The sequence below is a fragment of the Saccostrea cucullata genome, unplaced genomic scaffold, assembly GCF_032062105.1.
Source record: "Saccostrea cucullata isolate Sc308-1 unplaced genomic scaffold, CSIRO_AGI_Scuc_v1 ctg743, whole genome shotgun sequence".
Classification (NCBI taxonomy): Eukaryota; Metazoa; Mollusca; class Bivalvia; order Ostreida; family Ostreidae; genus Saccostrea; species Saccostrea cuccullata.
Genome location: NW_026918596.1, coordinates 44,812 through 116,900, shown reverse-complemented (window position 1 = coordinate 116,900; position 72,089 = coordinate 44,812). Strand labels below are relative to the sequence as shown.

General features: G+C 32.4%; 4 protein-coding genes and 1 pseudogene across 4 annotated transcripts; 4 read left to right on the top strand and 1 right to left on the bottom strand.

Moving 5' to 3' along the window:
- Nucleotides 1-8,473: 8,473 nt before the first annotated feature.
- On the top strand, nt 8,474-11,262 carry LOC134268306 (uncharacterized). Its single transcript, XM_062750552.1, has 2 exons — nt 8,474-9,477; nt 10,799-11,262. Exons 1-2 carry the CDS (start codon nt 9,138-9,140, stop codon nt 11,185-11,187), a joined length of 729 nt encoding a protein of 242 aa, XP_062606536.1. The 5' UTR covers nt 8,474-9,137; the 3' UTR covers nt 11,188-11,262.
- A 5,276-nt stretch (nt 11,263-16,538) lies between these two features.
- LOC134268354 (complement C1q and tumor necrosis factor-related protein 9-like) lies at nt 16,539-18,547 on the top strand. The gene is made up of 2 exons (XM_062750597.1): nt 16,539-16,752; nt 18,123-18,547. Exons 1-2 carry the CDS (start codon nt 16,539-16,541, stop codon nt 18,545-18,547), a joined length of 639 nt encoding a protein of 212 aa, XP_062606581.1.
- Nucleotides 18,548-24,289: 5,742 nt separating this feature from the next.
- Nucleotides 24,290-26,149, top strand: LOC134268296 (EMILIN-1-like). The gene is made up of 2 exons (XM_062750542.1): nt 24,290-24,655; nt 25,690-26,149. Exons 1-2 carry the CDS (start codon nt 24,349-24,351, stop codon nt 26,103-26,105), a joined length of 723 nt encoding a protein of 240 aa, XP_062606526.1. The 5' UTR covers nt 24,290-24,348; the 3' UTR covers nt 26,106-26,149.
- A 1,539-nt stretch (nt 26,150-27,688) lies between these two features.
- Nucleotides 27,689-68,279, bottom strand: LOC134268344 (beta-secretase 1-like; annotated as a pseudogene).
- LOC134268282 (uncharacterized) lies at nt 33,320-35,621 on the top strand. The gene is made up of 2 exons (XM_062750519.1): nt 33,320-34,173; nt 35,198-35,621. Exons 1-2 carry the CDS (start codon nt 33,600-33,602, stop codon nt 35,617-35,619), a joined length of 996 nt encoding a protein of 331 aa, XP_062606503.1. The 5' UTR covers nt 33,320-33,599; the 3' UTR covers nt 35,620-35,621.
- Nucleotides 68,280-72,089: the final 3,810 nt, after the last annotated feature.

Sequence of the window (72,089 nt, the reverse complement as noted above, 5' to 3'; positions counted from 1 at the left end):
GTGAATTTCATGGCCCCAGGGTTAATGTTTCTGGTTTTAGGGCGGGGCTCTATTGATTACATAGTGAAAATGCATTAAATCTCTGAAAATCTTCTTCTCTGCTCCTGGATATTAAATAAACTAACTAAGTACATAGTTATGATGAGCAAGAGTGTCTCTTCCAAATTTGTGAATTTCTTGGCCCCAGGGTCAGGGGTTCTAGTGCTAGGGTGGGGCTATACAGATTATTTGAAGTGAAAATGCATTATTTTTAAAAAAAAATTCTCCTCTGACCCTGAGTATTAAATAAACTAACTAAGTACATAGTTATAATGAGCAAGAGTGCCTCTTCCAAATATGTTAATTTCATGGCCCCTATGTCAGGGGTTACGCTATTTGGTGTAAGGAGAGGGGGGCTCTACATTACATTAATTCTTTGAAAATCTTTTCCTTTGCTCCTGGGTATTATGCCAGTGATCTAAGTATATATATATATATATATATATATATATATATATATATATATATATATATATATATATATATATATATATATATATATATATATATATATATATATATATATTTATGATGAGGAAAGGTGCATCTAGCAAAATGGTTAACTTCATGCCCTCTGGGTCAGGGGTATCGGGGGGGGGGGGGTACATAGTCTGAAAATAAATGAATGCTTTGAAGTCTACTCATTAGTATTAATCAACCATATTTGATGAAATAACATTTATGATGATAAAATTTTGAAATATGTGGCCCCAGGGTCTGTGGTTCCTGTGGGGTGGGGTGCACAATTGCATGGTTTAGAATGGAAGTGCATTTTTCTCTTAGTTACTCTGATCTACTTATGGGTGTTAAGTAACTATCTAGTAAGCATTGCTAAGTGTATAATTATGATAAGCAATAGTGCCTCTTTCAAAATCGTGATTTTCATGGCCTCTGGTTTAAAACACAAACTAAATTCAAATGTTGGAAAGTTGTTACATGATACTCAGGTGACCTATAAGGCCCGTGGGCCTCTTGTTATTTCATGCTGTCTTCAAAGCAAAATAAATGATTTTAAAAAAGTAAATAAATAGACATTTCAACGTATTTGCTCATAAATAGATTCATCGATGTTATTAACCATAAATTATCAATTATCTGATGAAAATGATAATGAAATTGAAATGTAATTACTTACTTTAAATCAAGTGTTTGAAATATTTTACTCACGATTTTTACTTGTTATCATTTAAGAATTTTTTTTAACTGAACTAATTAAAAAATTACCTCTCATTTCCCCATGTGCACTTTCCAACACTACCACAAATAGATCGACCGCTGCTGCAGCCGATAATAAATTGTATTCTTCATCAAAAAGCATTTTTTTAATTCTTAAAATTTTATTTTACATTGCTGAAATTCTCATGGTCTTTATTATAATTTGTGCATTTACGATATAAATATTGATTAAATAAAACAACAATAAACAAACAAAAATCTCTTAAATAAATCGGACTCGAGGCTAATTGTATGTAGGTCGGCATATGGGAAAACATGGATTTCACTCAAGGCGACCAGACTGGAAATTTAAACTTTCTTGCAGGTTCAGAAAGAAGATACCTGATTGAAACAAGCTTCTGTGTGGGGTTCGACATGTATTTCAAGAAGAAAACAAGACAATAGAAGCGTGAAATTTTATTTCATAAATTTATATTGGTTGACACCCTCCCCCTTACATGTATTCTGCATTTCTCATATTTTGATGATCTTGACCTCTGACCTTGACCTTATTTTCAAGGTCATAAATCAAAGGATCTCTTGCAGTTAGACCCATGTCTTTACGACTTGTTGTTAAGAAGAAGTTTTTAGTTTTTCGTAAACACCATAAACTGTCAGGGGCAATAACGGTTTACGAATTCTTTCGCACAGAATAGATTTAAAAGTGTACTAAATTAGTCGCAGACATTGGTGAAGGTTTTGTACTTCTACGGTTTACGGTTTCGGAGGAGTAGCGAAAACAAAGGTTTACACTGAAAGGGGCACTAACTTTTAGTGGGGTCAATCTTAGGGGACAAGCATGAAATCTTTGAAATGGTTTTAAGAGTACATATTCAATATGCAAAGATGTTTAAAATTTGGTGGAGAACATAAAAGCTATATAAAGAGCTTAATTTATTTATATTTTGAATGACCTTGACCTTTGACCTTGAGTGTTCTAGATCATACCTGAACATGTGTACACTATTTTAGATAAAATATTCGTTTTACATATACCATTCTTTTTGTGCATCAATATTGCTATTCTTATTCAAGGTTCGGTTGAAAACTATGCCTATGTCAAACCAGAGAAATCCAACCAAACCGTGGTCATTGTGGCGTACGTATTAGCAGGGGTCTGTGGAGCCTGCATTCTGCTTTTGTTTATTCTCTTTATTCTGAGTATCAAAAAAGGACGTCAAAGTGTTACGAGAAATTAAAGAGACAGAATTCTGACGGAGTGTTTTACTTAATTTTATTTTAAAAGTTTAAAAAAAAGTTATTAGAATATTCTGTGTAAATCATGAGTATCCATGTCATCCACAAGGTCTGTATAGAATTTTAGATCGTCTTATTTGTAGATACTTGACACTATAACCAAAATTTCATTTCATGTAGGCTATTGCACAAGGCATTATATTATATGGTTGTTTTGTTTAAAACATATAGTTTGACTAGATACCGGTATATTTCAATGGAGCACTAATGATTTATCTGGTATTATATTTATATATTTATATATATTTTTTTTTGGGGGGGGGGGGATGTTGAACTGGAATTTTTGAATACACAACGCCTGATGTTAAAATTTACTGCATGATTTTTGTAACTATAAAATATTTACTAAGACTTAGATAGTTTTGGTTAAAAAATTAATTTGTTTAATCTTGTGAAAGTTTTACGTTAACAATGGTTGTGTATGATCTAAATCATGAAAAGTTGTAACACATTAATATTGAATGTCGACAAATCTTAAATTCCTGTGCATAATGTTTTGTATAAGAATATTTCTAGATTTCTCTGTTAACTCTATAAATGAAGTTTACAATTCCTACACTGGTACTGTTACCCAATACTTAGAGTACATATCTACTGGTCATGTTAAATAGTTTTAATGGTTTGTTTATCTATCAAGACATTTTATGTTATATTATTTTTTTTGTTATTTGATTTCAGATAAAATTGCTGATGTCATTTTTAAATTATGTGCATCCACATTTTCATTTTCTTGATTGTTAATAATATAGAGTAGATTTACGGAATTTAAATGTTTTTATAGGCAGCTACATATAATTGGTTAAAACTAAGGATTGTTTATGGAACGCCATGACTGCCTTATGTTAGATGATTTTATTATATGCTGTGGGTCAATTAATATATGCTGTGGTTCTATAATTATATGCTGTGGGTCTTTTATTATATGCTGTGGTTCTATAATTATATGCTGTGTGTCTATAATTATATGTTGTGTGTGTATTATTATATGATGTGGATCTATTATCATATGCTGTGGGTTTATAATTATATGCTTTGGGTCTATTAATATATGCTGTGGATCTATTATTATATGCTGTGGTTTCGTTATTATACGCTGTGGGTTTATAATTATATGCCGTGGTTTCATTATTATATGCTGTGGGTTCATAATGATATGTGTGGGTCTATTATTATATGCTGTGGTTTCGTTATTATATGCTGTGAGTTTATAATTATATGCCGTGGTTTTATTATTATATGCTGTGGTTTCATTATTATATGCTGTGGGTTCATAATTATATGCTGTGGATATATTATCATATATTCTGTAGAAACTAGGTATTTGAATCCGGACTTCTCGTTTTTGGAGTTGACTTGTTCAAAATGGCGGCAACTGCAACAGGGCTTACCGTAATAGGAATTAGAGTACCAAATCCCCGGATGAGCAAATGGCGTTATTTGTGGTGCCACAATTAAAGCCATCTGCTTATCAGGGGATTGGGTTCTCTCTTTGCTAGTGCTCTCGAGCGCTAACAACTACGTTAGTCCAAATTCCTTGAATACGCATGCTCGTCGTGCATTCTGTGAAAATTGTGAAAACTACCATTGATAGACCCTACGATAACAATTTCGTTGTATCATTAAATAACTGTGTTTGTTTATTGTGTAGTTTACACTTCAAAGATTACTGCATAATTCTAATACTTCAAATTTTCCCGTTTTCTGACAGAAAAGCTCGCGTCATTATCTGATTGTTCTAAACAAAAACAAGGGAGGTTTTCTGCTAGCGCCCAGCTTCACGGTCGGTCATTATGGAAAAACTTCACACGGTCTAGCTGTCTGTAAATTATACGACCATAGATAGACTCTACTATAACAATTTCGTTGTGTCATTAAGTAACACGAGTCTTTTCTGTTTGATTCTGAAGTTTGTTTATTTACAGTGTATCTTACACTTTAATGTAAACGACACAAGAAAAAAACTTAGGTCATATAATGCAAAAATAGACATCTAGCTTTCGAGTTCTACCACCTTCATGGATAATGCCGTCAACCTCATAAAAAATCTCTTTCTTCATTTCAAAGTTTATTGAATTGGCAAGACACAATAAGCGATTGGTACAATGCACTTCCACACTAATTCTATAAAATACACTTCACAAAAGTTTATAACTCTAACTATCAGACTTCATACTTATTAAACATTTAAAGACTTCAGCAAAATAAATTAGTTGACCACGAACCTTCCTTTCTGTATTTAAAAATTGCTACGGAGCTAACTCGCCTATCTTTTTTTTAAAAAGATAAACTTGTTCTTATTACGGTTAGGCCTTTTGCAGTTGCCGCCATTTTTGAGCAAGTAAACTCCAGAAACGAGAAGTCCTGATTCGAATAGCTAGTTTCTAATAAACCGACAGAATATATGATAATATACCCACAGCATATAATGATGAAACGAAAGCATATAATTCAAGAACCACATCATATAATTATAAAACCACAGCATATAATTACGAAACCACAGTATATAATAATGAAACAACAGCATATGATAATAGCGAGACCCACAGCATATAATAATAAATCCACAGCATATAATAATAGACCCACAGCATATAATTATAGAATCACAGCATATAATAAAAGACCCACAGCATATAATTACAAACCAACAGCATATAATAATAGACCTACAGCATATGATAAAATCATCTAACATAAGGCAGTCATGGCGTTCGATAGGTTAACGTGATTACTTTAATTGTTATCAGTATTTCATACTCCCTAACCATGCTTACTTCATGAATAGAAATAAATTCATCTCGATTGAGTAAGCAATTATAGAAAACTAAATAACTATGAATGAACATTTACTCAAAACCATAAAATGTAATATTTCTTATATTACTTGATAGTTGTCAACGAAGATGTACATGTATCTCATTGTGAATTGATAATATAGTATCATTTATCCATTAAATATTTGGATGTTGCTGTAATTGCATATTAATAAAATTTACTTGAATAAATGTTATTTTGTTTAAATCTTTCAGTCTTGGCCTTCAATATATTTAATTTATTACTTCGACATAGTTTTTGATTTGGTTGATCATTGTTGTGTACACCTTTATTGGTAATCTTATAGATCTATGCTTCCACTTTCTGCGATGGCTTTGGGAAAATTATACTGAAATCAATCAAGAATGTTTTAACGTGAATTCCTTAACCAACAATATTTAAAGATGAATTGAAATACATAGTAATTAAAAACGATGTTTCTAATTAATAATTTCTCATTTTAAAGGTACTTGGACACAGATTTGAAGGCAATATTTTCTCTATAATATTACGACTTATATATTTTAATAGCATTTCACACAAAAATTAATTAAAAATATTATTTCATTTAAAAGTAATTAAAACTTCAAATTTTTTGGCGGGTTTGATTGACACATCCTTGCACTTTCACAAATTTTAACTTTATTCTTAATATTTAGGAAAAGTGGCAATCAAAGTACTGAAAGGACTGATACGAATTGATGTTTGTCCAAGCCAGGCTTGGGGTAATGCTAATTGTAATGGTAATGCATTGCAATGCATTACATGAACTCAAAGTAATGTTAGTAATGTGTAATGCCCAAAAATTTGCATTACATGTAATGGTAATGTAATGCATTACTTCATAAAATCCAGTGTAATGCTGGCATTACATAGCATTACACAGCATTATTTTGTAAGATAAGTACCTATTTTAAGAAATTTAAATTGACATGGATGATGGAATTATTGTTAAGGTTATTTATTTTATTTATTTATTTTTATTTTTTATTTTGTTTTATTATTTATTTATTTATTTATTTTGCAAATGAAACTATTGAATAAATTTAAAATGTTAATCTATTTAGATAACATTCCTGTATCTCTTTAAATATACTTTTTATTCTGTTGAAAGTACACATACCTTACATTTAAGTTTTCAAACTTATTTCAGATAAGAATTGATTTCAAAGAATTATATAAAATAGTTTAAAAAGATCTTTTTAAAAAAAAAATGCAGTCATGTATGAGTACATGTATGTAGATGGTACGTAAGATCTATAACTAAGATCTTTCTAAAAGAAGAAAAAGAAACTTACATTATCTAGTTACCATAAACCCCAATAAATATTTTTCTTCTCAATTAAAGCACAAGTACATTGTATATATATATATATATATATATATATATATATATATATATATATATATATATATATATATATATATATATATATATATATATATATATATATATATATATATATATATATATATATATATATATATATATATATATATATGCGTATAGTGCCAAAATAATCAACAGAGAAAGCACATTGTTTTACTCTATGGACAATTTATCATGTCTATTCTTCTTCCTCAAATACAGAAGCAAAGGTTGCGATGTTAACTTGCAATGGTACCTCCCAATTCAACATTTTGGTCAATTTTTGTTCAAACTTTACTCCACAAAGTTGTGTTGAAAAAAATATGTTTGAATTACTACAGTTGCCTTTCAAGAGTTCAAAAGGGCGTAACAGAAATATTAAGCTGAAAATCAAAGAGCCTCAAGTTAGATAAAACTGATTGATTAAATATAAACATATAGGGAAAAAAACTTGCATACCAGTATTTTAATTCAGAAATAAAAGTCAAATTTTTTAGCTTCATAATGTGATTACGTAATTGCATGACTTGCGTGAGAATTTGCAAACATTGTCCAAAATCGTATCAGCATGAAATTATCAAGCAACCCAAAAGCAGGATCATCATCATGAAACATTTATTCTTTACATTCATATGCTTTTGATTCCGTAAATCACTTTCTACAAACGCCACCTACATCTGTCACTCTGTGCACCACCCGCACTGGATTTTATTTAACAACGCTTATAAATGAACCATGTTTTTTAGTATTTTATTTTCATCTCGGACAAAGAAATATAAAAATGTTAATATATTATATCATCTCATTAAATGCAGATAGCAAAATGTACATAGAATTAAAGATATCCTGTAAAATGCACCATGAATTATTATTATTCAGTGGGAAAACCTAAGATTATACCGGTAAAGTTGAAATGACTTTAAATCTGATGCCAATTCCTAGGAAATTCTAAGACTATGAAATGAAAAATGTTGTATAATGTATGGTTCCATCTTTATACCACAAGTCTATGTCACTATTCCAAAAACCAAGAATCAATGGCGAAGTATGGGGAGATTTTTACAATGCAATCAAAAACACCTCCTCCCCCCCCCCCCCCCCCCTCAAACCAACATCAGAATAATCAACCTGTAGAATTGCTGGCCTTCTTATTAGTATTCTCATTTTATTAAAAAAAAACTTTTATTTCCTTAAACAGTCAAAAGTTTTAAAGAGACTTTTGATGCATTTGATGTTTTGTGTTTTTAGAAAATACCATCTTTTGCTTGCAATATTTGTTTCCCTTTCTGCCTCAACCCCCCCAACGGAAATGAATATACAGTGGTTGCCATACAACTGAAATCAATTCTATTATAATTATTATAATATTATATTGTAATTTAACCCGATAGGAAAAACGTAACCTTATTAATAGTATCTTTATCTTATTAAAAGAAAAAATATGTAAAAGGTGAGTTCACTATATTCACAATAAATCAGTTGCTTATTTTTAGTCCATTATTTATATACTGAATTGCCGACAGATTTTTCCGTTATTTCCCGATCATGACAAGGAGCACACGGCGGGTGTGACCGGTCGGCAGGGGATGCTTACTCCTCTATGGCAACTGATCCCAACTCTGATGTTTTGTAGGTCTGTGTTTGCTCTGCTCCTATTTTGTATTGTTTTATGGACTTTGATATTGAATGAAGGATATGGAGATAACGAACAGTATATACTGTTCGTTATCTCCATATCCTTCATAATGTAAAACATAAAAAATTAATAGAATTTAATATAGGTCAATATAAGTAATGTGCAGTGTGCACATGACTTTTTTTTTTATCAGATGATAATAATTTGATTTTTGATAAAGCTATACAATTTGATTGAACTTTGGATTCTTAAGATTATCACAATTCACCAAGATGCACTGGATTACAAGCACATTTATAATACTTGTGTGCACATTTCTGAAAGCAAGGAGTTTTTTATTTTATGGAAAAACCAATGTTACATCGCCATCTAATGGAAATTCTGATCCTGATGTATATAACCAACTTCTTCATCTGGAAAAAGTGTTTGGATTCTATATTGAGGGATCAAAGGCAACAAGCTCTAAAAAAATCAACAATTTCTACGACAGCAAAAGTTATTAGAGGAAGAAAATCACACAGCCCAAATGAAGATATCATTTTTAGAAAGTGAGAACAAAATCCTGATGAAAAGATTAGACAACTTGAATTCATCAACTATATCACAGGATGAAAAACTTTATAATTTAACTTCAACATCAACATTTTTGTTTCAAGAGAATAAAATTCTGAAAGATCACATTCAGATTTTGAACTCTACTTCCATGCTTATGCAAAAAACTTGACAACATCAGAAGACTTAAAAAGACTGGAGAACAACTTCACCTTTGAACTTGAGCAGACGATCAGAGACAGTGAAGAAGAAATGATGAAGAACATGTCTACCACAGTCACAGACCTGGAACTACGAGACCGATATTTATCACTTTCTTTGCTCGATTTACACAACAACTTGACTTCGATTAACATCACACTTTTAAAGCTTATTCAACAGCAGAAGACACGTGAAGAAAAGCAGAATATAACAATTCAACATTTATCACTTTCTCTACTCGATGTACACAAGAAAAAAGCAGTATTATCGTCTTCTCTTTCTAATTTGGATGCGCAGCAGAAACAGATGAAGAGTGAGATCCAAACACTGACAAATGCACAGCAAAAGGACATTACCAAACTGAATCATACAATTATCCATCTGAAGAATCGTATGTATACTCTTAATTTTTTTTCTTTCACTTTTGTTGAAAAAGACCACTTAGTATAAAAGTATGCTTATTAAGGGACTACTTCAGTTTTAGATGACAAGGTTTTATGTATAATTTTGATATTTGGTGACTTAATATCTATGTAAAATAACTTTCTTTCTAGTTGATATATAAGTACTGGTATTGTGATGACATAGATTATATCATTTTTCACATATCCTAAAAAATCATTAAAAATAGCCAATTTTTAAGTTTTTTATTCTTCAATATTTTGAATAAAGCATTACCCTATCTCAAAAATATACTTTACTAAAAGACTATTTTGGTGAATCATTGTAGAAATGTTAAGATAATAATACAATAGAGACATCCAGTTGGGATTTAATTCGAGACCTTGGGGATGCAAGTCATGTGGTGCGAGTTAAAGGGTTAGCCCACAAGCCCAAATTAGTATATTAGGTAGTCGTGTTTCTTAAACTACCACATTGTCCCAGAGAGTGAAATGTCCTCATTTCTTTTGAAGTATATGACAAAGGTCTCGGGGCAGTCAATTTAACCCGCCAGAGAATACCCGGGACCCAACGTGAGCGCAAAATTAAAACAATGTCTAAGAGCCCCCGCTTGGGATTGAACCCGCGACCGCGGGCATGGCAATCCAGTGCAATGCAAATTTGATCTAAATGATTAACCCACTAGCCCAATCAAGTGAAGCTGTGTTTTTTTTTTTACCTCCACGATATAAGTTACATGTTTTATTACATTTACATGGTGAAACGCTGTGATTTATTCATTTTGATTGAAGTTTGAGGGTTGTATTTATATTTTTCATTCTTTTCTAAAGGTACACATACTAGCTTTCCACGACTGTAAAATTATAAAACATTGCGTCTTTTCATAGCCATTTGTTTTCAAATATGCGAAATCTCGTAAGGAATTTATGTTTTGAAAATGTATGAAAGCACTAAGTCTTTGTTTTAAATTATGTTATTTTTGAAATGAGTCATAATTATGGGAGACAACAAATAGCTCTAAACTCGATTGTTTTATAATTTTCATGGTAATAAGTGTATATATGTTTTTGTACATGTAATTGCATTGATGATAAAATTCTAAATTGTTGTAAGACAAACAATAATACTCATGAATTAATAAACATAAATTACAAGCACTATATTTAATTTATTGAAAGATATTTAAATTTGCAACTTCATGTAGTAATTGATTGCATTAATTATAGACGCAGCTATCCCTTTTTATAAAATTTCAATTTACCTACTCATGACTAATAGAACTGTATTCTTAGTCTGATGTATATTTTTAGGTGCTCAATCCAATGTAGCTTTTACAGCTGGAATTTTAGGGGAGACCAACGGACAACATACATACAGAGGTACTGTTATCTTCCCAACAGTCATTTACCAGGTGGGAGGAGGATACAACCCCACAACAGGAATATTTACTGCCCCAAAAGCAGGTCTTTACATCATATTCTGTACTAATGTTGCATTTTACGATGAATCATTCTGGACAAAAATAATGGTAAACGGTTCAGTTCAGGCAGGAGCCATGGCTTATGTGAGTGGATCTGCTAATACCTATCAGTCTGCCTCTAACCTTGTTGTCCACAAGTTACAGGTGGGGGACAGGGTCTGGATAGAAATTTCTATTGGTACTCATCTTTTCCAGACACAACGTTTTCTGTCATCATGATCAATGGATCAGACTAAAACTATTTCTGATAATATGATTATTTTCAGAGTCATTAGTATTCTATACAATCTTGACACTTACATGGATAGAAAAATTGTTAAATCCCAGTTACAAAAAACTGATGAACTACAAATGAGCATTCATTCAAGACAATAAGATGTGGTGATACTTGATATCATTTTATCAACTAATATATACACAGAATTTTTATGATTTGAAAGGTAATATAGTTTCATTTAACCATCGAATGTTTTGATGTTGCTATAATTGCAAAATTACTTGATTTTAATAAAGGTCATTTTGTTTACACCTAATAGTAATTAAATGTATCTGTACATAGTTTTTGATATGGTTGATGATCACTAATATGTACACTTTAGATCTGTGGTTTAACTGTTTACAAAGATTTTGGGAAAAGTATACTGAAAACAGAAACGTTATCAGTAACAACCATGATAGCTTCACTGTTTCGTTCCTTGAAACGTTTTCTATGGAATTTTTTTTTAAAAATCAATACCTAAAAATGATTTGAAATATATTGCAAAATACTTTATCCATTATTAATTTTGTTCAATATCAAATTGCATGAACCTTCTGGTAAAATAGAAAGGGGGGATTATACTGAATGATTTTCAATACACAATACAGTCTTAAATAAATTATATATCATATCAGAGATCTATAACTCTTACTAGAGGAGGAAAAGGAAACGTTTTTTATACATAGAAAGAGATGGCACGTTTATATTGTTAGTACACAAGAGAAGTTATCACCTTACCGTCTAGATTGATGCTGCCTCCATCACTTTCATATCAACATGTACCATGTGTGTTTGAATATGTACAGGGCTATTGTGAAGTGTGGGATCTACTCCTCAAAATGTCCGCATAGAGAGTATTTACTTTTTAAAATTCAAGAGAAAGATCATCTTCGCTAGCCAAGGGTTTCCGATCCGAAATCTACTCTAGATTTCGGATAGGAAACCCTTGGCTAGCAAAGATGGAGAAAGATGCATTACTATACTGTATGAACCATTACCTCTGCATTTATAATGTTTAATCCTTTCTTTTGAAGAATTGTCCTTCTTATACATTACCATGGAACCCCCAATCTCCAAATTGTGGTAACTTTTTTTGCTAAATCTTACTCAACAAAGCCGCGTTGTTAAAATGTTCGAAATTCCAGCATTGTTTATCAGAGTCACAAAAGGTTGTAGTGGAAACATCAGGCTGAAAATTAAATACACGTACGATGTAAAAGCCTCAGGTTTGATAGAACTGTCTATTTGTTTTCAGGACAATACAATCAGAATAAAAAAAAATACTGCATAAATCAAAGGAGAATCAAACAGAAAAACTGAAATTATACTTTAACTATAGGCTCAGATGCAGTAATCAATTTCATTAGCTTGCAAAATAATTTGCTTTTTATAGAAATGTCAATCTCAATTTTGGTAATTTTTATCTTTAAAAAGCACAAACCAAATGACAAGATGTACGGCCACAGACCTGCATAGTCCTAAATCAATCCCTCCTCACCCCTTCCCCTTAGAATTTTAAGCAACGTGACTTGTTACCACGACGAGGGATAATAAGAGACAAACATCTCAGGTATCACATTCAAATGCATAGTTTAATTTGCATAATAATGTATAAATGGTGCCTGTTTTGGAGGGTAACAGTTGAAATTGACACCCCAAGGAAAATCATTGTCAACCGACGCGTCAGCGGAGGTTGACAATGGTTTTCCGAGGGGTGTCAATTTCAACTGTTATCCTCCAAAACAGGCACCATTTACTTTATTATACTGAATGTCATTTTTGATTAAAAGATGTCTGCAAAAAATCGTCGATTGTCTTTACCTTCACGTTTATAGAAAGCTTTCAAACTCCCCGCTACTTCGAAAAAGATTTACTAACCTCTTTATTGTTTATTTGATACTCTAAGAGTCCTTTATCATCTAAAGTTTTGTTATCTAGCACTCGCAAGCATGTTTCGTCTGTTGTTTGTTGCTTTTCAGTAAGCTACATCAGACGCAAGCTTTTATTTACATCAAGTTTATTCTGGTTCTTTCAAAGGCGCAAATGACGTATTGAGAATTCTACGGTGAACCGTACGCGCATAATTTCCACGCATGTTGCATTACCGTTGTGTTACCCGTTGCCACGTGTGTTGCTAAGGCTGAGGGTAATAGAACGGATTGTTAAATGCGTTTAAACCAATCAGATTTTAGTATTTAACATGAAAGTATAATAATATAAATTGTTACAGCAGAGACCTTAATCGTGGTAACCAGATAGGCGGGATGCGTTTGGCGCGATTGCACCCACGCCATCCCTTTCAAAAATGCTCAAAATATATCGTATTTGCAACAAAACAATGTCATTCTATTGTATGTAATAATACTGCAATATTTTATTGTTAAATAAGTATGTTAAAAATAATCAGTAAATTGTTACCCATTTATAAAAAAAATGTGAACGTCTCAATTTGTTTGTACCCCATTCACACGCCTCATCACCTTCTGATGACGTCCCTGTGTGCATTAATAACAGATTTTCACAACAATTTGAAATTTCGAGTTTATTTTTCCAAACATCGCTCTATTGTAATAAATAAATCTTGAAAAATAGACCAAAGGTAACTGAACTAACATATACTTACATCAACAAATTAACAGAATGTTATTTAATTAGAAGTTTTTAAACACAAAATCACGATAAAAATGGGAGAATCTTAACCATATGTAATCAAAGTCTATTGAGCTTACCTCAATAAATGTTGTTTTTAAGCAAGGCAAAATCTCAGCTAAGCTTATAATCTAGTAGTGTAAATCCCAAGATGCAACATTTGTGTAATTTTTATCTGATAGGGCTTGCAGTTACTTGGAAATTGACTTATGTAAAAAAAAAAAAAAAAAACCCAGTCAAATTAGTCACTCATCCAGAAATTATCGTTCAAATCCAGCATCTGAAGCAAGTTTGAAAGTGATAATTCCTTTGATGCATCATGCAAGAACGTTTGGTTCAGATAGGCCTTATATTTTCTACTTGTATAAATAATCATACGACAGTGTAAAGATAACCAAAAGAAATCTACTTATAATCCACAAATGTATGAAAGAATCATGCATAAAGTTTGGTTCATCAATTAAGTCATTGGAGTCCATCAGAATTCTGCCTCTTCATTTTCTCCTAACACTTTGACGTCCCCCATTGATACTGAATAAAGAGAATAAACAAAGGAAGAATATAGGCTCCGCAGATCCCTGCTAATACGTACGCCATATTGACCAAGGTTTGGTTGGATTTCTTTGGGTTGGCATAGGCATAGTTTTTAACGGAACCTGCAATATGCACACTTTACTGACATTTTATTCAAATTAGACCCAAACTGTATACTTTTCAAGAATTGTGAATGGACAGACACATTTCCATTGAACAATTAAGTTCTATATCCGTAGAATTGTGAATGGACAGACACATTTCCATTGAACAATTAAGTTCTATAACCGTTGTGTTTATCAGAGATGAAGTCTTGCATATTGGTCTGAAAATATGTGAGGAACAGACACATGGAACTTGTAAAACATATGGGCCACAGCAGGACATGTCATTTCGTTCTGTTGATAAAAGATCATTTTTCATTCACCTAAAACAAATGTAGGGAGCTTTTTTTAGCATGAGTATAATTGGTCTTAATGGTACTTATACCCAATTTTCCTTTATATTTCTCATATAGAGTCCTTTGTATTTCATCCAGGAGCCATGGTTATAAATATCGATCTACCTGTTTTATCTAACAGTTATTATGTAAATGTGATGAAACGTTTACTCTTCATTGACTTGTAAAAGGTATGTTTGGTACTGTTTTAAGTTATGGAATTTTTTTAATAAAATGTCATTTTCTTGATACAGGACAAGATAAAGTAACCGACTTAGTCTTGTATGGAGAATACATCATTCGCTATATCTTTTCTTATGCCACTTTATACCTGATGTTGAGTTTGCAATACCAAGCTTGAAACATATTTCATCTGGATAGTTGTCATCTTTTTTCCCAACAGATTTAATGCATTGCTGAAAATAACTGGACAAAGCTAAGGAACATAAATATGTAAATAAAAGAAAGAAAAATCCTACGATACTTTAATAATCATTATCTCATATACACTGTAGTCTGTAAAGTGTTTTGTTTAAAACTTCTTTTCACTGTATCATGTCCTGTAGAAATCCATACCTGTGGAGTTACAATACAGTTATTTAAAATGACTGAATGCTACAAAAAGGAAATATGTTGTAAGGAATGGCTCCATCTTTGTAGTACAAGTCTATGTCTCCATTCCAAAAAACAAGACTCAGTGACGTAGCATCTGAAGATTTCTACAAGATATACATAAATACAAGTTATAAAATCATAACTCAATGTACTTCGATTACATGCTCATATACATGTAGTTGAAAGTATATAGTGTGTATTTTTCAAAGAAAAAAATATCCAAGAAATCCTTGAGATTGCTTGCAAAATCCCTATTCATTTCCTAATCAATGATTTTCATATATTGATAGCTAAAGGGCTCAATTTTCATAATAATAATAATGCCAATAGTTCCGCTTTATTCCAGAGTGTCGGGGGCTAAAAAACTGGTCAAACGAATTTCCATCCATGACAGTGGCTGAAATGAGACGTGTTCTTTCATTTAAATAAAAATAAATTCCAATTCGCCTAATAAAATCTCTACGCTACTATTTTTTCTTTTTCAAAATAAACAATAATTATTGCTATTTAATTACATGAATGTTTATTTAAATATACAGGTTAAAGATAACAGTAATCATTTAGCTGATTTTATTTTTTATCAGATAGTAACTTTTTATTATAAGATAAAGTCACAACACTATATTATCCTGTCTGTTTGAGTTTTTATACAAATCACCAAGATGCATTGGGTTAAAAACACCTCTATACTACTTCTGTGCATATTTTTGAAAGCAGAGAGCTTGTTGTTTCACGGACAAACCAATACTACCTCAGCATCTGGTGAACATTCTGATCCTGATGTGTACAAACAACGTCTGCATCTGGAGACCGTGTTAAATTCCATAATGATGGATCAGAAACAACAAACTATGAAAAGTTATTAGAGGAAGAGATTAAGAAAGCCCAAATGAAGATTTCATTTTTAGAAAGTGAAAACAAAATCACGAGAGAAAGACAAGACGACTTCAATTCTTCATCCACTTCACAACAAAATTTACAATACCAGAAAACATTATACAAAGGCTGGAGAACATTTTAACTTTTGAAATAAAGCAAACAGTCAGAGAAGGTCAACTAGAGATGATGAGAAACATGTCTGCCACCATCACAGACTTGGAACTACGAGACCGATATTTATCACTTTCTCTTCTGGACGTACACAATAACACAGCACGGCTATCGTCTTCCCTTTCTAGTTTGGAGGTTAGACAGCAGCAACAGATGAAGTGTGAGATCCAAACACTGACAAATTCCCAACAGCATGACATTACCACACTGAATGATACAATTACTCATCTTAAGAATCGTATGTATACTCTGATTGTTTTTCTTTTCAATCGAAAAGTACAAACAGTTATAAAGAGCAAGTTGTACCTAAGGGCTAATTTAGCCTTGTGGAATTTAGAAAACATAAATATTTCAATTGTAGATGACATGGCTTTACAAATTACTGACGTTTGGTGACATATATCTATTAATAATTAATGTTTGAATTTCTTGTTAGTTGACATCCATAAAATGATGTTATAGAATGTCATAATTCTCATATTTTAAAAATTTTTATTTAAAAACCATTGTTTAAAGCTGTTTTTTTTACTATTTCAAAGAGAAGAAACCCATATTTAAAGTACACTTGACATTTTGCAGACTAGTATAATTTTTCTTTCCAATTGTTGCTAAAGAACATATAACATTTCATTTTTGGAATTCTATTATTATTATTATTAATTCACTCTTAATAGTTTTGCGAGACATTAAAAATTTGGAACCATACAATTTCACGTATTTTCAAATGATATGGAGACTCTGGTATATAAATTGCAGAATTTATGATAAAAATTAAGTCACCAAGTTTTTGCTTAAATTAAGTATTATATTTGAAATGTGACAGAATAGTCGACTTTCACATTTACAAAAGTTACTCCCCTTTGCGGGGTCAATCAGGGGTTAACCGGCGTATGACGCTGTTTTCCCTCTATAACCTTACAACTTTATGGGTCAGTATCTTAGAAATAAAATCTACATGAATATGCACATTATGTTTTTTATGTTGCCCCATACTCTGACAAGACAGGTACAGATCGAAATTGTACTATAACGTTTGAAATTTAAAAATATTAACATGTAACTTACAAAGGACAAAGTGGGAAAAATGAGCGTTACGCGACAACGGGAGATAACTATTAGGAATGTGAAATTCGTCTATGGAGAGTCAGTTAAATGGCTTATGGGGGCACTGGCTTCAGTACAATATTATGTGTCAAATTGTGGCTTTCCCAACTCAATGAAATGTTTCACACATTCGTATATTTTCAATTTCTACTTTAATTTTACATTATTGTGGATTTCAGATTCTCACACTCTTAATTGACCACAAAAATAAGATACAGTAAAATGCAAACCCATATATTAAAGAAATTTTAAGATATTCGAATAAGCTCTAACTACTAGGAAATATGGATCAAAGATAATATTTTTCAAATATATTAATTCTTTGTAGTCTTAACATAAACTATTACATATTTTTACATTAGACAAAAACCATACTATATCATTCTTGAATAGTAATTTATTGCATTAATTATTAACAGCTATATACCTATCTTGGGCTGTAATGAAATGTTGATTTACCAAATCAAAATTGAACTGTAATCTAAATGTCTGCTGTATTTTTAGGTGTTCAATCCAATGTAGGTTTTACAGCTGGGATAATGGGACAGTTATACGGGCGACATACATATACAGGTGGAGAAACAGTCAAATTTTCAAATATCATATACCAGGTTGGAGGAGGATACAACCCTACAACAGGAGTGTTTACTGCCCCAAAGGCAGGGCTCTATCTTATATTCTGTACTAATGTGGCATATAATGATGAATCCTTCTGGACAAAAATAATGATTAATGGTTCAATTAAGGCAGGAGCCATGGCGTATCTTGAATCCTCTACCATACATGCCTATCAGTCAGCCTCCAACCTTGTCGTCCACCAGTTACAGTTAGGAGACAGAGTCTGGATACAAGTACACAGTGGTAGTCATCTGTATTCATATTCTACAGATACAACCTTTTCTGTGATCATGATTAATGCATCAGATTAAAACCATCACCGTAACTGTATTATGATATTATTTTTCATATAGTATTTACTTTATCCATTAAACGTTTGGGTGTTGCTGTAATTGACAATTAATTGACCCGAATTAAAGTCATTTTGTTATCACCCTTCAACTTTGCCCTTCAAGATAGACATACTTTTTGATGTTGTTATCACTGATGTATATTGCATTATGATATAATTTGTTATCATTTTCATGTTCTAAATTTTGAATATTCCGAGTGGTAGTTGCAGCTTTGTAACTCATTAGTCTGAAAAAGTGGGATTGATAAGCAGAGAGCTATAGTTCCATCCATATGAAAAATAATTTCTTGCACAAAAAGTTGCACTCAATTTTGGATTGATTTCTCCAAAATCTTATCTCAATTGTACAAAAGCATGATTTCAAAATATTTCTTTCACCTCTATCAACTATACTCTAATATTATACTTTCATGTAAATTAGATTATTCTGATTGGTTGAGAAACATTTGTTAAAACACTATTACCCGCTGAATAATGAAACCTTGCCCTCCAGCGTAGCAACAGTCAACATTGCTTGACGACGGGTGTTATTCCAAAAAAATAGCGACTGCGCAGAATTTATGCGCGTACGGTTCACTGTTATATGTATTTGTGTAAAACATTCAGTATAATATATTAAATATAGCATGTAGTTGAGTGTAACATTGAAAATTTTACATGCAATATTTATATAGTATTTGATATCTGCATACAGCGAGTTGGAACGAAATATATTGCTGACTAGTCTATCCAGCAATATACTACATGTAGTGGTAAAAATATTTGGACATTTACAGTTCTGCTGCTATCTGGGTGGTATTAAGGGGATGAAGGACCTTTAGCTGGAAAAATACCTGTCGTTCAATTTTTTTTTCATATTTTGTATATCTTTACTTTAGTATGTCCCACATACCTTAAAGCAGATATATCAATAGGTTTCTGAATTTATTTTTGAGATATTGAGTGACAAATACTATGCCCCGCAGTGTCTAAGTGAAGTTTTGTTTCTCCATGTTTCTGAGCCCATTACTCGATTCATAATGGGATTTTTTCAGCATAGATAAAACATATTTCAGCGAACATGTGTCTTTTAAAATATTTCAGAGTATGAGTATGGTTAAAAATTCGAAAAAGCAAGATTCTTTTGTCACACCGCATCTGGAGACGGAAAATTACGTACTTTTTAGTACAACATAAACAACAAAAAAAATAATTTGCAAAAAATCCTATCATTCAATATTTGAAAAATTACGTTGAAATGCAAGTGCGTCAGGTTATTGATTATCTGTAAAAATATCGATTAGTGAAGCTGAGCTCAATATTGCACAGGGCACAGTTAAACAAGACATGAACATGAGAAAAACGTGTCATGTTTACATTTTTCGAGTACGGGAAAACCCAACTATGACGTCATACATTTGCAAAATCAGCGAAATAAGATACACTTACAAAATATTTTCGTCAACAACGATGTAAAAATATTTTTTGCCCTCTCTAATTCATGAAATGCCCCACCATGTACTAATCAGGACCTGGTTTTATGGTGTTGTACTACTTGTGTTTTACCGTTTATAATCTTACTGTACAAAAAAGTAGATCAGTCTATTCCGTAAGTTGATAATATTTGCAAAAAAGTTTGAATGTTTTTAGATATTTTTATACAAGATGATGAACTCAAACGAACAGTCGAAAAATTATACAAGTACTGTTGTTTCAATCTTGTTTTGTACATATTTTATCAGAGATTATGACGTAATTAAACTGAGTCATGTGACCATACATCCTTCGTCCCCTTATATAATTGTTTAGAAAATTACTTCGTCTGTACTCCCACTTGGTAAATTCAAATTTTAGAACGGAATATAATACTGTGAAATTACTAATTTTCATGAGAATTAAATTTTCGTAGTTTTCAAGGTTTGAAGAGACCCACCAATTTATGCATTTTTTCGTATATATTACAAAATTGTCGGAACCGAAAAGGTTGGGTTGGGTGCGTTTGGGACAATTGCATCGATCAACCTTTATGATAATTCTAAAATATAATATTTGAAATAATTTTATGGCATTCTACTGTTTAATGTTATGCAGTAGCATTTTATTGTACATGTAAATAAATATGTAACAAATGACTTCCAACATGCATTAAAAAACTGGAACTCGTTATTAAAGAATGTGGCTGGTTCAGATCAAAGTTGGTAGATATGGAAAACCTTAAATAGTTATATTTGTCTACGGGTTTTTCTGTTTAATCAATATAACACGAAGCACACGAAGTATGTCCGGTAGACAAAGGGGGCGATTTCTTCTCTACTGCATTTGATCCAACCTCTGCTTCCAGAGGACTATGTTGGCTCTGTTCATAAATGGACTTTTGAGAAAGATAACTATTTTGACCTTCATATTTCATTCATCAATAAGTCGACTGCTGTATTTACGAATTGCACGATGCATAATGAGTTACATCTTTCATATACTCTTTTAAAACTAAAGGATGTTAAAAAAGTTCATTCCACATTTTTTTTGTATTTTTGAAAAATAATAATAAATCCACAATAAGATACTTAGATTTAGTTCATTCTTACTAATGATAAGTTTTTAACCGTCTTTTGTTGAATTAATGACTGGAAGGCAGATATAAAAACAAATGATGAAACAGAAAAATCAGAGATGTGGCATATTTGTGACATATATATTAGCCACACAGATCAATAAATCCTTTCAAATGTTTTGCAAAATTTATCAAGCATGTAAAGAATTTAAATTTGACATACCTATACTTTTAAAAAGTGATTAATCTTTCTTATATCTAAGCTCATCAGTTTTGTAAACTGTAAAGTAATAAATCGTATATTTTCACACAAAATGACCAGGATTTCTGCCCCGTGGTTGCTTTAAAGATGTGTGTACATAATTCAATTTAGAAGTATACCTTATAACTGCTTGCTAGAAATGAATTGCTAAAAATCTGAAGCACAATCTTCTGACTGAAAAATTCATCAGTTTAGCTAAACACTACATGTACTTTGAAAATTTTTGAAATATTTCACTATGGAACGAATTTTCTTAACATCAAGTAGCAACTGTAGACAAAACAAAAACCAATCCTTACAAGATATCACAATGAAAAATAATTCTGTATTAAGCAGACGTACAAAGAGTATTTAAAAAATCAGGGAAAAAATCTTAAACAAATTTAAAAGTATTATTTAGAGACTCTATGTTGCTTATTATTGCTATCCAATAGATTTTTTGCTTTGACATAATGCCCCCATCCCGAAAAAAACATACTTCCATTCTAAATCCGAAGAAACCAAGAGCTATAAGGGTTGTCTTTGACTCATGTGCACGCTATGAGGGAGTCTCCTTGAATGATTCCTTGATGAAAGGACCAGATACTAGGCCCTAGAAAATTTCCTTAACAGTCTTACTTCAGCACTTAGCTGTAGATGCCTCTAGAAGAAAAACGATTATATTCCGTAAATCTTCTCTATAATATTGCCTGTTAGATGAACAAATCATAAAGACCTATTTAACATTGCAAGTAGACATATACTCTAAATATTACGGAACAGCGTCCAAGTAGAAATCTCCATTTATAGAATCGCCAGAGAAAACTAAAAATATACTGTAGTATATTCTAATTCAATACACGAGCCCTGGAAAATTTAGATGTGTGGAATTTCAATAACTCTAGATTTATTACACCTTTCATTACTCAGAATATATACAACCATTGTTAATGTGAAATGCTACCTTCTTTCAATAAATAAAACAAAATAATTTTATCATAAAAACTAATTAAGTCTAAGTAAAGACTATCTTTCACTTTATAGTTACAATCATCAATTCAAGCAGTTCTTTTTAATATTAAGCATTACGTATTCAGCAAAAGAGTTGGTTTTGTAGATACAATCATGATAATTCAACAATGACAAAGAAATATAACATAAGGGAAACCATGCATATGGTATGTGACTGAAAAACTCGAGATAACATATAGCTCAGATTAACATTGATCTCCCCATATTTTTTTTATCATTAACGTTGTATTAACGGTGGCAAAAATTTTGGTCAGCATCAAATAAGCAAAATATATCACATTCACATACCTCTAAACCGTTAAATTTCACAACTTGTTAGCAACAGATACATGTAGCTTGTTATACATCTGGGCCACTGCAGGGCATGTTGTGTATGAAAACCCAATTCTGTTGTTCTGCTGATCAAAGACCACTTAAAACCCCTCCATCCATTATTATGAGAGACATTTTGTAATTAATTTATTAAAATCAAAATGTTTTTAAGCAACAAGATCATCATGACTTTTAATAGATGCTTAATACTAGTATACTTTTTTATTTGTAAAATTAGAGCCTAATCTCAGCCTATGTAGCTTTTCTTAACCTCAGTTACCACGGTTAAAAAGAAATTCAACCTCTTGGGGTGTTCTTGATGAAATAACAAGAAATGTTTGTGAAACACTTATGCCCCCTCCCCCTGGATGCTTTGGAGCTACAATGATTTTGAATGACTGTTACTCATTCTCAGCAAATTCCAAGGCTTAAAAATAAATAATGTTGTAATGAATGACTCCATCTTTGTTGTACAATTCTATGTCTTAATTTCAAAGGCAATACTCCATGGAGGACCATTGGGAGATTTCTTCAATACAATTAAACAATCAGACTTTGGACATTTTACATGGTACTAAACTATATAAATCATAATTCATTTTTAATGTTTCATCGATATCTTATTCATGGAATACATGTATACGGCATTAAATGCATTGTTTTTTAAAATATCACCTAAATTTCTTGACATATCTCTTTCACATTACCTCTTCGTATAAAATAATATATTCTGGGATAGAGTGGTCGCCACACAATTCACAAAATATAATTCAAGTACATGTATATATCTGGTAAAAATATAAGTAAGTTGACTGTTATCATGATAAATCAATGGCTAATGTAGTACATGCATGACTCAGTCAAATATTTTTAATATAGGTCAAAGATAACACTTTGCATAAAATTTAGCTTGTATCTGCACGATAATAATTTGATTTTTGATAAAACCTCTCTATCTAAGTGAACTTGTTTGAATTATCAAAAAGAATTTTCACAGATCGCCGAAATGCACTGGAATAAAGGCACCTTGATGGTACTTCTGTGCACATTTTTGAAAGCAGAAACTCTCTTGTTCCATGGACAAACCAATGCTACATTACCATCTAATGGACATTCTGATCCTGATGTGTACAAACAACTTCTTCATCTGGAGACCGTGTTAAATTCTATAATGATGGATCAGAAACAACAAGCTCAGAAATCTGAGCAACAGCAGAAGTTATTAGAGAGAGAGATTCAGACAGCCCAAATGAAGATATCATTTTTAGAGAGTGAAAACAAAATCCTGAAGGAAAGACTAGATAACTTGAATTCTTCATCCACTTCATCAAAGCAAGATACCTCATTGAATGAAAAGCTGAATAATCTGAATTCAACATCAACTTTTCTGCTTCATGAAAATATAATTTTGAAAGAACAGATTAAGATTTTAAACTCTACTTCCATGCTTTTACAACAAAATTTGACAACATCAGAAGATCGGCAAAAGCTGGAGAGCATTTTTACCTTGGAAATAGAGCAGGCGGTTAAAGACAGTGAAGAAAAATTTATGAAGAACATGTCCATTTTTCTACTACGACAAGACATTAATTTCCAAAAACAGGTCAACATTTTAAATACTTCTCTCACACTAATCCAACAAAATATGTCTACTTCAGAGGACATTAAAAGTTTGGAGGATATTTTAACGTTTGAAATAGAGCAGACGATCAGAGACAGTGAAGAAAAAATGATGAAGAACGTCTGTGCCAAAATCACAGACCTGGAACTACGAGACAGATATTTATCACTTTCTCTTTTGGATGTACACAATAACACAGCACGGCTATCGTCATCCCTTTCCAGTTTGGAGGCTCAGCAGAAGCAGATGAAGAGTGAGATCCAAACACTGACAAATTCCCAACAGCATGACATTACCAAACTGAATGATACAATTACTCATCTTAAGAATCGTACGTATACTCTGATTTTTTTTTCTTTCTTTTCGATCGAAAAGTACAAACAGTAATAAAAGAGCAAGTTATACTTAAGGCCTAATTTAGCCTTGTGGAATTCTGAAAACATTAATATTTCAATTTTAGATGACATGGCTTTACAAATAACTTTGGCGTTTCGTGACTTAATATCTAATGAAAATTAATGTTTAAATTTTGTGCTAGTTGACTTATCTATTAAATGATGTCATATGATATATCAGTATTCTCATATTGTAAAAACTATTTTAAAAACCATGTTGAAAACTGGGTTTTTTTTTTTACTATTTCAAATAGAGCAGAAACCCATATTCAAAGTATACTAGACGTTTTGTATACTAGTATAATGTTTCAGTTGCTAGATTAGAACATATAGCAATTAATTTGTTTGGATTAAGAGGTGAGGGTTGTATTGATTCATATTTAAGCACACAAACTTAATAGTTTACCGACGGAGATAGTTAAATTATTGAACTATGCAATTTCACATATTTTCAAATAATATGTAGACTCTGGTAAATTTAGAAATTTTTGATAAAAATAAAAGCACCAAGTTACTGTTTAAGTAAAGCATAATGTTTTACTTAAGTAAGGAACTTAACAGAAGGAAGCTAAATGGTTTGTGGGGGCACTAGCCTCAGGACAATATTATGTGTAAAATGTGTAAAATGGTTGCTCTCCGCAACTCAATGAAATTTTTCACACATTCATAGTTTTTCAAATGTTTTAACATTTACATGATTGTGAATTTTAGATTTTCACACTCTTGAATGACCAAAAAAAGAAACTTTAAGATTTACAAATATTAGCACAAACTTTTAGGAAAAATAGATCAAAGATGTTATTTATTAAATAAATGCAAGTTACTTAATTTATTCTTAGTAGGCTAAACATAACCTATAATGCATGAATAGTAATTTATTACATTAGTTATTCACAGCTTTATCATGTTATGAAATTTTAATTTACCAAATCCAAATAGAACCGCACTCTAAAATCTGGTGTATTTTTAGGTGTTCAATCAAGAGTAGCTTTCACAGCTGGAATCCTAGAAGAGTATGATAAGCATCATACATATACAGGTACAGTTAAATTTGCAAAAGTCATATACCAGGTGGGAGGAGGATATAACCCTACAACAGGAGTGTTTACTGCCCCGAAGGCTGGACTCTACCTTATATTCTGTACTAATGTGGCATACAACCATGAAACCTTCTGGACACGAATAATGATTAATGGTTCTAGTAAGGCAGGAGTCATGGCTTACGTTAGTGGATCTGCTAATGTCTTCCAATCAGCCTCCAACCTTGTTGTCCATCAGTTACAGGTGGGAGACAGAGTCTGGATAGAAGTACATGAAGGTAGTCATCTGTACTCAGTTTTTCCAGAGACAACCTTTTCTGTCATCATGATCAATGGATCAGATTAATACTACCTTGTTATTGGTTTAACTTTCATTGTTATATGAATTTGAACACGTACCTCTTTCATACTTATTCCATGCAGAGAAGAAAAAAATTCTTTCTCAAATCAACAATTACAGAAAACTAATGATCTATGAATGAACACTCACTTGTCAGTATATCATATTGATGCCTGTCATATTAGGATGATAATGAATACTTATATCATTAATTTTCATTATCAATATTAATTATCAGTTAAAGATATTTCATCAGAAACAATACTTTTTTAAGATGGATATGGATATAATAAAAACCAATTGCAATAAACATCAATATCGTTATATTTTTTCGATATAAAATACAGTTGTGTTCCAAAAGTGAAGATAATTTTATTTTTTCTTTATATATTTCATTGAAAACAATATTTTGTAAAATCGCTGGTATGATAACATTTGACAGATTTTATAAAAAATTCCTTGATAATCCAAGAAATTTTTGTAGTTCAAAAAAACAATAGTTTTTATCTGATAAGCATTGATAATCTAAAAATATTGTAATTTAAGTGTGACATGAATTTTTAAGTCATATACTCACAATGAATTATATAGTCAACATTGATCTTGAATTTTAGAACTGATGTTTAGTGATGAACTATATTTTACTACATATTAAATGTTTAATGATTTTTTAAAGAAAGATAACTACACATTTTCTGGTTTAAGTACTGAAATAGATAATTAAATTGGACAAAAATTGACCATTTACCTATGATTTTACAAAATGTTGTTTTCAATGAAATATATAGAAAAAATAAAATTATCTTCACTTTTGGCACGCCACTGTAGCTTGAAATCATAAGGGAAACTGAAACTGTTACAAAAGATAGAAGACGTTAAATTAAATAACTGTATTTTTCTGATCGTAAAATTGAAAGTAGTACTGCAAATTTATCTCATTCTAATCTAGATTTATATTGCCTCCATCCAATTCGATCATTACAAAAGACATAATATATGTCTCTGCTGATATTACCTTTGACCTTACTCCCTAATGATATACACGATAAATGTATTTGGTGAATTTGTATTATACAGAACGTTTTGCAATTATTTATGCTAATTACCGGTAAAACAGTTACTGTAGAAGTACTTTTTTCCGCGTGGTATTAATTTACACTAAGTACGTGGTCGGAAATTTGTCCAAGCAAACTTAAAATAAATGTAAGGCATAAAGTGACCGTCAAGAAAATCTGCGTAATTTTCTACCTGCGGATTAACAGAAATTGAGATTCCGCGGAATAATGACCCCGCGGAAAAAAAGTGCATCTACAGTATTACAGATTTTTTCATATCACATCATAGCATTGGGCAAACAGTGAGTTTGATCAGTTGACAGGGGATGCTTACTCCTCCATCACACCTGATTCCACCTCTTTTGTTGAATCTGCTCATAACTTGTGTTCTTTAAATAGACTTGTTCACTGTTCATTCTCTTGACATTTAATTTATCATTTAGTATTGTGATGTAATTATAAACACACTATAAATTATAAATTGTATTTATAAAGTTAGCAACTTTAAGACAACACAAAGAATTTACAACGCTGTTGATGAAGTAGAGTTTATTAACTTGTGTCAGTAGAGTGAACTCTACAAGTTAAAAATATTACACCAAACAATCTGGAGTTATCTAGAATGTAAATGAGACAAATGAATGTTTATGACATACAAATATTAAAATATATTACGTCAAATAGTATAATGAACATGTGTGACATTTTTGTAAGTAGTTATGTAACCCACTGATCAAGCAACAGTTACACAGTCATGGTATCTACTTATAATTCTCCATAATATGTCCCTCTATCTGCTATCTAACTCTAACAAATCTTTATAAGCTAGAAATAAACCAATACTAAATATCACAATGAAAAATATTTCAATATTTAGCAGATGTACACCGAGTATTAAAAATAATTTGGAACAATATATCAAAGAGCAGAATTTGGAAACCCTCTATTGCTTCATAATGCACTATATTTTTTTGCTTAGCTACAATGCCCCGTTTACTCAACTCCAATTCTAAATCCAATGAGCCCCAAACAATGCCCTGCGTCATTCCTACACAAACAATCCTTAGTATCTGCAGCTGCCTATCACAAACCAGTTAACTCCTGTAAATCTATTCTATATTTTTAACAAACAAGAGAATGAAAATGTTTTATGACAAATATGGATTCAAGCAAATAAATATAATAACAATGACATCAGCAGTTTTATCTGAAATCAAATAACAAAAAAAAAATAATACAACATAAAATGTCTTAATAGATGAATACACCATTAAAAACTATTTAAAATGGCCAGTAGATAATTACTCTAAATATTGGGTAACAGTTTGTAAACTTCATTTATAATAGAATTAGCAGAGAAATCAAGAAATATACATTCTTATACAACACATATGCACTGGAAAATTAAGATGAGTCGACATTCACTATTAATTAATAACAGCTTTTCATGATTCAGAGCATATACAACCATTGTTAATGTGAAACTTTCACCAGATTGAACAAATTTATTTTGTATCAAAACTAAGTAAGTCTTTGTAAAGATTAAAAAGTTACAAAAATCAAAGAGTATTTTTTTACATCAGGCATTACATTTTCAAACATCCCCATTCCACATAAAAAAGAATATTTTAATAAATCATGATAATTATTGCTCCACTGAAATATATCTAGTCAAACTATATTTTTCAAGATTAAACAACCATATTATGCCTTGTACAATAGCCTACATGAAATGAAATTTTGATTTTAGTGTCAAGTATAAGAAGATCTTAATTTCTATACAGACCTTGAAGATGGCATGGATATACTCATGATTAACACAGGATATTGTAATAACTTTTTAGATAAAATTAAGCAAAACACTTCCCACTACAATTCTATAGATAATTATTCAATGTTAAAAAAGAATATCTAGTTATTTTCTACCACAGACAAATTTAACTCCCATCACTAGAAGACTCTATCACGACAAAATCATCTACATATAATTAAGAACCGTTTAGTTTGTCAATTAAGTCATTGGAGTCTCCATCAGAATTCTGTCTCTTTATTTTCTCGTAACACTTAAACGTCCGCCATTGATACTGAATAAAGAGAATAAACAAAGGCAGAATACAGGCTCCACAGATCCCCGCTAATACATACGCCACAATGATCAGGGTTTGGTTGGATTTCTCTGGTTTGGCATAGGCACAGTTTTCAACTGACCCTGGAATAAGAATGGTGACAATTATATACAAAAAGAATGTAATATACACTTAACAAAACTTCTAAGTGTTCACTTTCATAAATGTATTTATTTACAAACTACTTAATAGAATGGTATGATATTATCAAATTATTACAACAAATGAGTCTTCTCAACAATTGTAGAAAGAAAATTCAAAATCATCGATGAAAACCAATGTTGCGTGACGAAGGTTAAGAACAATAAATCTGTACTTTGTGGCACGTGTTTTGTGTAACAAGCATCTTTTTGTAATCATTATCAAATTTTAAAAACTGGTTTCATTAAAAAAAAACAAAATATTGGCAAAATGACCATTGAGATAGAAAGTAAAGCCGTTGGAATGTTGATATCTGGACCATCTTTGCACCACGTTTTATTCACTTTTATTTCATTGCTTAATTGTACTTGATATTACTTTTAAAAATTATCAAACAGTATCAAAACCCATTTAAACACATTTTTCTGTAGGCTGTGATCATTTTTCATCACTAATTTATCACAATCTGCTAGTTTTTGGCAAATTTAACCACACCAGAAGTGACCTTAGTCTTCTTCTGAGGGGAAAATTTCGCGTCACAACAGGTTAAAAGAGTGTTAGAGTGTCCTGGAAAAATCTTAGAAGCCTGGAAACAAACCATTCCAATCGTACGAAAATAATACGAAATCGGTTCTAGTGGCAGTCGTATATCATTCAACCAGTCTGAATTATCCTTAAAGCGGCGTACTTACGTGCTAAACACGCAAGAATATTGACCGAAAGGCAGTTGTGTGACGATACACTGTCAAATTCCCGGAACTGAATCCCTTTGAACACATTTGGGATTTAAGAAGAAATGTCAAAGCCCCCCCCTTTTCATCACAATTTTTAATGGTTTGGAAAGATCTATGCAGTACATGTAGGTGTGGCAGCAGATGGGTCAATCTTCTATTAAGGGGTACATGGTATCCAACAATAACGATTGTCTTGCAGTATTAGAGCGAATAGTGGGTCTTACTCCATCGAGGTTTTTTTTGAGTGGATTTTCATTTTGAGGGTACATCATTTCCTAGACACTTTGCTAAAAATTCTTACGAGATACTTACATGAAATTTACGCAACATCGAACTTAAATATGTATCATTAACCCTGAATTAAAGAAATAGTTTATTGTTTGCATTTGTTCTTTAAAACTTCAAAAATGTTAGGTGAACACTTAGAAGTTTGGTTCAGTGTATATGAGATGAAAATTTTATCTACAACACTGCATACAGGTTAAGATGGGCTAGAGCACTGTCCAGTCAGAGCAAACCCTGCTAGAGGATCAACAAAATAGGTAAGCTTGTGCTTTGTGTTTCCTGAAGTGAAAAGTATTTCGACTTTGATGGAATTCCACTAGCATTGTGGCAATTTGGGTAAATGTCCCACTTCTGCGCCCTTTTGTGACCCATGTGTAAGCTTTAAATCAAAAACAGTTCAGGTTTTAAAACAAGCATTAATTTAAGTTCTAAACTACAAACTAATATATCACAGTTTTAACTGTGCTCTGATGTTTACACCAAATAAGAGGCCAGATTCGACCATTACCATACCTTGTCCTTTCACAACCTTACTGACATTTTTTCCTGATACATGTAATTTTTCATTCAAATCATACCCAAACTATATATTTTTTTTACCATGAATTGTGAACGGACAGACACTTTCCTTTACAATTACACACTAGAATCTGTGGTGTTAATCAGAGATGAAGTCTTGCATACTGACCTGAAAATTTGTAAGGTCCAGACACATGTGACTTGTTATACATCTGGGCCACTGCAGGACATGTTGTGTCAGAAAACCCAATTCTGTTGTTCTGTCGATCAAAAACCACGTAAAACTCCTCCATTTTCACCGCTCCAATCACTGTGCCTGTTTTATGAGCAATATTTTTGCTATTTATCTGACAGTAACAATATTTTGTTTTAATTTTTTAGCAAGAGGCTATTGGATCTTCATGATCGTTTTACACAATTTTTCATCTAATTTTTTTTCCAATAAACTCTAGAGTCTGTGGTTTATCCAGGAGTCATGTTTTAAAAAAATTAATTTACCTTTATTTTATCATTGACTAATAAAAGGTAAATTCGATACTGTTTTAAGGATAACGAACACAAACTTTTTTTCAGCAATATTTCTCATAGATTTACATTTAAATTGGTAACGAGAATAATGTTTTCCAAGTATATTGGGGAAATTCTATAAGATTTTGTCGTAAGGTTAAAAATTTGTGCGCAATTTTGAATGTAATTATATGGGAAGCAAAACAAAGTCTCATATCTAAGTACCAAGGATAACTTATGATTTCTTTATATTTCAGGGATTTACTATTTACATGTATGTCGTTTCAAATCAAAACCAGTCAAAAAATGTATATCAATCCATGCATCAATTTTTAGATGTGTTAAGTATCCTTAAGCAAGGAGTTTTACTCAAATGTCATCCTCTTGCTATAGGATTAGATAAAGTAGCTGAAATTCAATCATGTATGGAAAATAAATCATTCACTGTATCTTATAATTTGTATTTTTTTTCTTATGCCACTTTATACCTGATGTGGAGTTTGCAATACCAAGCTTGAATCATATTTCATCTGGATTGTTGTCATCTTTTTTCCCAACAGATTTAATGTATTGCTGAAAATGGACAAAAGAACATAAATAGACAAATAGAGGACAAATACCTAGAATACTTTATTTACTGATTTCTCATAATAGTCTGTACAATGCTGTTACACATTTCTTTTCACTGAATCATGCCCTCTAAAAATCTATACCTGTGGAGCTACAATGATTTTGAGTGACTGTTGCAAATTCTCAGCAAACTCTAAGGCTACAAAAGGAAATATGTTGTAAGGAATAGCTCCATCTTTGTAGCATAAATCTATGTCTCCATTCCAAAAACCAAGACTCAATGGTGGAGCATTGGGAGATTTCTACAATATATAAACAAACACCCTGATACATGTAATCAAATCACAACTCAATATACTTACTTGCTCAAATAGTTAAAGGTTGCACTGTACAGTGTGTATTCTTAAGAAATACAAAATATGTTTTAGATTGCTTCTGAAATCCCGTGTCATTTATTTCAATCAATGGATTTCACAATTTTGGTAAAGGGATCAATGTTCATTATAATATTATGTCAACAGCTCCACTCTACTCTAGAAAGCTTCAAATTGAAGAAACTTGAATTCCCACTAATGACTGTGTCAGGAAACTCATTTTGTTCTTACCCTGACCAGTGGTTCTTGGAAAATATTTTGATACCCACCCTTTTTTATAGTCATTACCCCTTTAAATGGGGCACAACCTTTCATTTGATCAAACTTAACATAGGCATCAGAAGTAAATTGATAGGGGGCTAAACCAACAAAAAAGGTATAAGCCTCAATTTTCAATGCCCATATTATATCTATCTTTGCAAAAAAATGAGGGAGGGGGGTTTAAGGCCTTCGAGTTCCAACACCTAAATGCTTAAATCTAATGCACATGGTAAAGATACTCTTAGCTGTTAGTTTTATTGAAAGAACCATAGCCCAGTGGTGCCAAAGATGGGGGGGGGGGGTATTGTATAAAGTTAGGACAACATCAGTCAATGGTAAATTTTCTATTAGAATTAAATGCTTACTTGTGCCTTGGCTTAATGGGTCAGTCTTATATTTAATCTGATTTTTTTTTTCAAGGAACATTAATTTGGTATTTTGGTGCATTTTCTTTTTCAAAATAAATTAACCGTTAATTGCTATTTGCAATGTTTGAATAACAACTAGTTATCTAAATATACAGGTTAAAGATAACACTGATCATCTAGCTGATTTCTTTTTTTATCATATGATAACATTATATGATAAAGCCACGCCACCCCTAATATCCTGTCCATTTGTGTTTTACCACAAATCACCAAAATGCACTGGATTACAAGCACCTTTATGGTACTTCTGTGCACATTTTTGAAAGCTGAGAGTTTGTTGTTCCATGGACAAACCAATGGTACTTCTTCATCAACTAATGGACATTCCGATTCTGATGTGTACAAACAACTTCTTCATCTGGAACAAGTGTTGGATTCTATATTGATGGATCAGAAACAACAAGCTCTAGAAATTCAGAAATCTGAACAACAGCAAAAGTTATTAGAGGTAGATATTCAAACCCTGAAGCAATGGAATCAGACAGCCCAAATTAATAAAGATGTCGCTCTTAGAAAGTGAAAACAAAATTTTGAAAGAAAGAGTGGACAAACTGAATTCAACATCAACATTTTTGCTCCAAGAGAATATAATTTTGAAAGATCAGATTAAGATTTTGAACTCTACTTCCATGCTTATACAACGAAATATGACAACAGCAGAAGATCTAAGAAAAATGGAAAGCATTTTAACCTTTAAAATAGAGCAGACAGCCAGAGTCAGAGAACAGGAGATGATGAAGAATATATCTGCCACAGTCAAAGACCTGGAACTAAGAGACCGATATCTATCACTTTCTTTTTTGGATGTACACAGCAACATGACAATCCTTGACCATGCACTTTCCAATCTCATGCAACAACAGAAGAAAAACGAAGAGCAACAGAAAATGACAATACAAAACTTATCACTTTCTCTGTTGGATGTACACAATAACACAGAAAGGCTATCGTCATCTCTTTCTAGTCTGGATGCGCAACAGAAACGGATGAAGAGTGAGATCCAAACGCTTCTAACAAATTTACAGCAAACTGATATTACCAAACTTAATGATACAATTATCCATTATAAGAATAGTACGTATATTTTTATTTTTCTTTCAGTTTTGTTAAAAAAGACCAAAAACTTAAGAGTGAATTTTGTTGAGAGACTTTTGAAAGTCAGCAATATCACATAGGCTGAATTTTACCATTTTGCTTTTTCTCATAAAATCCACCTGGCTTGGTACATTTTTCTAAATGTCATATTACAGTTTTAGCCCCAATTCAAGATAACATATTCTGAATTTTTTTTTCATCTGTAAACCTGTACTTAGTGTGTTTCGTCCATATTTGTAATTATATTGAAATATTACTAATATTTTCCAAGTAAATTTCATTTTCAAGCTCTTAGGAGAAAAAAGTCTAGGGATTATCCTCTTTTCTAAACCTGTGACATGATATTAAGTCTCCTCAAAGGAAAAAAATTGTTTATATCATCTGTCCTTAAGAGTCCTGAAAAATAAAGGCCTAAAAATAAGTTCTATTCAATGCATGATCATTCTTTCCATATATATAAATCATCAATACCGGTACTTAATTGTGTGTTCTTGCTATGGATATGAACTTTAAACAAAAACTCTTTTCAAGGAAAACCAAATAAATATCAAAGGCATGAGGTTTTCTAGAATCAGCCTTTTTTCATCTTCTCAATGCATATTCTGCTAAATAGGCATTATAAAATAATACATTTCATATTAACAGAAAACAATTTGACAAACATATGCTCATACCTAATTTTTACAAAAACATGTTCTAAACACTTCTTTCTTCCATTATTAAGGTTGTGTGAACCTTGATTTGACAGCAATCGACATGTTGAATAATATAATTCATCATGTGAATCGAACTGCAAGTGTACTGGTGAAAAAAAAATTACATCAATCTAAATCACACATGTTTGGTTGGTCTGTCTGAATTAAGCAAATTGAATATTATATTTCTGCATGACTTCACTATATTTTTAAGGTAACGGAGTGCATCAATTTTGCATGTGCTGATTTTCCTGATATACAATTTCATTATACCAAATTAATATGACTAATGTTTTGTGTATTTTTAGGTGTTCAATTCAATGTAGCTTTTACAGCTGGAATTTTAAGAGAATATGGTAGACATACTTATACAATAGGAGCAACAGTTAAATTCCCAACAGTCATATACCAGGTAGGAGGAGGATACAACCCTACAACAGGAGTGTTTACCGCCCCAAAGGCTGGACTGTACATCATATTCTGTACTAATATGGCAGCAGAAAATGAATCCTCTAGGACAAAAATGATGATTAATGGTTCAGTTAAGGCGAGATTCATGGCTTGGCTTGGAACATCTATTATCAACATCTACCAGTCAGCCTCCAACCTTGTTGTCCACCAGTTACTGGTGGGGGACAGAGTCTGGATACAAGTCTATGATAGAAGTCATCTGTACTCAGACTTCTCAGAAACAACTTTTTCTGTCATCATGATCAATGGATCAGATTAATACTACCTTGTTACTGTTATATGAGTTAGAACTTATTCCATGCAAAGATGAAGAAAAAAATTCTTACTCAAATCAACAATTACAGAAAACTAATCATTTTTGAATGAACATTCACTTGACAGTATGTCATACTAATATCTCTTATATTAGGATGATAATGAATATTTATATTATTATCAATATTTATCAGTGAAAGATATTTCATTAAATGAGGTACAATCTGTACGAAATGTTCCACCCGGAATATTGGGGGAATTGAGGCGCACTTGGAGAGGGAATTCCGGGCGTCATTTTTTCTCTCTACATATATGGTCATACACAGGTTCCAGGCGTAAACCAAGAGGAAACCAAGAGGAAACAGGCAGGAATTTGAGGCGAAAAATGCAAATGAGCTACGCCCGGAAAAATGGATGACACCCGGAAAAAAATTACGCCTGGAAACTAAACTGACGCCTGGAATAGAATTACGTCTGGAATGTCCTATTTATTATATAATACTTTGTGACCTAAAAACCTATATATTTACCATGTTAACAAAGAAAAATATTTAGATTATAATTTACAATGTTAAAATTAAAAATTCAGCTTTTTGAATTGTAAGAAAACATAACGACAGGTCATAAACATAGTATAGAAATATAACATAAATTTTGTGTAAGGGACATTAAAACACCACTGATTGAGTGTGTATTTAGAATTAAACAAACTTTTTACAATACCAATACATTTTATCACTTCAGTAATCATATTGAAACATTTTAGTTACTCAATACAGTTCTTCATTTACTGTAGTTTACTCATGCCTCAATGCAGCCTCTATCAGACTGTTATTTTTCAGAATGTGTGCAAGGAAATTCAAATATCTAAAGTAATTTTAGGGTCAACAAGTTATAACTATGTCATTGTACATTATCCTAATCAAAGTTACTCAAATAGGTACCAGATATTAATGATCACACCTTCCACCAGATACCGTGCCATCCGGAAGAAGTGTAAAAGCCTTAACATTGATATATCTGCATTTCCTGTTTTACTCACACTAAATTCCCTCGTTCATGATCAAATTGAAACTTAACCCCCTATCTGATATGACCCTTAATTGATAATTAAATTGACCAATCAGAGGCTTTTACTTCTCCTGAAAGTTCCAGGCGTAATTTTTGTTTCTATCTTCCTGCCATTTTACGCCCGGAAAATCTTACCTTGCCTATTGACGCCCGGAAATTAGAAACGACGCCTGAAAGACGTCTCTTCTACTGAGGAGTAACTTTTCGAAAATTCCGTCTCCGCCTCAAGTATGCCCAGAATTTGTCAATCCGCCTTTAAAAATCATACAGGAATGTACATGTAATATGAATAGAATTTTACCATGGTTCTCATATAATGTTTAGAAGTTGCTATGATTTTTAACTCGAACTGACATATAAAGTAAAAATTCATGCAATTTTTTTTATGAAAAACAATAACGTTTCAAGATAGATGGATAAAATAAAAAACTAATTGAAATAAACATCAACGTCATTATATTTCTTCAAAATAAAATAGCATGAGTTCATAAGACAAAGGGAAACTGAAACTGTTACAAAAGATAGAAGACATTAAACAATCATATTTGTTCTGCCCATAATACTGAGAGCAATACAATAATTTTTGGAGTACTCTGAGCACTCCTTAAAGCAATATGAGCTGCATGTTTGACATCGGAAAAAATATTTCAAAATTGTAATTAACTATTTCAATCACGGAAAACAGAACGTTTTTAAACTTCTGTTGTTCATATTGCTATGGAAGAACTTTTTATAAGCTTTGATTGAAGCAAAATTGAATTATTGTCGTCCTGTACAATAATGATTTCTTATATAATGCTGTATATTCGGTTGTACAGAAATATTTCTTTTGAAACATTTTTAAACTTTATTTTGGTCTTATTGATCATAAGGATTTAGATTACATACAGATTAATCATAATAACACATTTTACTAGCAAAATAAAATTCTCAAAAATGCAGCTCATATTGCTTTAAAGTCTTGATAAATACCGAAAACATCTACTTCAATGTCAATCATGCAAACTAGTCAATATCAACCGTATGTATTTCTTATATAATACTATATTAAATTTGACCAAAAAGGCATTACGTTTTGTAGCCGGGCTGTCGCTTTGAACAATGCAAATTTTTTAAAGAGTTGTTTTGTTTACCCAATCATAATACGGAGCAAACAGAAAGTGTGACAGTTTGACAGGGGATGCTTAGAGCACAGAGAAAGTGTAACCAGTTGACAGGGGATGGTTAGTCCTCCATCTCACCTGAACCCATCTGTTATCATGGGTCGAGAAGGCACCACTCATATCTTGTATTGTTTAAATGAACTTTTTTTCTGTTCATAATCTTCACATTTCATTCATTAAGTAGTCTTATATGATGCAATTATACACTCATATAAAGTATAAATTGCATTTATAAAGTTAGCAACTTCTAGACAATATAAAAATCTAAATGCTGTTGATGGAGTAGCAATTTATATAATTTATGTCAATAGAGAGAAATCTACAAGTTAAAAAAGTTACACTTAAACGATCTGGAGTCATCTAGAATGTAAATGAGACAAATGTATGTTTCTGACAAACAAATGGAGTTTTATGAAAAGACTTCCTTTTACATTCGAAAGCTGACTTTTACATTTTAAGTAATGAAGTTGGTCTATGTATGGATTGTAAAAGTCAGTCGTCGATTGTAAAAGTAAGTCTCTTTATAAAACTCCAATAATAAGATATATTATATCAAATAGTATAATGAACATGTGTGACATTTTTACAAGTAATTATGTAACCTACTGATCAAGCAAAAACAAGTACCCAGTCTTCTTAAAATTCTCCATAATACTAGTACACCCCCTCTATTAGCTACTAGTATTTAAAGATATGTATGCCGTGTTAAGCAGTATTTTTGCACAGCTGAAACCGAACAAAAATTTCTGGAGTATAAAAAGCCACCAAAAATGAAGCTTTCTTGCAAATTCGACGAAATTTTATTCGGTATTAACAAAGTACTGGTCAGGAAAAGAACACGATATTCTCATGCATATTTATAAAGGACTGACGTTTATCCTGGATCTGCGCATGTGCGCGGGAAAAGCATCGCGAGAATCATCAGGTCGAGGAAAATATTTTTTGTGACGTCTGTTCAGTGAGGGACACAAATAGACCAATAAGCTCAATGAGTTGCATTGAATGCATTTATGGGTTACTACATAAAATACTACATGTGTTTTTCAAAAAGGCTAGTTTTTTTTTTTAAATCGCTCTCAGAAAGACTTGATGCATTATGTACATTATTATCTACTAATCCCATGCTCATATTTGCATACAAATGATTAACAATGATAAAAATTAAAGTTTTCCCCACTCCATTGTACAGGTCCGTTTGTTTAGAGTTTTCCCGTGCTGTACTGCTAGTGGGCATTTTCGGTTGGGTGAACATTTACGGATCTTCAGTATGGAGCGCATTATGCGCAAAAAATATTTTATGTCAAGTACAATGTATGGAAAGTAATTTAAACTGCTATGTTTACACCCTGAATGGGATATCGTCAATAATCCCTTTTGGTTTTTTAATATGAACTACATAACACATGTAGATGAAACTTACATACCATACATCTTGACTTCTTAGAGATATAGTTGGGCAAATAAAATAAAAATGGTCAAGGAATTCCAGGCCTCTAAAAACTATTCCAGTTTGAGGGCACAACCAAGCATTTCGATGAACACCATTAAGAAAAATTAATTCAGGTAGATAGTATCGTTTTTTTTAAAGTGGGTGGGGGGATAGAACAGTTAGAATAAAAATCAACTAGCTCGAAGAAATCTGACAAGTAAAATAGGTTCCAATATCTTTCACTATACTAAATTTTATTCATTCACTACAATTTACTGCCAAACTCCAAATTTCACATCCGAATTAGCCCGATCCAATGCTGATAACCTACTTGCAAGATTTTTTATATTATTTTCAAGGTGTCAGAAATACTGTGGTTCATATGTAAAGAATATGAGTATATTATTTAGTAGTATTCTGGTTTTGGCATTCGGTATATTGTGCAGATTTATACATGATATTCTGTGGAATACTTTTTGTTGTTTTGAAGCATTAAGAAATGCAGAATCGAATGTATCTAATAACTATTTTGATTGATCAAATTATATCATTTGTTTGTATAAGTTATTTCATTTTGGCACAACATGGTTTCCACACTTCTTCATCCATAGTCGCTGACATCTGTAGAAGTTCACCCAACTGAAAATGTCCATTGAAAAGACAATTGCACGTGATTATTCCTAGGTACAAAAAGCAACCAACTCTGAGGTGCTCTCAATATTGACAATCCCTAACTCACGTGTTTGTAGTAAAAACGTAGTAGACCATCATGCTTTTCGGTTCATTCACGAGATTGGACCATTGTTTGCTGTAATCATACGAGACAACGTGATCATGAATATTTCAATAAGAGGCGGTTTCTTATCCGACACGGAGAGAAAATAATTTTTACCAAATAATATTTGGGCAAGGATCAGCTATTTGTAAATAATAACGGCCGTCACTTTTGAAATTGAAATAAACAAGAATATGATTTTTTTATGATTCATAAAGTTGTATTTATAATTTTGTAATATTAAAGAGATAGAATAAACAAATAAATCTTTTTATTTTAAGAAATAAAGTTATTATTACCAAATTTGTATAAAATTGTCCAATTTTTGCGCATGCTTATAAGAGATTTTCCAACCTATGTGTCAAAAATGTAATTTTTAAAAATCCCTTTAATTAACTTTAATTAATATACTACTATTCTAAAAGATGGATGTTTACCTTACAATTCTAGATAAAAATAATTACTATTTGCTTATCATTATCCCGAGAAAAATAGCTTTAAATTTCAATAACGGGCGTTACGAGTGTCGGTCAACATGATTGGTTAACTTTAAACATTGAAATTAATGTAATTGTATTAAAAATACACAAATATTTTATATTTAGCTTTAACTTTAATGCATACTCAACGGATTCTTTTCAATAACGTTTGTGTAAAAGGATTAAAATAATTAATTTTTGCACATTTATCAAAGGTGCACAGGTGTCGGTCAAATTCGTAACGTCCGTAATTTGGGTCGTAAAATGGCTTTAACAATGCGGAATATCTAATCAGTTCGGTTTTTTCTATTAGTTTTACCACACATTTGCAGTAAACGTCATGAAAAGCAACCGTGATACGTGAAATAGAGGCAAAGTGGGCGAGTTTGTATTGTCGGTCAATAACTTCTTACTAGATAACAGACGTCACGCTAATTACTGAATGAGATTCATATAAAATTTATTGATAAAATGGACAAGCCATGTTCTCCAATGTGTTAAAATCTATAATAGTTATTGTTTGACACACGTTTAAGTATTTTTCTAGAACTATTACGATCATAGAGGACATTTGGTGTTCGGCAGTTAAATTTTGACTGGCATGACAATGTCAAACCATAACTGCTGAAGCACAGTGATTCGATTATGTTACGAGGAAATTTTATGGACATATTTTTTTCAATAAGATAGAAAGAAAATATTATATTTACCATTACTTATCTGTTAAAGTCGCATTTTTTCCTGTCTTCGTACATTATTAACATAACAATATTTGGCTGTTACATGTTGACAAGAAATTGTAAAACGGATATGACATGTTGACACCTTTTCTGGTCAAATAATTACTTCTTTACGCAGTATGATGATATTATAATGAAATTTGGAGTATTTGGTTATATTTTAAGGTAATTAGCAGAGGTATAACTCATTTATTTTCTTTTCAGATGCTTTGCTACCAGCTTTTTAGGATTTTCTTGGCTGATTGCCTGTTATTATTTGACCATTGTCAAAATTTAAATCTGTGCTGATACAAGATTTTTTTCTTATTATTTTGTTAAAGATAAAAATTTATTAGTAAACTTCGGTTGTATATTAATGAAGAACAAATAATAAAATTACTAAATAAAAATTACAAAGCTGTAGAGAGTTAAAATATCCCTTCCACGAATAACTGTGAGGGATGTTATAATGTAACATCCGTCACAGCGCTTAAAATTCATGAAAATACTTTCAGTAGTTTTAAAAGAATGTTTAAATGGAGTTGTATTTGACAAATTAACTTCATTGCATGTATTTAAAGTCGTGTGTATTCTTAAAAAAACTTACGAAATGCGTTAAAAAGCGTCGTCAATGTAACCTCCGTAACAACCTTAGTTTATATTGTCAATTTGTCAAATATAACATCCGTTAATTATACAGGATAAAAAATTCTTCAAGAAAGAACTAATGTATCCTGTTCTGCTTTTTAATGAAAAACTAGTGTTATTTCCTCATTTAGTGAAGAAAAAACTCACGGTAAACATGATTTCTGTGCAGAAAAACGAATGATGAAAATGCTATAGTAGGAAAAATTAATGTCACCTCCGTCACGATTAATTGTGCCTTATTAATTTTACAGATAGGTCATAGAAGTTTGTCTACTTCGTCCCAAGTAAAAGTGTGGTCAGGTCCATGCATATGATGGTCTTTTTTTGGTTCTCTGTAACGCGAAATAACTTAAAAATTCACATTATATGTGTCAACATAACGCCCATCACTTTTTGATCACCTATATTTGGATGCGATTTTCTTAAAAAATAAAAATGCAACTATCTTTTCTTATTAAATTAATGAAAGAAGGTATAGATATAAATGTATTTAATTAGAAAAAATGTAAAAATATTGACACAATTTTTTTCACTGTGACGGCCGTTAATATTTACAAATAGCTGATCCTTGCCCATTTCATAACTTTTAAAAGTGATGGAGTGGAGTTGTCTTATTTGCAGAAAGTATATAACTTATATAACTTGATGAGACACCACATATATTTATTACTTTTAAAATAAAACACTAATACGGCATATATAGCTTTAACAAATCCTTATAAACTTAAAATAAACCAACACAGTAAAATATCACATTGAAAATATTACAGTATTTAGCAGATATACAATGAGTATTGAAATTAAATTGAAACAAAAAACTCAAAAAAAGACTCTCTATTGCCTCATAATGTACTATATTTTAACTTAGCCATAATGCCACATAACACCTCTCTAATTCTAAATCCTCTGAGACACAATTAATTTCTTACTTAATTGCTACAAGAACAATCCTTAGTTTTAACCTTTATCTATAGCTGCCTATAAAAAACAATTTAACTTCCATACATCTACTCTAGATTACTAACAATCAAGATAATAAAAATGTTTTATGACAAATGTGGATGCAGGCACAAAATAATAACAATGACATCAGCAGTTTTATCAGAAATCAATAACAAAGAATAACAAAATATTTCCAATCATATGAACAAATCATATATAACTATTTGATATGGCTAGTAGATAAACACTCTAAATATTAAGCCTGGGTAGGAATTAACTTCCATTTTTAGAGTTAACTGAGATATCAAGAATATACATGTATATTCACATATGCACTAGAAAATTATGAGGAGTCGACATTCAATATTGATTTATTACAATTTTTCATGATTAAGAGCATATACAACCATTGTTAATGTAAAACTTTCACCAGATTGAAAAAAATTATTTTTATCAAAAGTAAGTAAAGTCTTAGTACAGACTACATTTCAGAATAATGTTACTAAAATTAAGCAGTAATTTTTAACATCATGCATTATGTATTTAAACATTCCAGTTCCACATAAAAAATAAATGAATATACTAAATCATAAGTGCTTCATTGAAATACAAATATATATTATATTTTTTAAACAAAACAACCGTATTATGCCTTGTACGATAGCCTACATGCAATGAAATTTTGATTATAGTGTCAAGTATCTACAAATAAGGAGATTTAAATTTCTATACAGACCTTGAAGATGGCATGGATATACTCATGATTAACACAGAATATTGTAATATAAAATTAAGCAAAAATCTTCCCACTAAAATTCTATAGATAATTGCAAAGGTATTCAAAAGTGAAAGAAAATATCTAGTTATGTAATGGTTATAAGCCGAAAACTGTCCATTATGTCAGATATTAGACGACCCGAGGCGCGTTAGCGCCGAGGAGAGTCTAATATCTGACATAATGGTCAGTTTGAGGCTTATAACTTACTTAAAACATTTCACCACTATCGAACACTTCCATTGTTAACTTATTGGACAGCCACAGGTAAGGTCTTGTTCTGCTTGGATGACTACCTGGCACTGTTCATCGAGTTAGGCCAAAGAAAACCAGTTTTGGTTTTTCCTCTGTCTTTATTAATAGTAGGAATCATCGAGAGGTGTTTTATATCGATAAATATGAACATTAACTTTGTTTAGTCTTATTTATCCGCATTGCGACATTTTTATACATACCACGCATGTGTCGTAAAAGTCAGTTCTACTAAATTCTTTACAATTTATTCATTTTACAACGCAACGACCACGGATGACGACGTAAATTTAAATTTTGAAAAAAAGACCTTTAGAATCGGGTGTTTTGACGATGACATTTATCGATTACATCAAGATGCTCCTCAGTTCAAGTTTTCTACTGTGAAATCCGGATATATATTTTTGTGTTTCGGAATTTGCAAGAAACAGTTTCCCGTGAACAGGTAATTTTTTTTTAAAGTAATAGGATTTGAACGAGTTTACTCCAACAACTGTTTCATCATTTTCTATGAAATTTGGAGATTAATTTCAATGTTTTTTTTTTTAAATGCAACACTTTCTCTTTCACCCCTACTAATGTTATTGTGATTTAAATTCAAGGTACGTGGTTTAGGTTGATCTATTCCAAGGTTATTGGGTAGAACCGGTTTTATAAATAAAATTGGTAGTAAACAGGTTATTGCTATAGCCTGTTTCTTTTGAAAACATGTCCTGTAATAAATGTTTCCAGATCTTTCTGAAAGACTTTCATGATTTTCAACAGAAAGGGGGTGACTACAGGAGGGGTGTTAAAATAACAATATATCTTATACTTTTCGGCGAAAATAAGAGCTCACTATGTGACCGATTCGCTGGTAAAAATGTGTTTTATCATCGACACTGACAAACCTTTGTTTGCCTTATATGGCTATTGTTATAAATGCGCACAGCGGATCTTACCACGAGCAACTGACCAATCGTTGGAATGAATACATGTAGCAATGTTTACGCCAAATACATGTTAATTTACATTTTACTTCGAGCACGTGGTTCAGGTCAATCTATGATCATGTCAATGGAATACAAAATAATTATAAAAAATGTGCTTAAGAACAAAATACAAAGATAAGAAACTATCAAAGATATTACGGGCGTTTTTAATTTATTGTTTAGAACACCAGCGCTTCAAGGGTAATGAAAACGAGCAGCATCTCATACATTTAAATGGACAAAACTTTGTTTACGTTCGTGATCACGTGTTTGGCCAGGGAATCCACCTGGCAATTGTATTCACCGATAGTACAACAAAGGAATTAATACAGACGCAAATCGCTTTTGCAGTATGACTTTCAGAGACCTAGATTTCCACCGTTTATTTAACAAATGAATTATTTGTCATTATGAGCATGAACATACTATTTTTAAAATGCTTTTTTATTTACAATAAGATTTTCCTTTTTTTCAAGCGTAAAATTCCTGTAGTATTCGTAGTAACCCACAATGCAATACTCATTCAGCTGATTGGTCAGTTGAAATAATGCTGGTGCCTGATTTGCTAATCTGACTCCAAAAAATATAGTCCCGGTTCCCATGCAAAAATATTTTTCCAAAAATAAATTTTAATTCATGAGTGCAGAAAATTGTATTATAGAGAATACTTCTTTAAGTTTGAATGAATGTAAGAGAGATCGATTGACTGAAGTATATTTCTACAGACATTGTCAGCTGATTCTAGGGTGGTTAAAACTGAAACGCAACATAACTTTTCTGTTTACCATGTCTCCACGTGCTAGTCACTTCCTAGGCACATTTCCGTGAATAATTTACCCTATCTCGCTGAAGTCTCGCTAACTCTCGCCAGAGCCACTGCCAGAGCTACTCTGAACTCATCGGTGCTTATAATTTGCAGAACACCGATAAATAAAAGGTTCCGAACACATTAGTAGGGGTGTCTTTTGTGTGCAGGTTTTGAACTCGAAAGGATTTCACTCCAGCCACTCCTTAAAAGAACGATAGACACTCACTCAAACGACGCGGGACAAAGTGGACAAATGGTCATAAATCACCGAACGAAATTACAGATTCCGTTGGAATTTTGTGATTTAAATTTTGTGCTAAATGCGGAAAAATGGATATTTCTATAAACAAAAGGCCCAAGGTTGTGTGTAAGAAGTGAAAACGCATGCTTCTCGTTTATCCTTTGTCAGGTCGAGGAAACTACCTTATATGGATATTGTTGCGATTGCGCACAGAGGTGCTCACAGCAAACAAAAGTCCAATCCAGTGAATGAGCTGAAAAGCATGATGGTCTACTACATGTTTATTTTTACTACTAACACGTGGGTCAGGGAAATTAAGGACGCGATTTCAAATGACTGCAGGAAAGTCAGCTAACATTTTTTTGAAATGTGTTTATGAAAAATACAAAGATTAGGTACTAATTAAGATTCTCCATGCTCACATAAACAAACAAAGTCAGTTTTCCTTGTTAAATTGTAATTTAAAATACCACTCACAAAGTCTTCACAGGTAAATAATTAAGATTCGAGTTGTTTAACTCGATATTCCTTAATTTGCCATGTAATTGGTTAAGTTAGTTGTTGCTCAATTATTTGTTACTAGAAATTAAAAGTATCATTTTATAAACAAAGAAAAAACACAAAAAACCACTTAAGTTGCACATTTTCGGAAATGCTTCGGAAAATGCATCACGTTTTTCCGAGAGTGATTTAAAATATTGGCTTTTTCGTACACTTGTGGTATTTTTGTAGTAGCCCATAATGCAACTCATTGAGCTGATTGGTCGATTTGTCAGTCACGTTGGTTCCCCAATTAACATGTAAATTTATTCCGACGTCACAGAAAATAGTTTCCTCGACCTGTTTGTGTCCATTGGATTCTCATATGTTCCATGGATCAATCATTGTGAAATGAATCTATTACTCCAGTATATAGCAATGAACGTTGAATTTACGAAATTCATTATCGGAGCCACGGATGCGTCTACAATAATGAATCTGAGACATTCAACTCACTGGATTATTTGTGCCATTTTCAATAGGATTTTTTGTGAAATATTAACATTTAACGCTACTAATTTCCTACATTGTTCATATTAATTTTTTTTATTTGTCATTGCCTATTAAGTGTTGTTTACTTATTTGCCTCGCCCTTTGTTCTCATTTTAACGTTACTTGTACCTGTCCAATAAGTTGAATCTTATTGGACACCTACAGGTAACTTATTGGACGGGGTGCAGGACAATAACAAATTTATTGAACCAGGTTTAACAAAAGATGACGTCACAAAAATGTTTTAACTTCTAGTTAAACACAGACAATTTTAAACCCAATCACTAGAAGACACTACGTCAAAAATCATCTAATTAAGAATCCTGCATAAAGTTTGGTTCGTCAATTAAGTCACTGGAGTCTCCATCAGAATCCTGTCTCTTTATTTTCTTGTAACACTTTGATGTCCGCCATTGATACTGAATAGAGAAAAACAGGCTTCATAGATTCCTGTTGATACGTACGCCACAATGACCAGGGTTTGGTTGGATTTCTCTGGTTTGGCATAGGCACAGTTTTCAACCGAACTTGGAATAAAAATAGCCATATTTATACACAGAAATAATGATCTTATGTAAAACTAGTATTCTATGTAAAACATTGCACTCTGGTTAAGGTAGCGTAAACATTGTCCACCATTGTCACAGCAAACCCTGCTAGAGGATCGACAAGAGGGTGGATTTTATAAAGGTGCTCATGATCAGGAAGCTCAACTAAACTTATCATAGATATAAGAACCTTTTTACAAAAGACTGAGAAACAGAAGATAGCATATAACTCAGGTATATATTTTCACAAATTTTTTACGGAAAAACACTTTAATTTACAAGTACGCTCTTTAACTCAGTAAATCTCTGTAAATCAGAGATGAAGTCTTGCATACAGACCTGAAAATTTGTGAGGACCAGACACATGTGACTTGTTATACATCTGGGCCACTGCAGGACATGTTGTGTCAGAAAACCCAATTCTGTTGTTCTGACATAAAAGCCCTCCATTATCACTGCTCTAATCACTGTGCCTGTTTTATTAAAGACATTTTTGCATCTTATCAAAAACAAAATTTAGTTTTTTTCCAGCAAGAGGCTATATATCGGGTATTAATGGTCATTTTACACAATTTTTCTTTTTTGTTCAATGAATTCTAGAGAGAGAGTCCTCTGTGGTTTATCCAAGAGCCATGGTTTTTATGTACTGTGGAATCATTTTTATTCGTGGGGGTCAATGTTCGTGGGTAGCCAAAAATTTCCTGGTTCGTGTGGACGTAATTTCTTTGGTATCAAGTTCCAATTTCGATTTTTTTCCCTCCAACATTGAAACAAAGAAGGATAACCCCGCCAATAATTATTATTTAAGTTATCCCTCTTGTGAAAACAAAAAATGTACCGGCGGCTTGCACCGACAAATTACAGCCGAATGATAGGAATGATAATTAGTAACATTAATTAATTAATTATATTTCACCCTGTAACATGAGAACTACGAAAACAATGCCAAAATTGACTTAAAAACGTTTACCCTGAAACCAAATCATGCTAATTGGCTAATTAGCACCCACTCCAAAATCGCACTAAAAATTGACCTCATCGAAGGGGCATTTGAGCGTGTTGGACTATAATGTAAACACTACTTAAATTTTTTTTACAGTTGTATTTATAATTTTATTACTTTAATATTGTGTGTAGTTCATGATGTCTTAAACTCTTTAATACTTAATATTTTTTTTTAACTTTGGTTTCGTGTCAATAATTAACAACATGCAGATTGTCGTCCTTATGCGAGATCACTCGGACACAAGGGTAACAATTATTTTACGATGTAAATAACTTTTAACAAATGACAAACCAAATGTTTGTATATACGTTCGTGGGGATGTACATTCGTGGGTCAGGGTTACCCACGAAAGCCACGAACATTGGTCCCCCATGAACAATGATGATTCCACAGTATTTCATCAAATAGTGATCAATTGTGATATAACATTTACTCTTCATTGACAAATAAAAGGCTGTTTCTGTACAGTTTTAAGAAAGGATTTTTACGCAAATGTCATCCTCTTGCTATAGGATTTGATAAAATAGCTGAATTCAATCGTGTATAGAAAATAAATCCTTCCCAATATCTTAGTATTTGTATTTTTTAATGCCAATTCATACCTGATGTGGAGTTTGCAAAACCAAGTTTAAAACATATTTCATCTGGGTTGTTGTCATTTTTTTCCCCAACAGATTTAATGTATTGCTGAAAATGGACAAAAGAACATTTTAAATAAATGAATAAAAGAAAGAAAAATACGTAGGATAATTTAGTAACTGATTTCTCATATAGTCTGTGCAATGTTGCTTAAAATTTCTTTTCACTGAATCTTGAATTCCCATTTATGACTGTGTCAGGAAACTTTCATTTGTTTTCTTGCCCTGACTAGTGGATCCTGGGAAATTTGTAAGATACTCATCCTATTTCATATTTATTTTCCCCATTTAAATGGAGCCCAGTCTTTCATTTAATCAAACTTAACATAGGCATCGGAAGTAAATTGAAAGGGGGCTAAACCAGCAAAAAATGTAAGCCTCAATTCCAATGCCCACATTATGTCTATCTTCGCAAAAAATAACGGGGAGGTAGGGGTAGGAATTCTGGTTCTGACAGCTATGCTTGAATGGAATTCACCTAAGGATACTCTAAGCTTTTAGCCCAGTGGTTCCGAGGATGGGTAGAAAATTGTAAAAAGCTTATGACAACATCAGTCAATGGGCAATTTTCGATCAGAAATGCTCAATTTTGCCTTAATTTGGCCTGGGTTAGTCTTAAATGTAATCATAATTTTTTCAAGGAAAATTATTTTGGTATTGGTGCATTTTCTTTTTCAAAATAAACAATTGCTATTTGCAATGCAATGCATGAATAACGACCAGTTATTTAGATATACAGGTTAAAGATAACACTCTAATTATCTAGCTGATTTCTTTTTTATCAGGTAACATTTTGTATCATGATAAAGCCACGTCACCTTATTATCCTGTCTGTTTGTGTTTTAACACATATCCCAAAGATGCACTGGATTATAAGCACCTTTATGATACTTCTGTGCACATTTTTGAAAGCTGAGAGTTTGTTGTTCCATGGACAAACCAATGGTATTTCCACATCTGATGGAAATTCCGATACTGATCTATACAAACAACTTCTAAATCTACAGACAGTTTTAATTTCATTAATGCAGGAGCAGAAACAACAAGCTCTACAAATTCAGCAATTTGAACAACAGCAAATATTAGTAAATGGAGAGATACAGATGTTGAAGCAATGGAATCGGACAGCCCAAATGAAAATAAATAACCTAGAGAATTCTCTTATAGGTGTACAAAGTGAAAACAAAATCTTGAAAGAAAGACTAGACAACTTGAATTCTTTGACTATGTCATCAAAACAAAATTTGACAACATCAAAAGATCTCCAAAGACTGGAAAACATCTTAACCTTTGAAATAGAGCAGACAGTCAGAAACAGTGAAGAAAATATTATGAAGAACATATCTGCCACAGTCACAGGCCTGGAACTACGAGACCGATATCTATCACTTTCTTTGTTGGATGTACACAGCAACATGACAATCCTTGACAACACTCTTTCCAAACTCAAGCAACAACGAAAGACAAACGAAGTGCAGCAGAATATGACATTGCAACATTTATCACTTTCTCTGTTGGATGTTCACAATAATACAGCAGGATTATCATCTTCTCTTTCTAATTTGGATGCGCAGCAGAAACAGATAAAGAGTGAAATCCAAACGCTAACAAATTTACAGCAAAATGAGATTACCAAACTTAATGATACAATTATCCATCTTAAGAATCGTACGTATATTTTTATGTTTTCTTTCTGTTAAAAAAAGAACAAAAACTTTAAAAACTTAAGAGTAAAATTTGTTATTTTTAAAGAGACTTTTGAAATTCTGAAAAAACCATATTTAATTTACTTTATATAATAACCAGGTTTGCATTGAATGTTTTCATTCTAAAGTGAATTTCATAATATTTTACATTCAGAAAAAGTACAACAGGAGAGTGCACCCCCTCCATTTCTATTATGTTCACCTGAGTGGAAGTTGTGCGCAAGTGATTTCCCGATCTGTTTTAGTTTGGTTTTTAGCTCACCTGAGCTGAAAGCTCAAGTGAGCTTTTCTGATCACATTTTGTCCGGCGTCCGTCTGTTTGTCCGTCTGTCCGTCTGTCTGTAAACTTTTCACATTTTCATCTTCTTCTAAAGAACCACTGGGCCAATTTCAACCAAACTTGGCACAAAATATCCTTGAGTAAAGGGGAATCAAATTTGTTCAAATGAAGGGCCACGCTCTCTTCCAAGGGGAGATAATTATGAATTAGTGAAAATATAACGGCATTTTTAAAAAATCTTCTTCTCAAGAACCACTGAGCCAGGAAAGATGAAACTCATATGTAATCAATCTCAGGTAATGTAGATTCAAATTTGTTCAAATCATGACCCCCGGGGGTTGGGTGGGGCCACAATGGCCGACCAAAGTTGTACATAGAAATATATGAGAAAATTCTTTAAAAATCTTCTTCTCAAGAATAACAAAGCCATGATTGATCATATTTATATGGAAGCATCCTCAGGTAGTGTAGATTCATGTTTGTGCAAATCATGACCCCCAGGGGTTGGCGGGGCCACAATGGCCTACCAAACTTTTACATTGAAATATATTGGAAAATTCTTTAAAAATCTTCTTCTCAAGAATACGAAGCCATAATTGATCATATTTATATGGAAGCATCCTCAGGTAGTGTAGATTCAAGTGTGTTCAAATTATGACACCCAGGGGTTGGGCGGGGCCACAATGGCCAACCAAAGTTTTACATAGAAATATATAGGATAATTCTTTAAAAATCTTCTTCTCAAGAATAACAAAGCCATGATTGATCATATTTATATGGAAGCATCCTCAGGTAGTGTAGATTCAAGTTTGTTCAAATTAAGACCCCCGGGGGTAGTGCGGGGCCACAATGGCCAACTAAACTTTTACATTGAAATATATTATTGGAAAATTCTTTAAAAATCTCCTTCTCAAGAATAACATAGCCATGATTGATCATATTTATATGGAAGCATCCTCAGGTAGTGTAGATTCAATTTTATTTAAATCATGACCCCCCGAGGTAGGGTGGGGCCACAATGGCCGACCAAAGTTTTACATAGAAATATATAGGAGAATTCTTTTAAAATCTTCTTCTCAAGAATAACAAAGCCATGATTGGTCATATTTATATGGAAGCATCCTCAGGTAGTGTAGATTCAAGTTTGTGCAAATCATACTATCTCTCCTTTAAGGAATGGTTGGGACTACTTTTGGATTTAAGCTTTTCAATAATAAACTAATTTCTGCTTTTATGCTAGCCACAGAACTCAGGTGAGCGATGTGGCCCGTGGGCCTCTTGTTTAAAAGCCTTATGTTCACCTGAAAGGTCACCGGGAGGTGGACAAAACACACTAGTTGTATGTCTTCTACGACGTTTGTCTCAACCATTAACACATAAAGGACTAAGAATATTAGAACTAAGAACATTGAAATCATATAATAAAACATTTTCATTTTTGGGATTGAGGGTTGTGGGGTGAGTTTACCATACATCTGACATATACTTTAGGCAGTAAAGTTTCTTTAAACCTTCCTGTTCCCATGTTTTAATTTTACCCTCATAACACCTCATATTTTATGGTATCAAAGGGGAGTAAACAGAATTTTATAGTTTTGCAAACGTTTAGAGCTGTTGTAAAAAACCCACAAACAATATCCAACTAAAAATTATAGGAGATCTTATATTTATTAAATAGAAATATGTATCTTAGTGTAGTCTACTCGTGTGCCAAGTTATATTGAAAACAGACAGAGCTGTAGGAGGAGTAGCATTTTCAAAATATATTTTAAAGTCTATTTTTATTTTTTTTTTATAACTATGGCAACATAGTTTATCGAAATCTCAAAAAATGTGACACAGAAATATATATCTTATTGTAGTCTAACTGTATGCCAAGTTATATTGAAATCAGACAAAAACTGTATGAAAGTAAATTTTGAAAAATTGTTTACAGACAGACGGACATAGGACATTTTACAATAGCATAAGCTCTTCTATTCTTCGACAAGTAAACTAAAAACAAGACTTAATCAATATATATACACATAAAATCAAACAACTATATAAATGATAGATAATCAAAGAATGATTGAACTAAAGAGTCCTGAAAAAATAAAGTCCTACAATTATTGATTGATTGATTGTATGTTGTTTAACGTCCCTCTCAAGAATTTTTCACTCATATGGAGTCGCCACCACTTGCCGGTGGAGGGCTAAAAATTTTGTCCTATGCTCGGCACTTAGGGCCTTTGAGCAGTGAGGGATCTTTTTCGTGCCATCACCTACTGCGACATGGGGCATCGGTTTATACGGTCTCATCCGAAGGACCAGTCTCCACGTCCCACAGTGGGATTTGAACCCACGACGTAAGGATTGACTCCTTAATTCGCTTAATTCTAGAGCAGACGCTCTAACCACTGCGCCACGCCGGCGACAGGCCTACAATTAAAATTCTATTAAATGTATTTTTATTTCTTTCCTTAATATAAATCTTCAATACTTAACTTTGTGTTCTTGCTACGCATATGTACTTTAAAAAAAGCTCTTTTCTAGGAAAAACAAATAAATATCAGGGACGTAGCAACAGGAGTGGGGGGGGGGGGCAGGGGGGGCGGCCCCCTCCCACTTTTTTCCCCAATATTACTTTTACTATAGAAAATGTTCATTGAAGGTATGGTTGCCCCCCCCCCCCCCACTTTTTTCCATAGTATAATGATTTCAAAGAATTGTAAGAAAAAAAATTGGAATTGAAGGTAACTTCGCCTAGAAAAAGTTGGCCACTACCCCCCCCCCCCCCCCCCCCCCCACACACACACACACACACAAGAAATAGGATTTTCGAGTTTGGGCAATTTTTTTTTGGCTTGTCAACTTTTTCAGGTTAGTAAAAGAAATTAAAAATTTACTCTGGTGGGCCCCCCAATTTTCAAAAACGATGCTACATGCCTGAATATCAAAGGCATAAGGTTTTCTAGGATCAGACTTTTTTCATCTTCTCAATGCATAATCTGCTATATAGGTATGTTTTTTTCTGCTGTTCTTAAGAAATCTGTAGTTGTATTTTGAATAAAATAATACATTTCATATTAACAGATAACAAGCTGACAAACATATGCTCATATTTAATTTTACAAAATCAAGTTCAAAAGAAACTTCTCCTTTCCATTTTTATGACTGTGTTAACCTTGTTTTGTTTTGGATTGACCTGTTGAATATAATTCATCATGTAGAGTCGAACTGAAAGTGTACTGGTGAAAGCAATTACACATTATTCTTAACATGATTTCAATCTAAATCATGCATGTTTGATTAGTTGGTCTGAATTTAGCAAACTAAATGATATATTTTTGCATGACTTCACTATATATTTATAAGGTGGCAGATTGCATCAGTTATACACATTGCTTTTCCTGTTACATATAATTTAAATACCAAATCAATATGACTTGAATAGAATTGCAAATTACTGTCTTGTGTACTTTTTAGGTGTTCAATCCAATGTAGCATTTACAGCTGGAATTGTACGAGAAGATGGTCATCATCCTTATACAGGTACAGTTAAATTCCCAAAAGTCATATACCAAGTAGGAGGAGGATACAACCCTACAACAGGAGTGTTTACCACCCCAAAGGCTGGACTCTACCTCATATTCTGTACTAATGTGGCAGCACCTCATGAAACTTTCTGGACAAAAATAATGATTAATGGTTCAATAAAGGCAGGAATCATGGCTTATGTTTTAGGATCTACTACGTATATCCACCAGTCAGCCTCCAATCTTGTTGTCCACCAGTTACAGGTGGGGGACAGAGTCTGGACTCAAGTAGACACTGGTAATCATCTGTACTCACATTATCCAGAAACAACCTTTTCTGTCATCATGATCAATGGATCAGATTAATACTACCTTGTTATTGATGAATTTCATTGTTATATGAATTTGAACAAATTTTTCACACTTATTCCATGCAGAGAAGAATAATCTTACTCAAATCAATTATTACAGAAAACTAATGATCTATGAAGGAACACTCACTTGACAGTATATCGTACTTATACCTCTGATATTAGGATGATACTGAATATTTATTTTATTATCAATATTTATCAGTTAAAGATATTTCGTTATATGCAGTATAATCAGAATGGTGCCATGATTTTCATAAGATGTTTAGAAGTCGCTATGATTGTAACTCAATCTAAGGCTACAAATGGAAATATGTTGTAAGGAATGGCTCCATCTATGTAGCATAAATCTATGTCTCCATTCCAAAAACCAAGACTGAATGGTGGAGCATTGGGAGATTTCTATAATACATAAACAAATACCCTGATACATGTAATCAAATCACAACTCAATATACTTTCTTTTACAAAGAGTTAAAAGATGCACTGTACATTGTGTATTTTTAAGAAATACAAAATATCCTTTAGATTGCTTCTAAAATCCCTTGTCATTTATTTCAATCAATGGATTTAACAATTTTGGTAAAGGAAACAATGTCCATTATAATATTATGTCAACAGCTCCACCCTACTCTAGAAAGCCTTAAATTAAGAAACTTGAATTCCCACTAATGACTGTGTCAGGAAACTCATTTTGTTCTTATCTAGACCAGTGGTTCTTTTGAAATACTTTGATACCCACCCCTTTTTTTATATTCATCCCCCTTTAAATGGGGCACAAGTAGGGATGTCAACGAATATTCGAATATTCGAATATTCATTCGATGAGTTGATATTCGAATATAAAATTATGATTCGAATATTCGGATTTTAAGTATACAAGCATCAAAAAGAAAAAAAATGGCAAAAACGGAAGCTTATCAGAAATTAAATTAAATTCTTATCGTTTACCAACAATAAGATTTAATTTAATACAAAATTAAAAGACACTCCTCTTGGATAACCTTCAAGGGGTGAAGAGTGTGTTTATTAAAATAATATAAATTATTCATTTGATCATTTAATTAGAGGTATAACAGTGTCCAGTACTTAGAATTAGTTTGTATTGTTGAAGGGACACATTTTTTAAGTAACACACATGGATCCCTTGTTTATGTATACATCATTTAAAATCATTATCAGGAAATTAATTAGCTAAAGGTAATTGCTTTTAATGTTTCTCCATTAGATAATTGTTCTGCGTGGTATAAATCTGTAGGGTTACATGTATCAGTGTACACTTTGGCAAGACGATTAATTAATCTGGAGCTTATTATAAGAAACTTTTGAATTTTGGGGGGAAATTTTTTTTAATTATATTTTGGATGTAAACTCTTCATATATTCTGTAAAATATTTTAAGAATATAATTAAAGTGCATTTACAAAACTCTACATGAAATTTTATTCCAAAATAATGACAAGAAACGTATATTGCTTGACAAAAGAGTGAAGATATATACATATTATAATGCAAAATGTATTTATTTTATCGAATATTCGAATATATTCGAATACTACTATCGAATATTCGAATATTAATTATTGACAATTTTGACATCCCTAGGCACAACCTTTCATTTGATCAAACTTAACATAGGCATCAGAAGTAAAATGAAAGGGGGGCTAAACCAAAACAAGAGGCCCATGGGCCACATCGCTCACCTGAGCAATGTTGATTGAAAAAAAACAACAGAAATCAAACCTAATAGTTGTTCAAACCAATCCTTAAAAGGGAGAGGGTATGATTTGAACAAACTTGAATCTACACTAACTATGTTTGCATATTTCTTAGACTACCTGTGACTTTATTGCCCTTTAACGAGGCCCAATCTAGTTGGATATTACGAAAACGGAATGATAAAAAATTTTGATTCTTGGAAATAAATTTGTATGTATTATGCTAAGAAAAATTAGAATGAAATTTTGTTACCTTGCCTTTATTGTAGTCAAATGGGGGCACTTTCAAGATATGGACCATTTTTCGTGTTTTTACACACAATTACATACTAAAACTCCTCAATAAACAAAGGAATTGACATATTAAAAAGAATAAATGATGAAATGTTTTAATTTTCTCATATATCATGCAATTCACATCCCTCTTTTAAAAAATGAAAAGAAAATCGGAGGTAGCCTTTATTGCAGTGAAAAGGGGGCATATCAAAACATAAAAATAGGACTTATTTTATCCAACTATAGCTAGTATTTTATAAGTTTTAACTTTACATAACATCAACAAACGATTGTAATACTGTATAAGTTTCTAAAAATTAAATCATTCTTACATGATGGCATAATTTTCTCTTTATGCTCAATAAAAATGGTGATTATAAACACTACAGTGTTCGAGAAGAAAGACTAAAATAGTTTACTTTTGGTTGCAGTTGGACTTTTTTCTATTTCACAAATTGAAATAAAACAAGATAAAATTAATGAATCTCTTCCAAGAAATTGATACCTCAAAATAAATTATGTTTCAAAATTGTTATTAATTTAAAAGTAATAAAAAAGCCAGAATGAGCCATCTTTCAACAAGCTGTCTATAGAGCAAAATCCGCGAAATATTTTAGAGCAATTTGACGTCATTTTAATTGTGACGTTATTGTATTCAATTGTGACGGCAGTCCAGGGTACTGTGACGTGCCTGAGTCGACGCTGCGTTAAAACGTATGCGCAGATCAACTAGATCAACTTAAATTTGAACTTACAAAGTGGCCCTGCCCTACCCCCAGGGGTGATGACTTGAACAAAATTGAATCTACGCTACCTGAGAATGCTTCCATATGAATAGGACTAATCATTGAAAAGAGGATTTTTAAAGATTTTTTCTACATGTTTCATTGTAAAACTTGGATTCCATGTTATTCACATAGTAAGGATACTCTTAGATGTTAGTTTTATTGAAAGTACCAAAGCCCAGTGATGCCAAAGATTGGGGGGGTGTAAAAAGTTTAGGACAACATCAGTCAATGGTCGTTTTTCGATCAGAATCAAATGCTTACTTGTGCTTTTGGCTTTTTGGTCAGTCTTAAATGTAATCTGATTTTTTTTTCAAGGAACATAAATTTGGTATTGGTGCTTTTCCTTTTTCAAAATAAACCGTTAATTGCTATTTGCCAGGTATGAATAACGAACAGTTATCTAAATATACAGGTTAAAGATAACAGTGATCATCTAGCTAATTTTTTTTTTATCAGATGATAACATTTTGTTTTATGATAAAGCCACGCCACCCATAATATCCTGTCTGTTTGCGTTTTACCATAAATCACCAAAATGCACTGGATTAGAGGCACCTTTTTGGTCCTTCTGTGCACATTTTGAAAGCAGAGAGTTTGTTGTTCCATGGACAAACCAAAAGTACTTCTGCATCATCTAATGGACATTCTGATTCTGATGTGTACAAACAACTTCTAAATCTGGAACAAGTGTTGGTTTCTATATTGATGGACCAAAAACAACAAGCTCTACAATTCAGCATTTTGAACAACAACAAAGGTTATTAGAGGAAGAGATTCAGACACTGAAGCAATGGAATCAAACCATATTAAATTCTATATTGATGGACCAAAATCAACAAGCTCTGAAAAACCAGCGTTTTGAACAATAACAAAAGTTCTTAGAAGGAGAGATTCAGAACCTGAAGCAATGGAATCAGACAGTCCAAGTGAAGATGAAAATCCTTGAGGACTCACTTTTAGATTTACAAAGTGAAAACAAAATCTTGAAAGAAAGTCTAGACAACTTGAATTTGTCACTAACTACATCCCAGTATGATATCTGCTTGAATGAAAAACTTAATAATCTGAATTCAACATCAACATTTCTGCTTCATGAAAATATAATTTTGAAAGAAGAGATAAAGATTTTGAATTCTACCTCAATGTTAATACAACAAAATTTGACCACATCAGAAGACATAAGAAGGCTAGAAAACATCCTAACCTTTGAAATAGAACAGACAGTCAGAGACAGTGAACAGAAAATCATTAAGAACATATCGGCCACAATCACAGACCTGGGATTAAAAGACCGATATCTATCACTTTTTCTTCTGGATGTACACAATAACACAGCAGGATTATCGTTTTCTCTTTCTAGTTTTCTAGTTTGGAAGCACGGCAGAACCAAATGAAGAGTGAGATCCAAATGCTAACAAATTCCCAGCAAAACGACATTACCAAACTTTATAATACCATTATTCATCTTAAAAATCGTATATATACTCTTCAATCTTTCTTCTCTTCTCTTCTGCTCAAAAAGAAGAAATACAATGAAACATGCTTAAAACAAAGTTTCAGGGATAGATGCTTTGGTTTGTTATAAGCGTAATTCATTATATCCATTAAGTTTACAATATACATAGTATCTTAAGTCGAAGGGATAAGAAAATCACTTTGCTGTAAGTGTCTATTCATTATAAATGTGTTTGCTATAAGCCTGGTGTTTCAATGGAGTTATAACTAATCTTATAAAAGAAAGTTTCACTAATAGCCTTATTAGACTCTATGAAATTCTGAAAAATAAACACATGTGTTCTTCATTTTAAATGGCATTTTAAATTATGCAATTGATTTTCTTGTTAGTCATCATATGTATTCTGATATCAAAAACTGCCATCATTCACGTATCCAATATTTCTTTTTGCGAAGCCAGTTTTTGTATGTTTTTTTGTTTGTTTTTTTTTTTTTTGAATATTTTGAAAAAAGGATATACAGACTTTTAGCATGTAATGCTAAAACTGTTAAACTGTTACTAACGTATCGATAACATGTTTTAATTTATCATTTTGGGAAGGGGTAAGAGAATTTTAATTTTTTAGCTCTCCTGAGCCAAAGGCTCAAGTGAGCTTTTCTGATCACATTTTGTCCGGCATCCGTCTGTCCGTAAACTTTTCACATTTTCGACTTCTTCTCAAGAACCGCTGGGCCAATTTTAACCAAACTTGCCACAAAGTATCCTTGGGTAAAGGGGATTCAAGTTTGTTCAAATGAAGGGCCACGCCCTCATTCAAGGGGAGATAATTGGGAATTAATGAAAATTTGGTGGCGTGTTTTAAAAATCTTCTTCTCAAGAACCACTGTGCCAGGAAAGATGAAACTTATGGGGAAACATCCTCAGGTAGTGTAGATTCAAATTTGTTCAAATCATGAGCCCCAGGGGTAGGGCGGGGCCAAAATGGCCAACCAAAGTTTTACATAGAAATATATTGGAAATTTTTTAAAAAATCTTCTTCTCAAGAATAGCAAAGCCATAATTGATAATATTTATATGGAAGCATCCTCAGGTAGTGTAGATTCAAATTTTTCAAATCATGAGCCCCAGGGGTAGGGCGGGGCCAAAATGGCCGACCAAAGTTTTACAAAGAATTATATTGGAAATTTTTTTAAAAATCTTCTTCTCAAGAATAGCAAAGCCATAATTGATAATATTTATATGGAAGCATCCTCAGGTAGTGTAGATTCAAATTTGTTCAAATCATGAGCCCCAAGGGTAGGGCGGGGCCAAAATGGCCGACCAAAGTTTTGCATAGAAATATATTGGAAATTTTTTTAAAAATCTTCTTCTCAAGAATAGCAAAGCCATAATTGATAATATTTATATGGAACATCCTCAGGTAGTGTTGATTCAAGTTTCTTCAAATCATGACCCCCAGGGGTAGGGCGGGGCCAAAATGGCCGACCAAAGTTTTACATAGAAATGTATAGGAAAATTCTTTAAAAATCCTCTTCTCAAGAATAACAAAGCCATAATTGATCATATTTATATGGAAGCATCCTCAGGTAGTGTAGATTCAAGTTTGTTCAAATCATTAGCCCCAGGGGTAGGGCGGGGCCAAAATGGCCAACCAAAGGTTTACATAGAAATGTATAGGAAAATTCTTTAAAATTCTTCTACTCAAGAATAACAAAGCCATAATTCATCATATTTATATGGAAGCATCCTCAGGTAGTGTATATTCAAGTTTGTTCAAATCATGAGCCCCAAGGGTAGGGCGGGGCCAAAATGGCCGACCAAAGTTTTACATAGAAATGTATAGGAAAATTCTTTAAAAACCTTTTTCTCAAGAATAGCAAAGCCATAATTGATCATATTTATATGGAAGCATCCTCAGGTAGTGTAGATTCAAGTTTGTTCAAATCATGAGTCCCAAGGGTAGGGCGAGGTCAAAATCGCCGACCAAAGTTTTACATAGAAATGTATAGGAAAATTCTTTAAAAACCTTTTTCTCAAGAATAGCAAATCCATAATTGATCATATTTACATGGAAGCATCCTCAGGTAGTGTAGATTCAAGTTTGTTCAAATCATGAGCCCCAGGGGTAGGGCGGGGCCAAAATGGCCGACCAAAGTTTTACATAGAAATGTATAGGAAAATTCTTTAAAAATCTTCTTCTCCAGAACCAGCTGGGCCATAAAGATGAAACTCATGTGGAATCATCCTCAGGTAGTGTAGATTCAAGTTTGTTCAAATCATGACCCCCTGGGGTAGGGCGGGGCCAAAATGGCCGACCAAAGTTTTACATAGAAATGTATAGGAAAATTCTTTAAAAATCTTTTTCTCAAGAATAGCAAAGCCATAATTGATCATATTTACATGGAAGCATCCTCAGGTAGTGTAGATTCAAGTTTGTTCAAATCATGAGCCCCAGGGGTAGGGCGGGGCCAAAATGGCCGACCAAAGTTTTACATAGAAATGTATAGGAAAATTCTTTAAAAATCTTTTTCTCAAGAATAGCAAAGCCATGATTGGTCTTGGGACTACTTTTGGATTTAAGCTTTTCAAGTTTAAACCAATTCTGCTTTTTCCTAGCCACAGTGCTCAGGTGAGCGATGTGGCCCACGGGCCTCTTGTTAAGGAAAGCACATCCATATTTTATAGTTTTCCAATTACTTTTGAAATTTAAGAACATTGCAATATCACATAGCCTGTTAAAAAAAAAAAAGACACACATATGTGCACTCTCATAAGGAATTTATGTTTTAAAAATGAATACATAAAGTTTCTGCTTTGAATAGCATTAAAGTTTAAACTTTAAAGTGAGCATAGGGTATAATATCCACTGAATCCAGGCTAATCAAAAGGACCGTCTCATTCAAAAGACTGATTTTTTTCCTCCTAAAAAATAAGGTAAAAAAGCAATTTGAATTCTTAGATCTAAATATGGAATAAGTCTACAATCTAGCTCAACATCAAACATAATGTAACTATGTCATAAATTTATTCATATTTAGCCACTTTTTTCTTTAAATGCCCAGTTGAAAGGCTACAGGACCCTGCTTCAAAGCAGGACAATTATGCCCTGCATGAGGACAGGCCATTTTATACTTTATAGTCACTGTGCATAAAATGATATTTCTCAATCGTTTTAAACATTAATGTCACCATAAAATAATTAATGTGTACATTTACATGTTTCTGGATAAAAGATAAATTTTACACTTTTGCATGACTATAAAAATAAACTTAAGAAAAAACAAAGCAAAATAATTGCAATGCAATTAATAAATGTTATTTTTATCTGCAACAGCTGCCATTAACTTTGTAGGTATATGTACCTATAACTGCATAAACTATACACATCTTTCTCTGTTATGTAATTTCAATATCAAATCAAGAATAGAACTGCATTTTTTATTCTGTTGTATTTTTTTCAGGTGTTCAATCCAATGTAGCTTTCACAGCCGGAGTTGGATATGGTGATAATCATGAATTTTCTTCTGGACAAACAGTTAAATAGTTTTGTGTATTTTTCAGGTGTTCAAACCAATGTAGCTTTTACAGCTGGAATCTTAGGAGAGACAAGTGGACAACATACATATACAGGTACAGTTAAATTCCCAACAGTCATATACCAGGTGGGAGGAGGATACAACCCTACAACAGGAGTGTTTACTGCCCCAAAAGCTGGACTATACCTCATATTCTGTACTAATGTGGCATATAATGATGAATACTTCTGGACAAGAATAATGATTAATGGTTCAGTTAAGGCAGGAGTCATGGGTTTCATTGGATCATCTTCTATGATAGTCAACCAATCAGCCTCCAACCTTGTTGTCCACCAGTTACAGGTGGGAGACAGAGTCTGGATAGAGGTGCAACAGGGAAGTCATCTGTACTCATTAAATCCAGAGACAACATTTTCTGTAGTCATGATCAATGGATCAGACTAAAACCACAATATATAAATGGTGCCTGTTTTGGAGGGTAACAGTTGAAACTGACACCCCAAGGAAAACCATTGTCAACCGACGCGTCAGCGGAGGTTGACAATGTTTTTCCGAGGGGTGTCAATTTCAACTGTTACCCTCCAAAACAGGCACCATTTATTTTATTATACTGAATGTCTTATCGATTTAGGATGTCAGCAAAAAAAAATCGTCAATCGTCTTTACGTTCAAGTTTAGAAAGCTCCCTGCTACTCCCTGCTACTGTGAAAAAGATTAACTGACCTCTTTATTTTGAAAAAAATTCAACTCAAATAAACAATTACAGAAAACTAATGAAATACTACATGAACATTTACTCGAAAGCATAAAATGTGATGCTGGCAATATTACTTGATATGGCCAAATAACGTATATTTCATTGTGATCTGATATGATTACAGAGTATTATAACTGATATGATTACATTAGTATTATTGTTTCTGTAGTTACAAATTAAATGATTTGAATTAAGGTTATTTTGATTACACTTTTTAATTTTGCCCATCATGATATTTAAATACTTGAAAAAAAGAAACTTTGGTGCATACATATATTAGCACAAATGAAAGTGGGAATGCATTGGCACATATTTGATTTTTTGGTCACTCAAACACAATAGCGTTACTCTATCCAACTTACATACAGTCGTTTGGCCAGTTCCGGATTTCGACTAGTTCCGAATAATTATAAATTTAAGAGCTAAGAGCTACATTAAAAGGTGTAAAAATAAATTGATACCTATGGTAAGAAGGCTTATTTATGAGTGTTTGAATTATGCGAAGTTTTGACTTTTTGCCATCAGTTCGGTTTCCTTATTGTACTTGAAAGAGTCGACATACTTTTACAATGCAACACTGAATAACAGCAACGCGTAAGTCTGCAGAAAAACCTCTGTAGAGACACCAGTTTTTCACATAAAACAACATTACAGGTATTAAAAGTAATTTTGATATGTACTCTAACAAATACTAAAGAATTGTCTAAAATAAATATTTAGAACACTGAAAGATATCAGAATATTTTTGGGTTTTCATTTTACTAGTTCCGGATACCCATTTTAAACTCTATTATAAATTCCTTCCTCGTCGTTTTCTTCATTGTAAACATTATACCCCCGCTTGAAAAGCTGGGGGGATGGGTATATAGTGATGCTATATTTGTTCATCCATCCGTCTGTATGTCCGTCTGTCTGTCTGCCTGTACGTCCGTCCATCTGATACGCTTTAGGATACTCGTTTCTTATCCGCACAACTCCTCTTTTACCACCGAATGAAATCTAATGAGGCTTCACAGAATTTAATGAGTCTTTCACATAATCTTTGTTAAATAGTGCCAAAGTACACCTTCTATTTTATTTTTTGATCTGGCACATAATTTGGGCTTCCTTAAAATTACATAGATACTGCCATTCTTTCTAATATTGAAGGGTATATCCATCTCTTATCCGCAATTCCTCCATTAAACTGAATATAATTTAATGATACTATAATAGATTCTTTATAACGTTGTGCCATTGTACATGTGACCTCTTATTTTACTTTTTGATCTGACACTTATTTCGGATCTCCCAGAGCAAAACATAAACTTTTTCATAATACTCATATAGAAGGCGTGAGGTATCATTAAGCGAGCTCAGTGTTCACAGTACCCCTAGTTTTTTTTTATCCTTGGAAATACAAATAACTTACTGGTAAGCAATTAATTTAACTTTTCTTAGGCATGCCAATGGATAATGTGTGGGAAGTATATTCGTTAATTTAGGGTTAAATTGAATGGGTACCGCTAGGGTATTTGGAACTCGTTGACTTATTCGCAACTGGTAAAATGGACACCTATGTTAACTTGCAAAATAATTTTTTGGGGGGGAAGGCTGAACTTTTATGAAACAATATTTAATTTGACAAGTCATTGAACTACCTTGACAAAAAATTAAAATTTTGAAACAATGCCTCGAATATTTATAGCACCACCGATTCCGTTTCTAATTCGGAACTGGTCAAATAACTGAACACAGATAAACATTTGTTTACTTTTCCATGATGTTGCAAGCACATGGACATGGCACAATGTTGATTTTTAGACTTTTTCTAAATAAATAAGTTACTTGGATAACTGGTAATCATAATCAGGCATTGTCTTCAAGATCAATTGTCATGCTTGAAATCATTGTTCAAAACGAGGCGATAGATGTCATTAGATGATTGACACACACCGTGAGAAGCAAACTTCAAAGGTGCTAATGATACATACCGGATAACAACTAACAATGATTTCATTAGTTCATGAATAAGTAGAACTTTCTCAATCGATCCTACAGACAGACGGGCACACGACGAACAAAATGTCATCAGAAATCTTAAAATACAGCTTCCCTACGACATTGCATAATCATGCATCCCTGTTTACATGTACAAGTGATTGCCTTGAATGCATATAAGTTTCATATTTAGAAATCTGTTAGTGCACAATAAATTTTAGCATTTGGAGGCACTTGTGCAAAAGGCCCTAAAATTAGTAGTGCGCCTACTTTTACAATATACCTGGACACAGTTTTTGATGTGGTTGATCACTGTTGCATACACCTTCATAGGTAACCTTAGACCTGTGGTTCCACTGTCTACAATGGTTTTGGGAAAATTGTACTGAAATCATACAAGAACAATTTTGTACTCACTGATTTTTTTTCTCCAAAAATCAACATTTTTACTTTATTCTTATTTAAGGGAATTCAATCCAACATGTATATTTAATATATACATTTATCCCGCTTCAGACAAATTTGAAGATTGCTGATTGGATAAAGGCTGATCACATGACGCCCTGAAATTTTCCATATCACGTCGCTGTCAAGGAGTAATATGAAAGTCACCCACGTCATTAGGTTCGAAGCGTTGCTTTTGTAAATAAAAATGGCGGCTAACAAACGGTTTACGTAGGTAGTTTAGTTAAATTTCTTGTTACTGTAACAATATTTTATGTTGATTGTTATTGGATTAAAACTTAGTATTTTCCTAGAATGCACAAATATTTTTTTTACATTGAAAAAGGTCTTCAGCGTGTTAAATTCGTAACACAGTCAGTTAGTGACCTAATACGGATTCGTATTGGGACACGGCTTCGCCTTACCCAATACGGATTTCCATTTTACACCCTGTATGAAACCGTATTAAATCACTAACTGACTGTGTAACTAATGATATCTGCATTATATCCTGGTATCCTGAAATATAAAGTTTAGGGGCCGCCTTTTTTTTTACCTGAAAGCTACATGTAAATAATGCAGTCATGAGTATATGTAATCTATGTACTATACAACAAGGAAAAGGAACTTACATTATCTTAGCATAAAGGGTAAAAAAGCCCAGTATTTTTTTTATTACAAGATTAAGTTACCTCTTTACAATCTAGATTGATGCTGTCTCCATCTACTTCTACGTCCACCATGACCACCTCGTAGTACCACTGTTTGTGTATGTTTGTGTATTATAATGGGCCACTGTGAAGGGTTGGATCCACTCCTCCAAAGGTCTGCAAAATAAAAATAATCACTTCACAATAAAAGCACTTGAATACTTTACATGGATATATACTAGGTTGTGAGCACATACAGTAATCATCAAAGGAAGAAACTTTTCTTATACGCTGTAGACCACTACTGAGGAATTATTTTTAATTTGTGGGGGGGGGGGTCAGTTTTGGTGGGGAAGAAAAATTATGCTGATTCATGAAGGCATTATTTCATGGGTTACTTGTACATGTATATGCGGAATGATGGGAATTTAAATTCTTGGATAAGGGGAATCGAAGAAATCCATGAACATTGCTCCCCAATGAACAACGATGATTCCACAGTATTTATGATATAATTTATACTTTTCAATAAAACGCTGCAGTGTTTACTTACAATGGTTCCTCCCAATTCAACATCTTGGTCAATTTTTTGCTCAAACTTCACTCCACAAAGCTGTGTTGAAAAAATGTTTGAAATTCCGGAGTTGTCTATCAGAGAGTCCAAATAGGGTGTAATGGAACCATCAGGCTGAAAATGAAAATAAATTCTAATGAAAGAGCCTAAAGCTTGATAGAACTATGTGATTATTTTCAAAAGAATATACAATGAGAAAACATATTACTGCAGAAAAACACAGTCAACATTTAAAAGAACAAAATATATAAATGAACATGTTATAATTAATCCTCAACTGATTTATTAGCCCGAAGATCAATGTGTTTATTAATAAATTCATGATTTATTTGTAGATTGATGCACATGATCACTGATGTGAAATTGTAATACATGAAATAATTTTCAGATAAAAGAGCTAAAGTCAGAAAGTAGCATATATGGCCTATGAATTTCTTTAAAAATAAATCATCGTTTTCATTAAAACTATTTGTGGTTTTCCTATCCGATTTCTGCGAAGCTACCAAAGAAATACTAGCAAAACCTAAATTGGAACAGTCAACACTTGTTTTATAAATCACTTCGCGATTGAAAAAAAGTAAACTGTTCGCATTCAGGGTAAACAGTACAACTTGGGTAGCTATTAAATTTATTCTTTAATAAATCTCAAATTAAACATTCTAAAAAAAAAAAAAAAAAGAAAAGAAAATCGAGGCCCCATGATAAAACCAAAACAATAATGTCTTTGGGGATATGGATTTAAAAGATTATAAACTTTATCATTAGCATAAGTATATAGATAACGAACCAGTACATTTATGTATGACAAACAAGCAATCATTTTTATTTGTTTATGATAATTTGTTTTTAAAATGTGGACTCAGTATAATTTATCTTCACTGCTTCAGTTAAAATGCATTCGGCTATAAGCACCTGTTTTGTGTTTTTCTGTATGGTTTTTAATGCAGAGGGTGTATTGTCACAAAGGCAAGAGAATGCTACATTTCCATCTAAAGGGAATTCCGATCTCGAGGTCTACAAAAACTACTTCATCTGGAAACAGTTCTGGATTCAGTACTTGTAGACCTGGCATCTGTGAAGCTAGAAAATCAGCGACTTCAGCAACAACAAACATATTTCGAAACAGAGATACAAACATTGAATCTTTTAAAAGTTAATCAAACAGAGCAGGTGAGAGTAACTTCCTTAGAAAATGAACTTGCTAATCTGAAGAAAGAAAATGGTCTCCTGAAAAGTCAATTAAACCGTTTGAATGCAACTTTCACCCACTCACAGAAACAAAATACCGTTCTTACATTAACCTTGGACAAATTGAATTTTACATGTACTTCTTTTCTACAAGATTATCAGATTTTGGAGGAAAAAATAAACAGTGTGAATTCTTTGACTTTAAATGAAACGATGGTTCTGGAAAACAAATTTAAAACTTTGGATTCAAAAACATCTTTTTTACTTCGAGAAAACATATTTTTGGAAGATAAAATCGACCACCTGAATTCCACTTCGTTACTTTTATTACAAAACATGACTACTCAACAGGACATAAGGAAACTGGAAACCATAATAACCTTTGACGTAGAGCAGAGACTAATAAGCAGAGAACAGGAGATGATTAAGAGTGCATCTGCCAAATTAAAGGATCTGGAACTCCAAAGCCGATATTTATCCCGTTCTCTTCTAAATGTCCACAATAACACTACTGGATTAGCGTCTTTACTTGCAAATTATAAAGAACAACAAAATATGACAAATACCCATGTGCTACACCTACAAAATGACATTACAAAGATAACTGCTTCACTCTCCCAGCTTCAGACTCGTACGTGTGTTTATTTCTATTTTAAAAATAACTAATGAAACTGCTAACAAAAGTATTATTGAATATCACGTTCTTTCATTGATAAAGGGTTTATATAAGGTATTTCCATTCACAACAAAAATTAAGTAGCTGCGGTTAGAAACGGCTTTGATTTTATGGTTATTATACTATTTCATTTAATTGTATTATGAAGTTTATTATTTTTTTGTCATTCTACAGTTAGTCGATCAAATGTAGCTTTCACAGCTGGAGAGCATATACTCAAGGAGAGACTGTTGTATTCCCTCAAGTCATATACGAGGTGGGAGGTGGATATAACCCCAAAACAGGGGTGTTTACCGTTCCCCAAACCGGTCTCTACCTTATATTCTGTACTACAGTAGCTGAGTGGCACAAAGTCTTTTGGACAAATATAATGATTAATGGATCCGGAAAGGCAGGGGTTATGGCTTTTGGTAGCTCATCTGTCGATGTATATCAGTCTGCCTCAAACCTTGTTGTCCATCATTTACAGGTCGGAGATAGGGTCTGGATGCAAATGTTTCTTACTGGTTCTGCGTACTCCCAATGTGCCAGACACCATGCTTTCAGTGGTTCTGATAAACGCAACACAATAAAACAGGAAGTGTTATATTGTTGGTATAGTTCTCGCTTAAAACTGTCATATTGTTACCTTTTCTCTAGTGGTCACAGTTTGAGTTTTAGTTGATATAAAAGGGAATCCTTTTTTTGTATTGTATATTCCTCTTTGTTAACAAACATAAAATTGTTTTTTCCTTATCGCATATTCTAAAGTCCAACCATTGTTTTAGAACATGACGTGAATACGAGATTTCTATATTTTAGTATCTTAATTCATACCCGCACTTTCTGAAGAAGTTCGGGTATATTCGTGTTACTCATGTCCGTCCGTCCATCTGTCACACTTTTCTTCCCTGAACTCCTCCTACATTTTACAAAGTGCAGTGGACTAATCATTTTTTGGGAGATGGTTGGTGGTGTCATGTAGATGTGCAGTAAGGGTTCCGAATTTTGATTTTGCCCAAGGGGTCAAATGGGGGTCGAAAATGACGTTTTTTATGGAAAGAGTCGCGTCTTCCCTGAACTCCTCCTTTATTTTAAACGTTCATACTCTTCAGAAAGTGCGGGTATATAAATGATCACAGTGTCAAGTACGTACTTGAGTCTAGAAATATATGGACATTTCCAGTTTGGCGAGTTCGAACTCGGACTCGGACTTTGCTTACTGATAACAAAGAGGGGTCGTATGAGAGGTTGAAAAGTCTGAGACGTATCGTTTGTCAAATTGTAATATATAGTGTAAACGTTTTAAACACTTTAAATGTCTTACCTTCATTAAATTAGATAGGGGTAATATATATTTACCTTTGAGTGCTAGTAAGATAATCTATTCAACATGAAAATTGTCTTTTGATACGCATCCCCTAAGTATCCTTTTATCCATGTACGAGTACGAGCTCGAGTTCGCGAAATCTGGAAATGTCTATTACGTACACCACAATGACCATAGTTGGATTTCTCTGATTGGCATAGGCACAGTTTTCAACCGAACCTTGAATAAGAATAGCCACATTAATAATACAAAAGGAATATTTTATGTAAAATAAATATATTTTATTCAACACACTGCACTTGGGTTAAGATGGCTTTGAACACCGCTAAAGGATCAACAAAAGGATTGCCTTTGTAGATGACAGCTCAACTAAGCAGAACAAAGGTAACATAAATATAAGAATCATTTTACAAGTGACTTTTTAAGAAACTTGAGAGAGTACATAGCCCAAAAACTGTGAAATCATTTTAATTCGTTGGTAAGAAAAATGTTGTTGGTTCACAAGGACGTTATTTTGTAAAAACTTTTGTATTCAGATTTTCAATGAAAAAATATATAGACAAAAAATTGTTCATGGGGATGTAAATTCATGAATAAGGATGACCCACGAAATACTCGAATATTGACCCATCACGAACAATGATGATCTCACAGTAGCCTTTTGATTGCAAACTCTGGCAAAATCATTATCAGAATCAACTACCGTATTTACTCGCCTATAAGTCAGTATTTTAGGAGTTCAATTTTTGTTTAAAACTCTATGTCCGACTTATAGGCGAGTCATGAAAAGATTGGTATTTTTCTTGAGGGCTAGATGTAGTACTTTATAAATATTTCCTACGATTATCGTTGAACAAAGTCTGGTTATATTATACCATATATGTATTTGAACACATGAAAAGATATTCAGATAATTATTTTAATAACTTTATTTTTATCTTAAGTGTGCATTACTTATTTTTGTTGTGATGTAAAAATCACATAATTATCAGCCTCTTCCTTAAGGGGGATGTACAAGCCATATTGGATCTAGTCTGGTGTAAAGTAAGAAATACCAAGAATGCGCTTAATACTCTACTAAACTAGCCCAAAGTTACTCAAAGTGCTAATGCACTAATTACCTACTGTTAGAGACCAAAATTAGTAAACAATTAAGTTTATTTTGTTTTAATTAGGAGGAAATTAATCATGTTAGAACTGCGCAGCTACAGCATTTACGAGATGATAAATGCCTTGAAAATGGTGTTAGTTTGATTGATTGATAATATGGCTACAACCATTTGTTTCGCTTTTTTCTTGCCATTATCCATAATTCTTGAAAATTTGATTTTTCATATGGGTGTCTTCCTGAGGCAATGTGTTTATTTCGTCCGCCATTCCTCTGTCATACAGAGTTCAAATAACATTGATTTTATAATAAATGCGACCATAATAACATCAAGACAAGAAATTACTAAGTAATAATCAATAGGTTATATTACTTACTACTTTTATTTGTTGCATCGCATCATCTGATTAATGAAAAAATGTGATTTTAATCCCACTCAAGCAAATCGGGAAAAACTGTTCTGTTTAAAGTTCGAGTTTCCTCGTTAAAATTATTCCACTGAGCACGTGGTTGGCATGTGCATATATCTGCTGTGGATAGATTCGTTTATTACCATGATTATATTAAATTTTTCACGGAACAAGTCTTGATAATTTGTTGGTTTCTTTAAAACTCAAGAAAAAAAGATATAAATGTCCTAAAC

Coding starts and splice junctions, on each gene's coding strand:
- LOC134268306 (XM_062750552.1), top strand. CDS start 9,138: ATGATGAAGAACATGTCTACCACAGTCACAGACCTGGAACTACGAGAC. Junction 9,478..10,798: donor AATTATCCATCTGAAGAATC/GTATGTATACTC, acceptor GTATATTTTTAG/GTGCTCAATCCAATGTAGCT.
- LOC134268354 (XM_062750597.1), top strand. CDS start 16,539: ATGTCTGCCACCATCACAGACTTGGAACTACGAGACCGATATTTATCA. Junction 16,753..18,122: donor AATTACTCATCTTAAGAATC/GTATGTATACTC, acceptor CTGTATTTTTAG/GTGTTCAATCCAATGTAGGT.
- LOC134268296 (XM_062750542.1), top strand. CDS start 24,349: ATGTCTACTTCAGAGGACATTAAAAGTTTGGAGGATATTTTAACGTTT. Junction 24,656..25,689: donor AATTACTCATCTTAAGAATC/GTACGTATACTC, acceptor GTGTATTTTTAG/GTGTTCAATCAAGAGTAGCT.
- LOC134268282 (XM_062750519.1), top strand. CDS start 33,600: ATGTCGCTCTTAGAAAGTGAAAACAAAATTTTGAAAGAAAGAGTGGAC. Junction 34,174..35,197: donor AATTATCCATTATAAGAATA/GTACGTATATTT, acceptor GTGTATTTTTAG/GTGTTCAATTCAATGTAGCT.